Source organism: Cryptomeria japonica, chromosome 1 (genome assembly GCF_030272615.1).
Source record: "Cryptomeria japonica chromosome 1, Sugi_1.0, whole genome shotgun sequence".
NCBI classification, from domain to species: domain Eukaryota; kingdom Viridiplantae; phylum Streptophyta; class Pinopsida; order Cupressales; family Cupressaceae; genus Cryptomeria; species Cryptomeria japonica.
In genome coordinates, this window is record NC_081405.1 from 408,066,178 (window position 1) to 408,138,266 (window position 72,089).

The window sequence follows — 72,089 nt, forward strand, 5'->3', positions numbered from 1 at the left end:
ACTTGGGACAAAGATTCAGGATCAACTTCATAATTGGAGATTGTTGGAGGAAATGTTGCTAAAGTCTTAATTCATATACCTTGCATGAAGATAATGAGTCTCTTGAGTAAGTTCTTCTCTTGAGTAAGTTCTTTGTATCTTTCCCTAAGATAGTGAGTCTTATCTTGCAAGTTCCTTGTATCTTTCCTTGGGGTAATGCACCTCAACTTGCAAGTCCTTCTAAGAGTAGTGAGCCTAAAATAATTATTGTAATATTTTTCATATATTGTGAGCTAACTCCCACAGTGATTTTCTCTCCTTGGGTTTTCCACGTAAATCGAGTGTTTCTTGTGTATGGTGTTCATTGTTTTTATCTTTCATTGCAGAGTAAATAAGATTAAGCATAAGTTGTTGTTGATTTGAGGTATAAAGTTTAAGTGATTGATCAAGACTGATTGACCCCCACCCCAGTCTTGGGGTGTGTTTAATAGGGGTGGTCATTGTTATTGTTATCATTCACTCCATGGAGATTTCCAAGGAAACTGTAGACACCTAAAATTGTCCAGTCTAATTAAATAAATATCTTTATTTATTTAATTATTCTAAGCCAAATTCTTCTATTAATTAAATAAATCTTTATTTATTTAATTAATTCATTTATCCTCTTCTAGCCTTATTTCTCATTTCAATAAATACATTTATTTATTTAAATTATCCTTTTTCCTAAATTAAATAAATATCTTATTTATTTAATTGATCCCACTTCCTCTATTAATTAAATAAATCTTTATTTATTTAATTAATTCATTAGCCTTTTCTACCTATGACACATGTCATTCATCTCTTAATTCATACACTACCTACCCCTTTCATTATTTTATTATTTTCTTTACCTACCCTCTAATCATAGCCGACCTCTTTTACAACTCTCAATCTTATCCCTCCATTTATTATAGTGTCTTCTATATAAGAGGATACTTCCTTCATTATCAACCCTAATCAATCTATGCATCCTGACTAACTCATTATGCATTCAGCCTCCACTACACTTTCGAACTTGCATATGCAATCAAGCCTACTTGCAACCACATTTTCGTTCTTTGTTGAGCTCTTGTGCACATATAAAATCTGAGAGCAAATATATCAAGCAAGATCAATGGAGATAGGAAGAATGGAGATCCAAACCCTATTGGAAATGTGATGGTATAATCTTTGTGATTTCATTTGATTTGCATTGTCTTAGGTAATCTTCATATGTTATGGTGGATCTTTATTGTTGTTAGGTTAGGGTTTTGTGGTTGAATTCATTTAGTCTTTCAATATTGTTAATCCACTTTCACCATATACATTTTGGCACGCCCTGTGGGACATGGATTTTTGTTAGATCTATGTTTTTTGCAGATTTTTCTAACCCTATATTGCTGTTTTGTAAAACAATTTGGAGAATAACCTTGTGCAGCTAGGGTTTTGGACACAAAATCAAGATCTTGGAGAGATTTGATCATATCTCACAAATGGCTTGGAAATTTTGCACCAAATTTTTTTTCCAAGTTGAAGACAATATCAAGAGCTTGCAAAGAAAAATTTAGATCTATTGGAGCATATTTTAATTTTCTATGAATTTTTTATGAATTTCCATAAAAAATTAATTTTGAGAGTAATTGAGCAAATTTTTTGGATTTTCTTACATTTTTTGAAATCTCTCATAATTATACATAGGATCTATTCTTTGTGATTTTAATTTTGATGCAAAATATTTCCCTAAAAATTGGATCTTTAAAAATTAGGGTTTTTCCTTATTTTGATCAGATCTCACAAACGGCTTTGTATTTTGGCATCCAATTTTTTGTGCAAGTCAAGAAAAGTATCAGAAGGATTTAGTAAAAATTTCAGATTTTTTGGATCAAATTTTCATTTTATATGAATTTTTTATGAGTTTTCATAAAAAATTAATTTTGAGAGTAAATTAGCAAATTTTTCAGATTTTCTTACATTTTTGGAAATCTCTCAGAATTATACACAGGATCTATTCTTTGTGATTTTAAATTTGATGAAAACCATTCCTCAAAAATTGGTTCTTTGAAAATTAGGGTTTTGCATTATTTTACTCATATCTCACAAACTGCTTGGATTTGTTACAGAATTTTTTTTAGGCAGGTTTGGAAGGCCATTAGGACTCTCCAGTAAAAATTTCAGATTTTTTGGATCGATTTTGCATTTTATATGAATTTTTTATGATTTTCATAAAAAATTAATTTTTGGAGCAAATTAGCAATTTTTTTGGATTTTCTTATATTTATGGGAATCTCTTAAAATTTTACAGATGGTCTTTTTTTATGATGAATCAGATCTTTGAATTAGTCAACAAAATGCATTGTTGAAGGCCCCTATTTCACAAAGTCTTTTGGATCTAAAATTTACCTAACTTGTGTGCTTGCAGGAAAGGGTGATTATTTCAAACAATCCAAACTACTAATAGATCTTTGTTGTAGGACCTTGGCAATGGTTTTTTATCTTTCATTGTGTGTCTTGTTTTCATAGATTAGCAAACACTTCAATTGGTGCACTAAAATTGAACCATTGTCTTTTGTGTCTTGAGCAATAGGCTCTTTTTGTTTCATCTTTAGAGGGCTTGTCTCTCTATGTGGTCATTAGGACTACTAGTGAGGAGAGAACGACCCAAGTGGTAGCAAAAGAAAAGACATCTTCTTCCAAACCACTATAAATAACTGTATTCATGGTGAAAACTATGGATAACGTGTGTTGATTAGTTAATACCGACACTATGTCTCTCCATAAACCCGTTTGATCAAATTTATTTGATCATTTGTAGGGCGTAACCCCTACTGGCTAAGAGCCTTCTGTATTTACAGAGCTGAAAGTGTCGCATGTATGGCCACACGAGCGGATGCCCTTACTAGCACCTTTTTGTTTTAGAAGCCAAAATCCTTCTAGTTGTTAGGGCAGGAGGTCGGACCTTTGGTAGCGGCCCACACACATACGGTTCTTAGTAGAGATACAAAGTTCACCACGGGGAGTTTTCGTGGGGATTGATGCTTGGCTGCCCCGAGAAGTGAGTGCCGAGGGTGGAGCCAGTGGGGTCAAGCATCTAAGTATCCGCTCTAAATAGCGTAGCCTCGGGGGAAACTCCATGTGGGATCAACAACTATTGTCCTGGCCAACAATAAGAATTGTGCTTGACTTATTTTAAACAATCAAACATTCAAGACCAAACATTAAAACATTGTATCTTTTGTGTCTTCAAGTGTATGCAAAACAAATTTTACATCAAACAACACATTTTTCTTTGAGTCATTTTGAGTCTAAACACTTGCAAACATTGAGTCTTCATCAACATTGTGTCATCTTGTCATGGAAATACAGTCAAAATTTCAGATTGGGTCACAACAAAACAACTTCACAAATTGGAAAAAATTACAGTCCAACAAACAAGAGCAATCAGTTTCAGAATTATTGAGCTTCCTAAGCTATCTCTTTAGGTTTTCATCTAGCATTCAACCTGTCTTTGGGTCTCACAAATTCCATCATTGCTTTACATCTTGCATTACATTCACATTTGTCTAAACTTGAGTCAAAAGGTCACTTGCTTGTCCTCATCTTATTTTGTCAACACACTACATACAACATTTTGCTAAGTGGTCCCTCATCAAGGTCTATCACCTTTGGGTCTCGTTTGGTCTTACTTAGAGTCAAGGTCAACTTACCTCATCAAGAGAAACTATCATCTCTTTGGAAGCCACACCTACTCTACTACATACATACTTGGTCTTACACTTTGGACATTGCAAGTATACCTCAGATTCATTTACATTCCATCCAACTCTTGGTCTTCCATAGTCTTTCCATTTTCATCTAGTCTCACACATCTTGGTCAAGACCTAGTTCATGGTTGAAACTCATTCCCAAAAATCTAGGAGAGGAGCTAAAGAGGCTCAAGAGTCCACAAACATGAGTGCCTATGAGTATGACAATGATGTCTTTTTCAATTCTGATCATACTACATTACCTGACATGGATGCCTATAAAAACATTTCAAATGTTGAGAACATGGACACTACAAACAACAATGATACACACAATGACAATATGGACAACTTTTTCATACATTCAGCAGAAGTGGAAGACACCATTATGAATCCCCATTTCAATTGATTGGTTGAGGAAATAATGAGGAGAGATAGACAATACTTCTTACAAGTGATGGCACAAAGTGGAGCCAAGATACCTCATGATTTTGACATGTCTCAAATAATGGAAAATCGACCTTTGCAACAACCTCACCTCAACATGGATCAAAGGAGGCCTAATAGTAGAGGCAATAGAGGACCACATCTTGTGCCTGAATCACCATCATCTTTGTTTCAAAAACCAGAGGTCCCATACACACATGGTCAAGCATATCATACTCACCTTCGCAGACCATTATGGAAGTCTTATGCAGAAAAATATGCTCAATCACATACCAATGCTAAGGGTCAACCACCAAAGCAATTGGATATTCAAAGGCATACTCAAAATTTGGACACAAGGAAACCCCGTGTCAAATTTGGGGGCAACACACTAGAACAAACTCATGACATGCCTATAGAGTATGGTATACATGGACAAAGCAGATATTCCATTCCTCAACATGACTCTATACCAAGTGGTCCATATACGCAACACCACTATAGACCTCCTCCATATGAACATGTGTATGATCAATATCATCATATGCAACATGCTCCTCATCCACACAGTGGTTCAGGCATGGGGTATGGTCCAAGAAGTCGGTCTCCGCCGAAGAACAATTTGGAGCAACAAATCAGGGACTTACAAAAGAAAATGGAGGACATAAATACACCGAAGCCAACTTACACAATGAGAGACATATGTCCCTATCCATTTGACAAGAGCTTTCCAATGCCTCCTTTTCCTACACACTTTGTGACACCTAAGTTTGATAAGTATAGAGGAAAAGGAGATCCTAAGGCACATATAAGATAGTTTTTCACAGCTTGCATTGAGGTAGCAGCAGAAGAGACGTATTTGATGAGATTATTCCCACAAAGCTTAGGTGATCAAGCTATGGAATGGTTCTCCCAACTCCCACCTGGAATTAAGTCTTGGGTTGACTTAGCAGAGGCATTTATCCAACATTTCTCATACAACATAGAGACAGACATATCAGTCACTACTTTGTGCAACACCAAGCAAAAAGATGGAGAGTCTTTTTCATCATTTTTACAAAGATGGAGAAATCTAGCCAGCAGATGCTCTTATGAAATTCCACAAAAATAAATGGTAGAGATGTTCACCCAGAATGTTAACAAAGATATTGGCTATGATCTAAGGAAAGCTTGTTTGTCCACCTTCAAGGACGTCATTGAAAAAGGCTTAGCAACAGAGAAGGTCCTAATCAAGCAAGGAGTCATTAAGATATTCAAGGAAAACAAAGATGACTTTAAAGGAAAAGACAAGCCAAGATTTTGGAATAAAAACAAGAACACAATCAATGATGGTGTTGTTGATGCCAATATAGTGCGACCCAAAATCGTTTTTGGATCAAGCTCTACAAACAATCAAGTGAATACTCAAACAACTTCAAAGTCACGAAGGAAGTACACTCCATTGGGAGAACCACTTGAGTCAGTTTTCAAAAAGCTAGTGACAAACAAAGTAATCACTATTCCAGATTTTCCTCCATATGAACCAAAGGTCAAACCAAATTGGTGGAATGATGATGAATATTGTGAATTTCATAAGAGCAAGGGTCATAAGACAAGAAATTGCCATCGACTGAAGAACATTATACAAGATCTCATTGATAGAGGTGACATTGAGATTGAGGGACACTCATCCAATCAAGAACATGAGATGTTTAAGGAACCATTCCCAAAGCATGACAAGGGAAAAGCTAAAGCCATAGATGATCAAACCAACTATACCAAAGCATCCTATAACTATGATTCAACTATCAATCACATCTCGATGGACAATTATGTCTCTACCATTATCATCAAGGACAAAACACCTGAGAATTCTACCCAAAGACCCAAGATTGTCCTAAAAGGCGTTGGATCTTCTTCTGAACCTACCTCTGAATGTAATGTCACAACTTGTCGAGGTAAATTCACTTTGCAAGGTGCTCCAGCTAAAAACACTGCTTCCTCATCAACCAAGCCTGAGTACGATCTTGTAGAACAGTTAGGGAAGACACCTGCACTCATCTCCATCCTTGAGCTTTTACGCATATCTCCTGCACATAAAGCCATTCTTGACAAAATCTTGAGAGACACTCTTGTCCCTACTAATCTAAACATGGACCAGTTTCAAGCCATGGTGGGATACCTTTCCGTTCCACACTCCCTTACATTCACAGAAGTCGTGGACTCCTCCATATGTCAACCACATAATGCACCTTTACACATTGAAGCCTTTCTACACAAACATTGAATAAAATGAGTCCTGATAGATGGAGGAGCGGGTCTAAACATTTGTACATTGAGCACTATTAAAAAATTGGGATATTTTGATAAAGCTGTGAATGCTACAAACAAAATTACCATCAAAGCATATGATGATGAAGAGCATTCATCCAAAGGCACAGTCATTTTACCTCTCAGAGTTGGGCCAGTTACAAAGGATGTGGTTTGTCAAGTCCTTGATTTAGATCTCACATACAACATACTTTTGGGATGTCCATGGATTCATGAGATGAGCGCAGTACCATCAACATATCATCGATGCATCAAGTTTCCACACAATGGAGTTGAAGTGACCGTCAAAACGGATCCAAATCCATTCATATATTGCAACAATCTACGACCTCAATCAAAAATAACAATCCCAGTCAATCGAGAAGCTATTCCTTCATCAGCATATGTGGATCCAGAATCCTAGAAACCTTCTACATCAACGCAAGCAGAGCTCAAAGAAAAATTCGAGATTAAAGATCTGGGATGTGGTGGGTATATCTTTCATGTTGATCAACTCCTACTATCTCCTAAGACATTCAATCAACAGGAACAATCTATAAACAATTTGCAAGGAATTGGGTGTGAACCACCTAGTGTTGTGGCTACTAAGTCTGAATGCAAATCTCCTCTAGTGGTGCAAGCAGCTCTTGATATCAATAGTCCTAAGAGTGGTTCCAACAAAGAATCTATTGAGTGTATCACCAACCCTCTTGATAACTCACATAGCTTTACCATTTCATCCACTCGTTCCATTTCCACTTCTCTCCCAAACTTGGATCAACAAGAATTACAAAAGCCCTTACTAATTGGGGATCAAAAATCACGCTTTGAAAAGAAAAATCTAAAAGTCAATAATAAAGAAAAGTCCTTTAGTCCAAATCAAAATCAAAAGCTATTGGACTCTGCAAAAATCAAGGTCAAGGATAAAAATCCTATGAAGCAAAAAGAGCAAGAGTTGATCTCCCTTAATATCAAAATAATTGGGGGCAAAAGTTCTAAAATTTCAAGTCAAAAAGCATACTTGTTGATCCTAAGTCTCCATCATGCTATCCTACTTTCACTTCTTTTCGCAATCATAAGCCTTCATCACTCATCCACTTGTTTCACACATCCATTCCCTTCTGGTAATACATCATGGACCTTTAATGGAACTTCCTTGAAGGACTTGGTTATCAGGGATGCCCAAACTTCTTCAGGTGACACGCACACGGGCCTACGTAGTCCACACACTAGTAATTCTACCTCAGTTCCTTTATCAAGGAAGACAGACACTCAAGCTACACATCATTCAGTCAAGGAACAATGCAGCTACAATCATAAGGTCAAGCCTCGCACATTTGAGGTAGGTGACTTAGTTCTCAGAGAAAATCCTAAAAATCAACAAGATAGAGAGAAGAAAGGCAAGTTCGAACCAAACTGGCTTGGTCCTTACATCATCACTGCAGCATATGGATCCGGTGCATATCAGCTCTCAACCACAGAGGGTGAACCTTTGGAGGATCCTATCAACAACATGCACCTTCACAGGTTTTACACATAGCTCTTCAGAGTATCCTAATTTAAAAATACAAAAAAATTCAAAAAAATCAAAAATACAAAAAAAATCATAAACATAAAAAAATTGTTACTTGGTGAAAACCTGGCAAACAAACGCCTTGTGACACAAAAAAAATTAAAAAAGTAAATAGAGGAAACAAAAAAAAAAAATTCATCCAACGGTGAAAACCACTTCGATGGCGCCCTGGGCAAGTACCATGGTGAAAACTGGGTCACCAACGCCATGCATAGAGACATTGCTCCTCCCTCCTTCAGGATTCCATTTCATCCTTCACTTTGCACACACTCACAGCCTATTCATCCACAATAAATTTACCCATTCCCATCATGGCTTGTTATTGATCTACCCAAGATTGGTTAGCCATTCATAATAAACATTCTTTTTCACCCTTTTCCATCCATAATAAATCAACTCCTATCTATGGCTAAGGCAAATCCTACGTCTCGTAATGGGTGTGGAACTAAGAGCATCACACGTTCTGAGGAGTACAGTTTCTTCCACTTTTCTTCAGTTTATCCCTGCACAATCCGCAATAAAGCAACATTTGCATTGCCAATCCACAATAAACTTTCGTCTTCTCCGCAATAAAGTATCAGTTTCATGGCTTCAGTCAGTTTCAGATGAGACACACCAGCAACAATGGGCTTCAACAAATCAAATCTTTCAACAGACTCAGACGACTTTATGGTTCAGTGCTATCTATCTTTTTCTGAAAGTAAACATTGTAACCATAATCAAATATAGACTTATACAAGTGACAAGAGACACTAAAATTGAGGACTGCAGTGGATGTTGGTGTCGAGTCTTGGTTTTATTTTTGATTTTGTCTTTTGGTGACATGTCTTTTAGCTTTTCTGTGATGTCTTTGACTAGAGATTTTATCTCCAGGGTGTCTTTGACTAGAAAGGCGAGGATGGGGTATCATCACCTATTTTTCTTTGCTGTCTGTGGATTGTCTCTTAGTAATGTTATGACTTGTCCAAGGATATGAGGACACTGAGAGTCTAGTATGAACTAGGGCATTCCTTGTTTGCAACAATCTTATCTCCATGTAAACAGGTACAATGACTTTCTGGGTCGAACATATGCCTTGATTGTCATAACCTACTTGCCATAATAAAGCTCAATGATGATAACGCACAAGAAGCTCTTTCACTTTTATATCTTCTATCTTCCATTTCCCTTTCTTGATTGACCTCCATTGTCCTTCTTGAGCCCGTGTAGCCTTCTATCACATGACTGAGTATAATGACACACCAAAAAATATCTGCATTTTATGTAGTTTTGCACTTGCATTCCCACATATTAAGCATTTCATACATACATATAGATATCACAATTGCACCATATCCTGCACACAACACATGTTAGTACATTTTACATTCTCATCATGTAAATAATCATTTGCATTATCATATTCATTTTCATTTCATACATTCACATTTGCATTGGCATAACATATTACAAATATAAAAGAACAAAAAAAATATTGCATTTCATCATGTACATATTTGCATCCATATCATAACCATCACATAGAAACATACATCATGAAACATCTCATCACATAGGTACGCATGCATATAGTTGCCGCAAAGATGAATCATCTCATATATATAATCATAAGTGTCATGATACAATGATGTCAAAATACATATGGCTACAACCAACCCTTGTGTTGCCCTATTTGGACAGAGGAACCCACTGATCACTCCTACCAACACTACTGATAGTGCTAATCCTGTCCATGTCATGGTGTCCCAAGCCACGTGTCCAGCCCTCATCTCCAATCCCAGATCCTGGAACACTTGTCTCAGTGCATCTCTGTCTCCATCTCGATCATAGGGTATCAACTCCCCATCGATCGGTATCCTCAAAATCCTGTATACATCCTCCAAGGTGACTGTCATCTCACCCATCGAAAAATGAAAAGTACAAGTCTCTGAGTGCCATCTCTCAACAAGTGCAGTCAACAATCCCATGTTTTCCCGAAACTCAGGCACATACAAAATAAATCTCAAACCCATAACCTCAATCGCGGCTCTGTCCTCAAATATCAGCTCTGCTCACAAAATTTGAGTCGACGAGAATCTCTCCTGTGACTCCAACATAGGCATTCCCTGTTCATCACAAAATGTTGTTTTTTTATCTTAAGTACTTATGATACTCTATCCTAGTGACACTCAATGTTCATCACAAAGTGTTGCTTCTATCCTAGTGGCATTCCCTGTTCATCACAAAATGTTGTTTTTTATCCTGGTGACACTCACTATTCATCACAAAGTGTTGCTATCTATCCTAGTGACACTCACTGTTCATCACAAAGTACTACGCGTTTTAGCACTCCCTGTTCATCACAAAGTGTTGCTCCTATTAGTGCTCCCTGTTCATCACAAAGTACTATGTCTTGGTACTCCCTGTTCATCACAAAGTGCCTTGATCTATCCTGCCCTAGGGCCTCTGCTTGAGTGAATCCTCTTGAGTAGTTTCCTAATTGGCAACATATGTTCTATCACAAAATTGTCAATCCTAGCCCTATTTGCTATCCTAGTCTTCCCTGGAGGACCTGCTTGAATGTATCCTCTCAGCAGCTTATCCAATCGACAGCGTATGTTCATCACAGAATTGCCGATTTGACCTAGAAGACATAAATGTGCATTCATGACACAGACGTGCCTGGCACCAGCACAGACGTGCCTTAGCATTTTTTTACCCTTGTTTGACATATCTAAAATGCATTAAATGTGCTACCTAGCAGGCATTAATGACAACAATTAATGCGACAAAATACAAGGAGGTTTTGTGGTACTCACCGGCTCTCCTGCGTCGGCTGGCCTCTGAAATCGGCGAACGCGATCGAATCTGTGAACCAATGCCATCACTACTGACTGTTGCTGCTCTATTCTCGCTCTACACTCTGATCTCTTGGATGTGTGGATGACAATGAAGATGTGTTCCCTCGTGGTCTATCTTATAGACTACCCTAGCCCTTGTTTCCCGAGTCAGTCTTCATTATCCCGTCACTTTGTCACTCTATCCTATCCGGTCAGTCCGTTCTAGCCTTTTTTTCTTATCGAGAGATTGTCTGCGATCTTTCCAAACATTTTCATCCAACAACGCGACAAGCTGCATTGTCTCAAAGAGGGGCAAAATGTAGACACCTAAAATTGTCATGTCTAATTAAATAAATATCTTTATTTATTTAATTACTTTAGCCTAATTCTTCTATTAATTAAATAAAGCTTTATTTATTTAATTAATTAATTTATCCTCTTCTAGCCTTATTTCGTATTTAAATAAATACAGTTATTTATTTAAATTATCCTTTTCTTAAATTAAATAAATATTTTATTTATTTAATTGATCCCACTTCTTCTATTAATTAAATAAATCTTTATTTATTTAATTAATTCATTAACCTTTTCTACTTATGACACATGTCATTCATCTCTTAATTCCTACATTACCTACCCTCTCATTATTTTATTATTTCCTCTACCTACCCTTTAATCATAGCCGACCATTTATCTTTTACACCTCTCAATATTATCCCTCCATTTCATATAGTGTCTTCTATATAAGAGGATATTTCCTTCATTATCAACCCTAATCAATCTATGCATCCTAATCAATTGATTACACTCACTATGCATTCAACCCCGACTATGCTTTCGAACTTGCATATGCAATCAAGCCTACTTGCAACCACATTTCCATTCTTTGTTGAGCTCTTGTGCACATAAAATCTGAGAGCAAATATATCAAGCAAGATCAATGGAGATAGGAAGAATGGAGATCCAAACCCTATTGGACATGTGATGGTATAATCTTTGTGATTTCATTTGATTTGCATTGTCTTAGGTAATCTTCATATGTTATGGTGGATCTTTGTTGTTGTTAGGCTAGGGTTTTGTGGTTGAATTTCTTATAGCCTTTCAATATTGTTGTTATCCATTTTCACCATATACAAAAATGACTATGTTAATCAAAGTAGATATGGTCAGGTCTTATAACTAGGTTAAATGGGCATTCTTTCAAAAAATTCTTAGTGCCTTTGGGTTTGGATATGATTTATTAGTAGGGTAATGAGTTGTGTTACCTCTATTTTTCAGTAGTAATTAATGGTGAGCCCATTGCTTTGTTTGGTGCTTTGAGAGGCTTTGACAAGGCGATCCTATTTTACCTTATTTATTCATATTATTGGTTAAGGGTTTGGGTTGCGTTTTTTTTTTTCGCTTGGTTAATATTGATTTTTATTAGATTAAAAACAAAATACATCATTTACTTAAGTCCAAAAACTGATTTATTAATAACATAGAAATCCCCTGCTACATACAAACATACCAAAACAGACTGTCCCAGCCCCCGAAACCAGTATACAACGTATTCACAAACAAAAACTATCATGAACTAAACAAAGGGCCATATTCAGTTTACCACTGTGAGCACGTTGACTTTTTTGGAATCGTTCTGAACATCCTCCCGTGGACCCTCATTGTCATCTAGGTCATCATCATCCCCCCAGTAGGAAACTTATCCACAATGCGCGCTTTGGCTTACACTTCCTTGAACCCCTTGGTCATCATCGTTTCCTCTTCTATGAAGAGGTCAATCCATCATCCACAATCCTCGACCCGTAAGGACCCAACTTCTCAAGTTCTCTACTGACATCTCTTCTTTCCCAAGCCTCCAAGAATCCAGCAATCCCTCACAAGCCCACCTGCGTCGTCGCCCTATGAACTTCCTTGTTGCATGTAGTGCACTCCACAACAGATAAGGGCAAAGAGGTGGGTGAAATTTGCTCACATGGAGCTAAAATCCATTTGGGCATATGAATCCTTGTCAATCCCGCGACATAACCATGAAATTATCAAAGCCGCCTCTCCATTCCTCCCTCACACAACTCGACACCCATCCATTGGAGTTTCTCCTTCCTTGGTAATTGGGAAAACCAATCAGCAAAGAGTGAAGCAATATCAACATTCATCCGATATTTGTATTGGGCGCGTAAATATTCTTCACCCAATACCAACTTGATATAGCTTACGAATTCTACCTCTTCAAAACAAAAAATATTTGATAATCTCTTGTCCATGACTTGTCCCCAAAAATCCACCATCTCTCTTGATTCTTGGAGTGAGAAGTTGGGTTCCATTTGCAAGAGCACTAGATTATCTTCTTTGTTCTGCAGAAACAACTTGCATGTGTAGCCTTTCCTCACCCTAAGAACCATAACTCGACTTTTATCATCTAGCTTGTATAGCAAGCTAGAGAAGAAAACATCTCGGCTTCAAACCCAAAGATTCATTAATGAAATGAAACAATGCAAAGCTGGCAACATGTGTGGCAAGATATCTCGGCAATAAATTGCCGCATGGATGTGCAGAGCTTCAAGAAATTGCCGCCAACCTTGGCAAGCAACAAATCCTATCATCGCCAAATTGCACACCCATAACTTGCTTGGCTATGTCTTTGAAAAGGGTGAAATTTGGCCACCTTCACCGAAAGCCATCTGACAGGTTATTAATGGCAAAGTGTCCTTTCTAGTAAGGCTAGATCCATGATAACCAAGAAGCGCATTAAACTTAGCTTGATCTTTCAACTGAGTTGGTGACCATTTAGAGGAGGAATTCAAATCTAACTTCTTCTATTTGTAATTCAAAAGCTTCATTAGCATAATAGTTTGCTTCTTTGTTGCCATCTCGTAAAATACGTGAAATCTTGAAATTTTGGATGGAGGTTAGGAGGCCTCTAACCATTTGGATCTCTATATCTAGTTTCCAATTTTGTGTTTCCCCTTTGATAACAGTGTGGGTAATAATATGAGTCCCCTTCTAGGTGGAGTTTTGACGTTAATCCTTCTCTCCAGTTGAATCACCAATAGGACTTCTTGAAGTTCAGCTTCATTGTTAGTTCCCGAGTTTAAGCGTTGCATGCCTTTTGCAATAACTACCAAAAAAATCCTTTGCTACACAACCGACACTCGAGGGGCCTGGCTTGCCATGATCTGCCTCGTCAAAGTTCACTTTAGTTCATCCATGCAATTAGGATTAACCCCATTTGTTCCCATTAACGGGTTTGCATCTGATAAGCGATCATTGCATTTGAATTATGCTATCCCAATTATTATAGGGGTGTTTAAGAATGTTTATTGTGCTTGAGGTTGATCTTACTAGTTCAAAAATTGACCTCTCTATTTTGCTCCATAGTCTATTTACATTCTCTTCCTTTCCTTGAAAGAAACACCTATTCCATTCTTTCCATATTTTCCATAATAGAGCCAAAGAGGAAATGGACCAAATATGGGAATAGATAGATTTAACTTCTTTTTTACCCCAACTTTGGAACCATTCTTTAAGACCAACATTTACTGGCACATTCCACTCCAATTTCCCCATTAATTTTTCCTAGCATTCTTGGGTGATTGGACAATGAAGAAGAAGGTGATCAATTGTTTCTTCCTCCTCCCGACACATGGCACATATGAAAGGGCCAACAAACCCCAACTTCTGTAGGTGTTCGCTTGTTAGGATTCTTCCTCTTACAACTAACCATGTGAATGACTCTGCTTTTGGTAGGCATTTAGAGTTCCAACAAAGCTTGGTTGGCCAATTTTCCTCTATTAAGTCTATGTCCATATCCTATCTTGATTGAATAATTTCGACTCTTTGCATTGCTCCAAATCAATTTGTCTTCTGCATTGGTGAGCCTAATTGTCCTACAACTGAGTAGGTCTTTCAACTGAGTTTCCAAATTCATAGGTAGTCCAAGGTCCTTCAGGTCCCACCATGACCAGGATTCAACACCTTGTGATATGCTCCTTACTGCATAATCTTCCACCTTTCCTCAAATCTCCCGCCATGAATCATCTTCACCTAAATTAGGATAGCCATCCCAGGAATCAAACCAAAAATTTTCCTTCCTTCCATTTCCCACTTTCTAAGAGAGATGATCAACAATGACCTTTATGCAATCTAGAAGAAAATTCCAGATTGTCGAACCTTTACAAGAATTACGAATGGTTAGAAAAAAGGGCAGCCTTTATTTTTTCTGGCTTAATCTTTTGCATTAAACATTTGTTCTAGCTATCCATGATAATCTTCGAGAAATAGCCCATCTCATCCTCTTCATATTCTAAGAAAGCATGTCTTCCTCATTGAGTAAGCCAGAGAAGTAAGAGACCACCTCCCTATTGATGTCATCTCTCTCCGTTAGTATATGGCCCTAGTTATCCTCGATCTGGTTGATTCGATTTGAACACCTCCTCACTTTAACAGATCTATGAAAGAAGCTAGCATTGTGATCTCCTTCCTTTAGCCAACTTTCTCGTGATTTTTCTCTCCAGTAGGTTTCTTCTCTGGCCAAAATATCTGACAACCTTTGGTGTAGTGCCTTTTTCTTGAAGAAAATATGTACCTGACATACCTTTTTCCATCACTAATACATTGAGTCTTTCTAGCTTTATTTCAACCTTGCTCTTTTTAGCAAATATTTTTCTAAAATGAGTCATGTTCCATTCTTGTAATTTTTTCTTTATGAATTAAAGATTTTTACTATTAAAACTGCCTTTGTGACTCAAGGGTAAGATACTTCCTTCCACCAATTTGCCACTAAGGCATACAAAATTTCCTCTCTAAGCCACATTTTTTCAAACTTGAATGGGCACCTTAATGGGACTGTTTCATCTTGCAAGGTCAGAGAAATAGGAAAGTGGTCTGAGCCTACGAAAGGATGTATGACAGCGTCCCAACAAATCTGTGAATTACTCCAATTTTTAGACAACAGAAATTGGTCAAGCCTTTGAGAAATACAACTTAGACCCCTATGCCGATTTGATTTTTGAATTTAATATCCATAAGATTTTTATTTGAATTGAAATTTTCAAATGCCATCTGAAACCTATTAAAGCTTCCATCACCCCCATTTTTTCTAAAGGATTTCTAATGGCATTGAAATCACCACCAATGATAACAAGTTCATTATTTAAGGAACCAATGAAAGAAGAAATTTGAGAACATACCTCATCCTTCTCATTCTTCTTTGTCGGACCATAAACATTCAGAAGATAAAAGTCCTTTCTTTTTAACAGTGCGTAAACCTTAATTGCTAGCCAAAATTTGGATTTAACCGCCACATCTCCCTTAATTTGATGCAATTACCATAAAAAACCCAAGCCACCTGACGCACCTTTGGCCTCCACAAAAGCACCATCCCATCTCAGCCAAGATTTGGTAAAGCCTAAGATGTCACTACCTTTCAACTTTGTTTCTTGTAGCATTATGATTGTTGGTTTAGCCTGATCAACACCTCTTTTGATCAAGCGTCTCTTGTTAAGGGAATTGCAACCCCTAACATTATGGGATAGGAGCTTCATTGTGCTCTAGGAAGGGTAATGCCCTTCTTGGGTCATATCTTTTCTCTGACCTTTGGCGCTACCAGCCACAAGAAGTTCTCTATTAGATGTTTTCCACTCTTCTTCTTTTCACCATTAAGGGGCTTTATGGTCATGGATTCAAACTGTTCAAATGTCCTTTTCTTTACGATGTCTACTTCTTCCTCTTCATCAAAAAAATCTTCCTCTTCCTTCTCAAACTAGTAAGGACTGGCAAAACTGGGTCTTTTGGGAGATTTTCCTTCCAAAGAAGTCTAATAGTTTTCATCTCTGGGAGAGTCAATGTTCTCACCCCTAGCTGTTTAACCATCCCTATTCTCAGAATGATTATGATTCAAAGGAGAATGTCTATAATACACTAGCGGATTTTCCTCCCTATTCTTATTCTTTTTCCCAGTAGTGTCCTCCAAAGGATCACCTAGGGTGACTCCCATAATCGAGCTATCAATGATAAGGCCCATATTGTTTGTTCTTTCTAGATTGTTCAAATCCTTATTTGGAATGATATTTCTTCCTTGTTATCAAACACTAAACGTCGGGATCCCATCATTATCCCCACATATTTGAGTGGAACTTATAATATTAGCTTCTCCCTCCTTGCTTGGAACATGAGTTTCCCCTTGTGGTGGGGGAACCATTACTATTGTTGCCATGTTCTCTGCCCCCTTCTAACTATTAGGTATCGGGGTTGTCTCCTCTTAGGCATTTTGCACCTCCTCTTGGTCAGTGTTTGGAGACCCCTCGTTAGGAGATAAGTTGTCCTCTCCCACCTTTTTCTTACCCTTCCCATCCCTCAAGCATTCTGATGTTGTGTGCCCATTTTTCTTACATATCTTACAGGTCTCGATGTTCTCCTCCACCTCGATTTTTTGGACCCATATACCTTCATTCGTAATGATTTCCAACTCTTGTGATGGCTTCCACTACTTCATCCGACTTGATGTACCTACCCAGTCTGTTACCTATTTGCATAAGAATCTCTTCTTCCCAATACTCCCATGAAAGATTTTATAGACGAATCCAAATAGGGATCTCTTCTATTTTATCTCGAAGGGGGTCAAAGTTTGGCTCCTAGTTCCTTATATATGCTCCCCTTCCCCCCATCATGAAGGGCCCTCCATTCAAAATGTACCCCTTCTATTTCTCATCTCTACAGATGATAAGAAATAAGCCATTTGGGAGGGATTTGACTATACATACCAATCCCCATATATCTTCACACCATTTCTTGACCTTTGGTCGGGCCAGTTAGTCTCCCGCCCATTTGATGAATAAGCCTCTTTCTTTAAATGATTGCATTGCATTTTTCCACTCCTCATCTCTAATATGCAATGAGATTATTTTCCTAGTAACAATCTATACCTTTGGCATGGGAGATTTGACCCTCTTCGGCCTCCAATTTTTTTGAGCATTTCGTTGCTCATATGCTCCTCTCATTACAGTGCGAGTAGGGGGTCTCCATTTGTTTCCTTGCACTCGTCTATTACCAAAAAATTTCAGTTGCCACCACTTCTTCTCAATAAAACTTGAGTGAGGAGGTAAATCCTCCCAAACCCGCTGAGGTGGTCACCATGGCAGGGAGTGACTCTTGTGCAAACCTCTACCACACCCTTGAAAAATATGACCGTTGCAGTCTTTGGCTCTCCATCCTATCATAGTGAGGCCTGACCAAAATGTACTTAATTAGAAGTTAAACAAATATCTCAATTTGGGTTGTGTTTTAAAATTACATGTGAGATAAAGGTTGATTTTAGGGCAGAGTTGGGGTGATAGCCTCCCTTCTCATTCCCACTTACAATTTGTGGATGATACTGCTATTTTGAGAGTTGTAAGAATCAAATAAGTGACTAATATTAGGTGAGCTTTGGATATTTACCTCATAATTTTAAATCAATAGATCAATGATGGAAAGTATTCCATCTTTTTCTTCAATGCTCCCCTGCTTTTCCAAACTACGATAGCTCAAATTCTCAAATTTTAGATTGGTGCTCTTTCTTTTGTGTATTTGGGTATTCCTCTCTCTACTAGGCCCTTGCCTAGGATGACTTAGCAAAATGTTTCTTGGATAAGTTCCATGGGAAAGTAAATCATTAGACATTTAGGTTGCTTTCTTTTGATGAAAGAGTTTTTCTATTGAAATCTATGGTATAGGTTCTTCCCTTTTTATACATGGTCTGGAAGTTGCTCCGTTAAGTTTTATTAGGGAGTTAGACGCCCTCTCTTAGCAATTCTTATGGATTGGTTATCATCCTTAATGTGGAATTTGGTTAAGTGGGAGACTATTTATAGACTGAAATAGGATGGAGGCCTTGGGTTTCGACATGCTATCCTTACTGGACATGCCTTGGCAACCAAGCTTCATTGGTGATGGTGCACTAATCAGGATCAAGCTTGGGCCAAGATCCTTTCTTGGAAGTATTTGAGGGAAGTGGCAAGAGATGTGTGCCTAGTATCTACCTATTAGCAAAAGGGTCTATGATTTGGGACACTCTTAAAAGGGGGCTAATTTAATTAAGTGGGGTTTGTTTTGGATTTGTAACAAGGCTTCTAAGGCCCTCACTTCGTTTGACTCTTAGGATGGATTTCTCCTATCATGTTTATGTATACACATCTACAATCTCTTTGCAATAGCTTCCTACAGGTTGGTCGGGAGAAGGTTGAATATTTCAAAGTAGTTCAGAGGTTTGCAAGTGGAAGGACCCATATGAGTTGTTGTCAAGTGGCTCTTTGGATGATCATGAAAAGTTATCTCAGATTATAGCAAGAAGAGCTCGTAGTTCCATAAGGAGGAAATATATTTTGATTTGGAGTCCTAATCCTAGGGGGTTTATTCAGTGGATTTAAGTATCATGAATTGGATAGGCAAAAAATGGGAAGGATGAGATCCCTTGGTGGAAGAATGTGTGGAACAAGTTTTCTTGACCTAAATGCAACTTTTTCCCTTTGGCTTGCTACTTGTAATAAGTGCTTCACTTGGGAGAATATAAGGAAGCAAGGCTTTTAGGGGTCGTTTATTTGTGTCCTCGATGACAATGATGAGAAATGCTCTTCCCATTTGTATTTACTGTGCTCTTTCTCTAGATTCATTTGACATTTATGGTGGGGTGTTTGGAACCAAGCTCATGTTCATGCTTCTTAGCTTCTTGATTTTTGGAGGGGTTTGGGGAGGCCACTTGATAAGGCTTTCTTATTTTAGGTGGCTTGGGGTATTATTCCCTCACGAATCCTTTGGCAAATTTATCTTGAAAGGAACCACAAGATCTTTCATGATAGGAAGATGATGGTTCAATAAGTTTAATAGAGAATTGTTAGTATGATTCGAGAAACTATATAGGCTAAGTGTGAGATCGATGCCTCCTTGGAGCCTCAAGAGATGGAGGTGATGTAGGGGTTGGGTTTATTTGAAAATAGTTTGGGGTCTTCCTTGGTGAGGGGGAAGTGGTTACATAACAAGAAAATTCAGATAGCTAGTAGATGGGCTTTGCCTCCCACTGGAATTTTTAAGATTAATATAGACGAGTCCCCTAAAGGAAATCCTAGGCATTTAGGAGTTGGAGGTGTTGGAAGACATAGTTTTGGTACTACCCTCTTCTTCTTCTCCATCTATAGGGGTCATTAGATCAATAATCTCATGGAAGCTTTGGCTATTCTTATTGCCTTGGATGATACAAGGTTATGTGTGAGACAAGTTCTCAAATTATGGTCAATATGTTGAATAAGAAAAATCGTGATGATGTGAATTGGCAGTTGGCTTTGGTGGTTAGGTAGATTCTTCAGTTGAGTAGTTTTTTGGACTTTGATTCCTTTATCCATATCCAGAGGGAATGTAACAATGTTGTTGATTGTCTAGCCAAATAGGCCTTTGAGCATATGGGCATTCAAATAATGATGGATGTGAGCATCTTTGCTCGAAGTATTCCCATAGGCTAGAAAGATGTTTCTTGAAGATATGCATGGGTAACGTGGGATGCCTTTGGTTTTTTGGTTTTTGGGTCTATGTACTTTGTATTCGTTGCGCTGGCTATCCTTTTTAAACTCCTTGATGACTCGAGATTAATGCACTTTTCTAACGATAGTTTCCATTGATTAAATAAAATTTTACCCCTTATCAAAAAATATCAATAAAAATTCAATTCATATATAGTACATTACAATTATATATAATTAATTATTTATATTTATACATCTTTATTTTTTAATATTTTAATATCATAATTCAATAAATCTCTTGTATATTGTAATTCCAATTCTTACTAGCTTAATTATTTTGATTGATCCATTTATAAATAAATAAATAATGTCGAGAGAGATATCTTATCGAAGCATTATTTTTTAACCATTACCTTTTTAAAAATAACATAATTAAATTATAAAAAATAAACAACGTTATTTATATATTAATTAATATTAATTAAGCTAGATAATGCTAGGAAAAATATATATTTGAAAGATTAGGCCTTATTTGTGACTTTACCGACCATGCTATTGAACCCCTTTACTGGTCAAAATAAAGTTGGGTGATTCGAAAAATGTTAAGCGGTTAGCTAGTTCCTAGTGAATACGCACAGCGATTGGGAATGGAGGCTGGGGAAAGGCTTCACGGAAACATGAAGACAGGTATAAATTTTCTGGTCACAAAACCCTCAGCTGCTGTCCTATCTTTGGTGTTCCCCTTTGTACAAAATCTCCTCGACATCTACATCACATGCTAATCATCCACTTCTTTTGAAAATTGCGTTGTCTTGAAATATGGTCATTGGTATTTTTCATTTGCAATTCCTGTTTCGCAATTTCTTTTTTTTCTTGCAAGATGGCACGGTGCACAACTTATTATCATACTAGACGTAATCATGCAAATCAGTTAGATATTCTTTAATTTGCATCAACTTTTCCGATCCCTTTCAGTTATGCTTTTGGAAACAAATGCTAGTTAAATTTGCATCAACGTTTGGGATTGTTTTTGAAAGCTTAACTCATTAGCTTGCTTTTAAGGTTGGTCGCGTGCTTAGAAATGCAAAATATGCCAAATGCAGATCGCCACATGATGCTATACGTTAAAGGTTCTTTCTTTTGTCTGCAAGTTCCATTTGGTCTTTTCTGATGGGATTTCCCACGAGTATTCAGTTAAGTTGCCCGCTTGCCCTCCCTGGCGTTGGTCGTTATGTCATGGTACACATACACAAATAAGATACGCAAGGCCTTTTATGATGAGAATGCTCGCATAGTGCTTGATAATAATAGATGGCACTCCAATTGAGATACTATTATCTCTTCATTAAGGCACTCTCTGGAGGCCTGTTTTACATGGCAGTACTATATGAATTGCAAAATTACAGACAAATATATCACATTTTTAAAGAACTTTTGTTAACATTTGATAAAAAATTACTTTTACAAGCTTGATTTTTTTATAAAAGGGCGTGTTTTACTATCATTTTGTTTCCAATGAATCCATGTGTAGTAGTAAATATCTGCTATTATCTTGTGAAAAGTTCTTAAAGGAAGCTAGATCTCCAACTCTCCTTTAGTTAGATTATTAGTGTGATGAATTGATTTGGTTGCAAAGATAAATATGCCAAGAAAGTGTATACAGGTCCATACTGGAGAGATATATTAACTCTACAGGCAAAGAAACTGAACACTAACTTGCAAAGGTGTTATAGGACAACACGAGAAGAAATCCATGTACGTTATAAGAATAGAATTCAAATGATTTGGACGAAGTGGTGAGAGGCATATGGTGTATTTGTGTGCCTCTTAAACGTATCACATAGGGTAGGCCGATCCAATGATGCATTGCCTCCAATACAATAATAAAAGGTAACTTACGTGCTTGCCCATTAACACATGCAGGTCCATACAATAAACACAAAACCCATATAAGATAGACATAATCCAATGGTATACAATAATCATTGGCAACTTAAAAAGGGACTTGATAAGATGGGTTTGATACAGTTTGAAAGTTATGGCATTTAATCTATTGTGAGGTAGATGGTGCATGGTATGTATTGTTGCTCAAAATTTATCTTGCAATTTTAGAAAGCAAATTTTGATAACCAATCTCGGGAAAATTGGTCAGTTTAAAATCATGGTGTATTATGACTAAGCTGCAAGTAGTCTTGACCAATTAACATGAGTGGGACAATTCTTCTACTCTTTGGCTTTGCATAATAGGTCAAGGAGGGTGTTTCTGAGTAGGGCAAATAAAAACAAATTGGCCACACAGCCTAGTCAAATCCTATGCATAAGGACACTCCAAAAAAGTTGTCGCTAAATATCCCTAATGTCCAGCTCACTAGTCATTTAGATCATAGATTTTTAAACAAAAAATATTAACAGGTTATGATATAATTTAGATATAAAAGGAAATTCAAATCCCCAAATATAAACCTTTCATAGTTTCTTGCTTATTCTATAACTTTGAGTTTATGTAACATTGACTTTATTTAGACTAGTAGGAAATAATTTACGAGTACAAAGGATAGAGGATTTATTGTTTAAAAACTTGTTTAAATGACTAAGAAGACGAATGGTGTCTTGATCTATGGGAATCAGAGTCAAAAAGTAACGAGGAAACATGTATGTAATTTAGTCAAGAGCAGAGAATTAGAACTGCACATAAGATCCCATCAATCCAGAACACTCATCAACTTAATGTAACCAAACGTTCTTAGTAATCCAAAGCTGAACAATCCCACATGATATTTTTGGAAAGCTTGTAGACATTGAGTTTATGTAGACTAGTAGGAAATAATTTACTAGTACAATAAAATAGAGGATTTATTATTTAAAAACTTGTTTAATGTTTAAGAAGAGGATTGGTGTCTTGATCTATGGGAAACAGAGTCAAACTCTAAAGTAACGAGGAAACATATATGCAAATCATTAAGAGCTGAGAATTAGAACTGCACATAAGATCCCATCTATCCAGATGCAATTTCACTAAAATGCTATTAGAAAACTCATCAACTTAATGTAATCAAATGTTCTTAGTAATCCAAAGTTGAACGATCCCACATGATATTTATGGAAAGCTTGTACACATTGAGTTTATGTAGATCAGTAGGAAATAATTTACTAGTACAATGAAAAGAGGATTAATTATTTAAAACTTGTTTAAATGACTACGAAGAGGATTGGTGTCTTGATCTATGGGAAACGGAGTCAAACCCTAAAGTAACGAGGAAACATGTAGGTAAATCAGTTAAGAGGAGAGAATTAGAACTGCACATAAGACCCCATTATTCTAGATGGAATTTCACTAAAATACAATTAAAAAACCCATTAACTTCATGTAACCAAACGTTCTTAGTAATCCAAAGTTGAATGATCTCACATGCTATTTATGGAAAGCTTGTACCCTATTGCGATAGTAGATCAACCGAAAACATCCCACATGGTGTCTTGATCTATGGGAAACGGAGTCAAATCCTAAAGTAACGAGGAAACATGTATGTAAATCAGTTAAGAGCAGAGAATTAGAACTGCACATAAGATCCCATCAATCTAGATGGAATTTCACTAGTAAACTCATTAACTACATGTAACCAAACAATCTTAGTAATCCAAAGTTAACGATTCCACATGATATTTATGGAAAACTTGTACCCTATTGTGACAGTAGATTAACCAAAAACATCGATGAACTAGTAAACTTAGTTCAAGAGATTTATCAAGTCCTCTGAAATTACCAAATTCCTATGGAGACATGCAGATCATGGAAATTAATTTTACTTGCAAACTCCTCCTCTTGATTTACAAAAGAATGAACTACTTATTATTGAAATATTGAACTTCAAATTTGAAACCCTAGAACAAACTAAGACTAGAGGCCACTGTATGAATTCAGCCAACAAACCAATTTGTTTTCAAAAAGACCAAATTTTATTAAGAGAGCTTGCATTTACATTAGAATATTGTGCCCTAAATTGCTTATATAGCTGACACATGTTTACATGTGCACCGTTGCCTTATTTTCTAACAAGATTAGGGATCAAAATTGCCATTTCTGCTTCTCAGTTTGCTGAAACTGCATAAGAGAAGATATTTGATTGCCTTTGGGCTCCGAATATACCACATGTCCAGTGTTTTGCTTTGCTAGACTACTTTTAGCTTTCTTGCGTAATTTTTATTCTCCAACACAAAGCTTCAAAAGTGAATACATTCACTACAATGTTTCTGTAGAAATATTAGCTTGAAAACTAAAAATTCAACTTCTTGCACAAATCATTGGGTTCAAATGTTTACAAACACATTTATGGATGTCTATTATATATCTAAATCTCCATGCCAGATGAAACACTTATCGTTATTCCATCCTAAAGCTTGACACAACTCAACAATTTAGATGCAGACTCCAAGTAAATATATTGTCTTAGAACAATGGGCAATCTTCACAAAAGTTGTATAAGAGGAACCTTCTTGAGGCCACCAAAATTCAAACTTCTTGGATTGCTCGTACTATTTGGAGATATGTTGGAATTGAAAAAAGAGTAGAGATTGGCATTTGACCATCTCGGGTTCGTAGGAGCCTCTGAAAACATGCTTATGAGTCATGACTTTCCCATGGATATAAATTTTTTAATTAATTGTTTGATAAGTGACAAGGGTCCATTGAGTTTGTTGAGTTTGCTGGAAGGTTCACTTAACTGAGCACCAAAACTGAAAACACTAAAAACTCAGCCACACAAACACTTAAGGTCCATAAGATTTCAGGCTACTTGGACTTGAAAATAAAACAAATTTGTGACCTTAAGAAGTGGATGCCAGGCTCAATTATATTTATGATTGAAGTCAATTTAGATTTTCCAGGGCATGGTATCGTATATCTTGAGCTTCCTGGACTTCAAGGCCTACACCAAGGACAGAGTTGGATGTAAAGAAAAACAAGCTGAAGCCTTAACTCTCCTTTGGTCCACCATATTTTGGAGACATTTGACCTCTAGGATGTGACTCAAACCATTTTTGGAGTTGTGAATGTGAGATGGGAACAGGGATTTTGGGTTCAACGACTCTTCGTTCCCCTAGGCATTTTAGAAGCTTGAACTCAGAAAATAAAACTTTGTGGGAAAATATTTATAACTAGGCTGCCATGGACAAAGTAAAGAGGTTGACCTAGGCAAGAAATGTTTTAGATATCTTGAATCAGTTATCATCAAGAAAGGTAACAAGGGAAAACAAAAAGCCATAAAAGGTAATTTCTGATAGGGTGTCAACAGCATTTTTAATTTCATGGTTGTGTACATGAAGGTTTGTGAGGGGTGTGTATTAGGCAAGCCCACAAAGGAAACTTTTCCAAATGTTGAAGAGAGTGTAAATGAATTATAGATTTGATTTATCTAGATGTATGCCTTTAGGGTCCTTCAATAGATAGAAGGCCAATGTCTTTAGTGTCTTTTAGTTGGCAGCAATATTATCTTTGTTTTATTAGTGATTATAGTAGAAAATTTTGGATTTATTCTTAAAACAAAGTCATAGCTTTTAGTTTAAAGAGTTAATGCCTTTAGCTAAACCCATGTGAGAAGAAAATCAAAATATTCAATTTTGGCAACAAAGGTTTTAGAGCATAATGTTAGGGGATTACATTTAATGTTAATCTATTTGAATAAAATTTTTAATTTTCTAATTATAAGTTGTAGATCTTATAATATTAATATGCACATGGCATATTATAAAAGATTTTTAATTAATATAGAAATAATTATTTAATATTAACTAAATAATAAATGTTTTATGAAAAGGCATGATAACTTTGCCCTATATGATAGGGGATTCCTATTATGGGATATGTAGAGAGAGAATTTGATTGTGTGAATACTTTGATATTCACTATGACTGCACAAGAGAGGTTTTATGTGAGGCCATTGAAGGAGGAAGGGATTGTTGAAACTCCAGGTTATTATCAAAATCCTGAACAAACTGGCAATTTTTCTCAAATTATGCTTCATAGGCATTTTGTCAAACAGTTTGTATGCAACCTCTTCTGTTGAATGTTCTAACCATAATTGTTATTCAAATATTCTTAATGGTTTGGGAATGTACTTGCATTATAAAGTCATCTTAATCATTCGTAACATTTAATTCATAATCCCAAACAACGACCATTCAACATATACATATAACTGAAATAACAATGGCAAACTTCTTAATTTGCTGTTTGCAGTTACAGAGGTACAAATATTAGTTTCTGACCTTTTACAGAAAATTCATACATGTAGCAATTGTTTCCCGCAAGTCTCCATGGTCAAGGAATTTTGGAATATGTTATTCTGCCTGTAGGTCCCAAAAACGACTGCGCTGGAGCTCCAAACAGCAACTTTAACCCTCACGTCCCCTTCCAAATATGCAGCAACCCAAATGCCTAACACCGTGAGAGGCTAGCACCCAACTTGGAAGCTACTAAGTACCAATGCCAACGTCCTCATTGCCAAATACCACAATTTGCTGGTATGTAATTTGGTGACCAGAAAGGGAATGTTTCACACCAATCATGTGCAAATTAACTCCAGCGATGGGTAATACCCGGCAAGATATAATCTAAATGACCAACAATATGTTATAATATCTTCAATAAACCTTCCTGAGAATGGTGTCCCAAATTCTGCTCCTAATATTATCTTTCAATGGTGCTTGAAATTCAATTAATGCAATAAATCTTCATCCAAATTCAGTACAACAATAATTTCCATTTGCCTGCAAACCTCTTCAAATATTCAAACAACTCCACAAATTTCAAAACCTCCACAAAATTGAACAATGAAGTGTAATTGTGAATTTTGAAATGAATCCAACCCAAAGGTGAATTGGGTTTCATCCAATCCACTAAAACTGAAGGGTTTTCATCCTAGGGCGTGCTGAAATGAAAGCTAGAAGCTCTCCGAGCTCTACAAAAGACAATAATAAACCAAGCATAATGCAAATGAGCTCTCAAATCTCCTTATAAACCCCTTCTGGAGCTTTTTGGAGTATAAATTATAAAAATTACTTTTAAATATTAAACTTCTCATAAATAACTTTATAATATTTCTTTTATTCCATTTTCTCACTAGTAAAGTGACCCTCTTATAATTTTTTGTTGACATAAAATAAGTCACTTTATTAAACAACCATGGTTCAACACTTAATTAAATACGAATAATTTCAAAAAGCTTAGAACTATTCAATATTTGTTTATGTGTTGTTAGCCATTAGGATGCATGGTGATGAACAAGACTCAAATAAAGAGAACATTCTTTCTAATGAAGCCATATGATGAGAAGCTCTAAAATTATTCAGCGGGAGGACAACATTACAATAAGATAAGATAGGCAGCAAAGCCAACCTCTTCCACTTATTCACTGGGTCTTGTGATACAATTCAGAATAAGATAGCTGTTAGTACTACTAATAAGCTTTACATTACATAGCATGAAATTCAGATTAGAGAATATCACTGTCCATCTCTGCAAATGATGTGTTATGCACTCCCAAAGCTACAAAGACTAATTACTCTCAAAACACACTACACACTTCAATTTTCAGAGTCTGATATGCAAGAACAAGACGCTGGAAAACGTAGACCAGCAACACTAAACCACATTAAAATGCTCACAACTCAATCAATACTCCACGGAATGACTCAAAATTGATTGCAAATGAATGCTAGGAGGTAGGCGATCATGCTAAGACCCACAAAATGCAACATACTCACCCAAACATATTTTGCACACATTCCAAGACAACTCCAGCATGGTATGGCTAGGGCAGAAAGTGCGACTTGCAATATGAAAATCAAGACTTCAAATTAAGTTTTGGAAACCGACATGAAGAATTTGCCTAGGCTTAGGGAGAGGATGAGCAAATACCCAGAACCAACAGGGATCCACACAGAGATTTATGAGTTAAACACACCTACAGCCACACTGAAAACCAGCAACTTGCAACTCACACACTTCAGAATAAAAATTAGAAAACATCAAACATAAACTCCTCAATGAACTCCATCTATTCTCCTGAGTGAAGAATAGTCTCACAGTCTCAACCAGTTGCTATCTTTCAAGCAAGAAGCTAAGCATTCAACTAGGAGGTATGATGAAAGAATAAGTATCTGGGTAAATCAATAAATAGAAAAACTGATACAAACTTTCCCAATCTCAATCTCAATCACACAAAGTAAACTTATCAATAAAATACCACTGTCAAGATGAAAACTCATAAGAAAACCGGTTGACTGTTACAACAACTTAACAGTAAACATCATTAAACTTGTAAACATCCAAATGCTTTATCATATGTCAACATACTTCATTTCTCAATGCTTCCGGTTATCATGCCTTATCAGAAATAGTTAAGTAGTTAATCAAATCAACCATAAGATCATAACCACAAAAATATTAACCACAGGACACAAGTATTTTTGACGTGGAAACCCAAATAGGTAAAAACCACGGTGAGATGAGACTCACAAGATAATATCTGAATTCTTTTGAAGTTCGCCCTGTTAGGAGCCAAGTCTGTTAAAGCTTTACAAAAGTCCTGTTAAGAACTGATCCTGTTAGGAATCACCCGGTTAAGGGATTGACTACAAATGCCTTGTTAGAAGCAATACCCTGTAAGGAGTAACCTCAGTAGAGGATTTGAAAATCCAAGCTAATGGACTACCTTGTTAGAGGATTTAATAAGTAACCAAGCTTGTTAGAGCTTACCCGGTCAGGGGATTTCAATTCTGCTGTAATTGTTAGAAAACAACAGGAGTTTGCTGATCTGTTAAAGCTTTACAAAAGTCCTGTTAAGAACTGATCCTGTTAGGAATCACCCGGTTAAGGGATTGACTAAAAATGCCTTGTTAGAAGCAATACCCTGTAAGGAGTAACCTCAGTAGAGGATTTGAAAATCCAAGCTAATGGACTACCTTGTTAGAGGATTTAATAAGCAACCAAGCTTGTTAGAGCTTACCCGGTCAGGGGATTTCAATTCTGCTGTAATTGTTAGAAAACAACAGGAGTTTTGCTGATCTGTTTGAATAACACTACATTTGCTTGATCAAATCCTTTTATGCTCAAATCTGCCTTTACTCAAACTGCAGAGTCATCATCCGGTTCGGCAACCACACACTCAACTGATCTTTGCCAACACCTTCAACTTGACAACTTCATCGACTTTATAAACAAATCAATCAGGTCGGTAACACAATAAAAACCCAATTCTCTCATAGAGATTACAAACAAGTCGGTTCAAGTATGACCGTTGGATTACATAGCAATCTCTACACATCAATCAAGAAAACCTCAACCGCTCCTTGATTACTGCTTCATCGAGTTAGTAACTCATCACACGCTTTGCATTAGATGCAATACATTTGCTGATTCCCTAGACAAACAACGCGCCAAAACATTTGAACTTGTCTTCATACAATGACCAGATGTGTCAGCATCATTACCGCTCAACATCAGATCATAAACCAACATAACCAATTCAACAACCTTAATCAGTTAGGGTTTAACAAAAACAATTGGTAGGGTTTACCGGTTACAACAATAGATAAGGTTTACACCATTACACCGGTTACCGGTTCTCCTCACAAATTCTTCCTACCGGTTACAGTAACAATATTACAACAATATCAACAATATCATTACCAGTTCAATTGACATCAATGACAACATAACATATCATTAATGCAATCTTCATGCAAATGCCAACAAGGTAAGCATTCCTCGAAGCATTCATTCGAAATTCCGGCAGCACTTCGTTGCAATATTCATGGATACCCAAACTGAGAGTCCAAGGCCTTTATTTATAATCTTTTCCCCAAATTAGACTTCCTTTCCCTCCAATATAGGATTAATGTAATGCCCCCTTCTCAATGATGAGAAGTTCAGTTGGCCATTAGCCTATCCCGGAGACCCATAGGTTAATTAGAAGCAAAAATTAGGGTTTCCAATTTTTGTGGAGGTTTGCAGGAGTTTTTTGATGATTGACGAGTTGGAATTCTACAATTTAGATTGTGGATTCTTTCTGGGTTTTCCGAGAGCTTCGTAGGGTGTGACATGCATCTAGTTTAGAGAAGTTTTCCGAACTTACTATTTTTAGTAAGTTGGAGGCAGCTGTCAAGATTTCAGGGTTTTTCAGGGTTTTCTGAGTTCACTCACAGGGTTCGAAGAGCAATCTTTTGGTGATGGTTTTAGGACTTACTATTTTTAGTAAGTACTATATTTGGCAATACCATTTTTAGTAGTTCAGTTTTGGTGATTTCCAGCACTTTAGTCTTCGACTCAATTTGGCGTTAATCAGTATTTGAGGAGAAGGTATTTTTAATATATTAATAGTTTAATACCTTAGGCACAAGTTTTTAATATTTGATTATTTTTGACGACTTAGGAAAGGAGGAAATAATAATTTTATCCTAAGTGTACTTGGCTAATTATTTCACCCTCTTGTGGGACGCCAAAGTACAAATGCATTATTTTTATACACCTTAAGCTATCTCAAAAAGTTCGACTTAAGGAGGGGGTCATGTTTGGACGCCATATGCTAAGGGAAAAATATGAAAAATGCAACACCAAGTCTAGAAGGTGTCATGAAATGAAATGAAAGTGAAATGAGGGGAATTTGGGCGCCATTTCAATTTGAATTTGAGTCTCATAATCTATAAATATGATCGCTGGCCTCTTATTTGGGATCTTTGAGCAAATATAATAATAAAGTGTTGTCAAAATGCAGAGTGAAGCTTCGGGGAATGCTTACCTCCTAGTCATTGCTTAATTTCTTGCTTGCAATATAGCAACTAGTCAAGCCATAGCCTGCTCTTCATCTTAGAAGAGTGGATTGAATACAATGTCACAGATTTCTGTTTTGTTTTCTGATTTTTGGAAGTGTTTTGGAGTGTCCAGGTTGTTGTTCATGTGGTGTGCTGAAGAAGGTATTTGTTCGTGAGTCTCAATGTGTTATTCTTCTCCTTCTGGGTATTTCCTCTCTCTCTCTGTCTTTTTTAGGCGATTCATTTTGGGAGTTTATAGAGCTTAAATTGGTTTCTTGGATTCTATTTTAGCAAATCGCCCCCTTAGCTGGCCGTACCATGTGGCTGAGTGCTTTGGGATGTGTGCATAATGTATTTGGGGCAGTTTATTGTAGTTTGTTGTTCTAGGTTTGATTGCCTACCTCCTAGGAGTCATATGCTTTCAGTTTCATGTCATTCGGTTAAGATTTGAGGGAGTTGTGAGTGTTTTAGTGGGATTTGGTGTTGCTGGTTTGTGTGTTTTCAGTGTGCTGGGAGTTTATCAGATTTTGAGATTTCTGAGTTTGGAGTGTTTTTCTTGTGTGGAGAGTCCCTTGTACCTGTGGAGAAGATTGAGCAATATGTGCAACTGTGTTCAGTGATTCACCTTTGTTGCAGACATGATGATTATTGTAATGCTGAATAGTAGTACTATCAGCAAGTAATATTTGGAAATTACTCTTCATTTCCCACTGAACAAGTGGATGAGGCTGGCTTGCCGCCTATATATTATTTTGTATTACTGTCCTCCCGTTGCATAAGCGGTAGAGTTGACTGTTAATTTCAGTCCTAGTCCTCCTGCTGGATAAGCAGTTGAGTGATTGTTATTTTAGTTTCTTGGCTTGTCCTTGGCTGGTTTACTGCTAGGTGATTTCTTTAGTTTTCTGTCACCTGCTGTATAAGCCGGATGTATAAGCAGAAGGGGCTGGCTTGCCGGCCAAGCATTGTAATATTTCCAGTTATTTGAAGCTAATTATCCCCTCAACACCGTATGCTCTCACCTTCCCTTATTGGGCACTTGGTGATCAAAAAGTGGAAGGGTTACAATTTCAGCATTATTGTATCTTGATTTCCTAACCTTAACAGATTCTTGTTGTGATTGTAACTGGAAAAAAATTGAAAAAAAATTGCGGGGACACTACAGTGGTATCAGAGGGTTTTCCTGCGAGCCTGTGAGTTAGTTGATCAGAGTTCTTCATGAGTGACAGAGAGATCCGTTACTACAACAGAGGGAAAAGAAGGCAGCAGTATCAGATTCCGTCTGTCCCAGTTGAAGAGATCTTTTCAGAGGTTTTGAGAAACAGAGAGAAAGCAGTTGATTCAACAGATACTATGGTAGAGAGGACAACAGATTAGAATGAGGCTCCTGATGTCAGAGCAGAAAGACAATTTAATGCTATGATGGATATGTTGTCACAATTATTGGCTAAGCTTAATCATAATGTTGTGGGAACTTCTAATCAGCCCACTAATGGACATGATGCCAACACCTCTAATAACCCTGGGGGAAATGGAAATGGAAGCAACTGGGGGAGTAACATTGGAGGTACACTTGTTGGGTCTTGTTGACGTGGCTAAGATTGTATTGCTACAACTCTATCCAGTCAACGCATAATAGAATGTTTTGCTGAGTATTCTATCCTCTCTTGAAATAAGGGATCCCTAATGTTGTTTTTAATTGATCAATGGGGACGACCTCAAGGTTCCAATTGTCAGTTCTTGACTGCAGGATAACTCAGTTGTTTGATGTGTTTTGCTGGAAATACAAAGGGCACTTACGTGATTAGATAAAATGTAATGTCCCCTTCTCCTTAGCACGTGGACATTCATGAGGTTGGCCTATAATTTGACCCTCGTAGGCCAAGGATTTGATTAGGGGGTCGACTTGGCAGAAATTAGTGGCTTCACATTCTATTTCTACTTAGTTTTATGGTGAAATAAGGAGATAACACGTATCATGAGACGTGTGCACTTTAATTATAATATTTTAAAAGTGCAATTAAAATAACATGTGTAATAAATAATAATAAAGTGTACCTACCCGATAAGGAAGGAATCTTCTAGAAGGAATCTTGTGATGGGATATGAAAAGAATAAATAGAGGAGGGTAATTCATGGTTGGGCATCAGTTATTTGTTATCTTCTCTTGTATTGTGGTTGTGGAGCCAAGTGTTGTTTCTCAGATTTGGTCTTAGGGAAGGACACCTCCTTTCGATCTGCATAACCGAGGGGGTGAGAGATCCTCTAAAGGGTTGCCTTGAGAGTGAGGAACATTCAGTTCTTCATATTGAGCTAATTGGAGTTTTTATATCAGTTTCATGGTGTACGATTTTGTTGAAGACTTCAGCCATTGGGTGAATGACTAGTGATAGCCGTGTCTATACATTTGGAGAGGCTAGGCGAATCTTCTTGATGCACTTTGGAGGAGTTTTTGTGTTGTTGCAGGTGATATATCAGATCTGAAGACACATTGCATCAGACCTTCCTCCACCACGATTTTGCTTACATGTCATTGTGAATGCATCAATTCAAGGGATTGTGGACAGCGATATTGTTTGTAGAGTAAGACGATTCCTTTGAAGACAATTTATGGTTGATTTCGTGGAGTAATCAATACTATTCAGTTTGAATCAGAAATCGTGGCAGACAGCTCCTAACCCACGATTTTACTCATAAGTCAGCTATCTAGCACTGAATCTCAGTTCTAAAGACAACACTCCACTTGTCTAGGAAGGGCCGTCACTGCATCAACCATGCATCAGACTTCAGTGCAGCAGCAGGGGCGATTGGTATAGAGGGTTGAAAATGGCACATTAAAGGCTCCCTCACTCATAATATTGCTTGCATCTTCATTCTCCAACCTAGGCGATCTCCTCCAGGTTCCATTTTGCTTTGTCTTCAATGATTTTTGATGATTGAATATGTATGTAGTCATGGCTGCTCATGTACTCTGCAAATACTGAAACTATTCAAGAGTCTAGCCATTGTGTAGACATTTTGAAATCATACTATTGTCTATTGTTAAGGAGGAACAAGGTTGCTTTCAGTCTTATATGTGTCATCATGGATTGCATGCCATATGTTTGATAAAATGTCTATTGAGCTGTAGGAGTTCATTACATCTTATGTGTATGTGTTAGAAAAGTCAGATTGTTATTAGACAATATGCTGATAATTTAGACAATTATGAGATCATTTGCATTCATCTTTGATGCTGCTAACGACATTAAATCAGACTGAGAACTAAGACCAGCAAACGGAGACCTTGTTAGCCAATTGTTTGACGATATTCCTTGTGTACCATTTCTATATCTTACAAGCAAGGGATATTACAGTGGTATCAGAGCTTTCATCCCGCCATCCTGTGAGCAGATTTTGTTGATTGAGTGCAAGAGAGGTCAAGTACTATAACAGGGAACATCAGAGATAGCAGTACCAAAATCCACAAGTGCCTGAAGTGGATACATTGTCAGTAGCATTGAGGGAAAGAGACGCTGGGAAAACAATTTAGAACATGGCAGAAGAAGATAAAGATGCACGAATTGAGAGGAAATTTGACACCATTTTAGACATGATGTCTCGATTGTTGGGGAAAATAGAACAGTAGTACAACAACAATAACTTCCATCAATGACATGAAGCTGAACGTAGCGGAAACAATGAAAATATCAGGAATACTGAAGGAGACAGCTCTGTCCACATAACTACCACTAGAGGATCAACCTCTAGACCACTTTTTCCTACTTTCACACCAAGGGAAGAACAGCCTCCAGTTGTTACCGCTACTACTTTTGGAGATGAAGCAAGGCAAACTTACTAGGAGTACAATGCCTTACCTGCTGATTTGAAGGATCAATGGACCTTTGATCAATTCATGAATCAAAGGAATAGGAGAGGAGGAAGAAATGATCATTACATCCCGCCAAGAAATGATTATCAGCAGACACTTGGTAAGATCACTATGTCTTATTTTGATGGAAGCAACAAATGTACAGCTAGGTCATGGGTACAAAAACTTGACAATTATCTATCATTAAGACCTATGCCCGAAGAGCATGCAATAAGATTTGCCACCTTACCTTTGGAAGGTGCTGCTCATGAGTGGTGGTACCACGGGTTGATCACTCTTGGTCACAACCTAATTACCACTTATGATGAGTTCACTGAGAAGCTGATTGAATGATTTGATGTTTAAAGATCCGGAGGTAAGCTTTCGGGAGCTAGCACAACTTAAACAACATGGTTCCCTTGAAGCATATGTTGCTGATTTCCAACAATTATCAATCATGGTTCCTAATATTAGTGAAAGGAGGTTGGTAGTCTTATTTATTGAAGGGCTAATGGAACCACTAAAGGGCTGGTTGAAAGCCTTTGACCCTCCCTTCTTACAAGAAGCTATGAAGAAGGTAGGTGGGATGGAATTTGCAACACCCACCAGCAAGTTTACATCAAAAGGGTCATCTTCCTACCGCGATAACAAGAAATTTCCAAAGAAGGATGAGAAGGCAAAGGGTAAGTCCACTTTCCCACATGATCCTGAGACACTCAATGACTTAAGAAAGAAGAAATTGTGTTTCTATTGCAAGGGGCCTTATGATGCTAATCATGAGTGTCCTTTAAGGCCTAAAGGGAAAGCAAACATGGCTATGTGGGCTCTCTATGAAGGATCAGATTCTGACCAGCAATCAAATTATGAAGATTCAGAATCAGCAAGGTCAGAACAAGAAGGGGAAGTTGAGTCTGAAGTGAAGCTTAAAGAGGCTCGCCTCACTAGCATTCAGCGTGAGGGGTTCTTTCAGGATGAGAGGAGTACTTGTTGGACAAAACATCATCACTCTACTTGACATAGGTGCAACACACAATTTGATTGATGTAAGGCTTGTTGAAAGACGTGGCATACGCACCGAGTATTTTGAGGGAATACGAGTGAAGGTTGTTGATGGTTACACTCTCAAGTGTGACAAGATGATTCCCAACCTTCTTATGCGCTTGAATAATTTTGAATTCAAGGCAGATTTTTATGTGGTAAACATGGGAGACACCAATATGGTTTTGGGAATGACATGGCTGCATGACATAGGAATATTCACCCTCAACCTCCGTGAGATGGAAATGAGGTTTGAAAGGGATGGAAAGACACATGTGTTGAAGGCACTCAGGGACACTAGCTGCAAGACTATCTCATTCAAGAGGATGGAGTGTCTCTTGCGTCATGACATAGTTGAGTGGGCAGCAGGATGTGTTTTGAAGCCAGCACAAGAGGAGCAACAAAACCTATCTATCCACCTGGCATCCAGGAGTTGAGGATCAATCATGATAAGGTCTTCAACGAGTTTCCACCTGGTAGACCTCCAGATAGGGGGATAGAACACATTATTGAATTGGAAGAGGGTGCTAAGCCCACGATAGTCACTCCCTATAAGCATCCTAAGCGGCTCAAGGATGAGATAGAAAAAACCATTAAGGAGCTGCTAGCTCTGGGACATATCCGACCTAGTAAGTCACCCTTCGCTTCATCCGTAGTTTTGGTCAAGAAGAAGGATGGTACGTTGCGGATGTGCATTGACTACAGGTTGTTGAACAAAAAGAGTATTAAGAACAGGTATCCCATCCCTCGAATTGATGAGTTGATTGATGAGCTACATGGTGCACAATATTTTTCTAAAATTGACTTAAGGTCGGGATATCACCAGATTCGAGTTAGGGAGCAAGCCATTGAGAAGACAACATTTCGTTGTCATTGTGGACATTTTGAGTTTGTGGTTATGCCATTTGGGCTAACCAATGCACCTGCTACTTTCCAGTCCACGATGAACAGGGTGTTTCATTCTCAATTACGGAAATTTGTGCTAGTCTTCTTTGATGACATTTTGGTGTACAGCAGGACATGGGAGGAACACATTGCACATCTTGATACAGTTTTGGCTATTCTTGGCAAGGAGTCTTTGTAAGCCAAGGAATCCAAGTGTGACTTGGGTATGACAGAGTTACTTTATTTAGGTCACATCATCAGTGCTAAAGGAGTGCGTATGGATCCCGACAAGGTCAAGGCAATTGTAGAATGGCCTACACTTGTGAATCTTACACAACTTAGAGGGTTTTTGGGCTTATGTGGTTTCTATCGCAGGTTTGTTAATGGATATTCACGACATGCATCTCCACTCACCGACTTGACTAAGAAGGGAGCTTTTGTTTGGACTCCTGAAGCGCAGGAATGCTTTGAGATGTTCAATCGAATTATGACCACCTGCCCAGTACGTGCTTTGCCAAATTTTAGCAAACCCTTTGAGTTGTAGTGTGATGCTTCAAGTGAAGGGATTGGGGCTATCCTTATGCAGGACAAACATCCGATTGCATTTGAGAGGACTTGAGAGGAGCTACAACATATATGATAAGGAAATGTTGGCCATCATGCACGCTTTGGCCAAATTCAGACAGTATTTGGTAGGCAGCAAATTCATTGTAAAAACAGACCATAACAGCTTGAGACATTTCCTTGGGTAGCGAGATCTTAATGATAGGCAGCAAAAATGGGTAAGCAAGCTACAATCATATGACTTTGACATTTCCTTTGTCAAAGGTGCGCAGAATGTAGTTGTTGATGCACTATCTCGCCGTCCACATTTGAGCTCCATGGCAGAGGTTTCAGAGGATTGGAGGCATCTGATTGTGGCAGAATATGCTAAGGACTCTTGGGCTTTAGGTTTAATTGATGGGTCGATTCATGATGATAGGTACTCCATTGTGAATGATCTAATCATTTACAAGGGGAGGATATTTTTAACCTCAGGATCAGATGTGAAGAACATGGTGATGAGAACCTTTCATGATACACCTATGGCAGGTCATCCTGGCTACTTCAAGACATACAAACAAATACGAGAGAGATTCACTTGGAAGGGTTTGAAATCAGATGTTCTTCGATATGTCAGAGAGTGTCTTGTTTGCCAGCAGAATAAACAGGACCACACAAACCCTGCAGGCTTGCTTCAGCCACTTTTGATTCCTGATAGGAAGTGGGAGTGCATTTGTAATATTCCGCTTAATTTTTTTTTTTTGATTTTAGCAATAAGAATTACAACCAAACACCATAACCCGTTAAGGTTAGAGAAATAATCCAAACTACTGAAAGGGAACCCTTCCACCTTTTCTTCACCGAGAGCCCAATCTGGGAGGGTGAGAGCATACGGTGTTCCGGGGATCGTTAGCACCATAAACCAAACTGAAATTACAATGCACGAGCGGCAAGCCAGCCCCTTCTGCTTATCCAGTAGGATAGAAACTGAACTCTTGGCGGTAAACCAGCCAAGGGAAATAACAAGAAACTAAAACTCAATCACTCTATCGCGTATTTCAGCGAGAGGACATTACATTAAGCTATCACTCTACTACATATTTCAGCGGGAGGACATTACATTAAGCTATCACTCTACCGCATATTTCAGCGGGAGGACAATTGCATAAAACTTATCACTCGACCACTTATTCAGTGGGAGGATTGAGTACATAAACTAAATTACAAAGCAAGAAGACGGCTAAGCCAACCTCTTCCACTTATGTAGTGGACAAGCAACACATCAAAAATGGTTAGTAGTACTACTACTTAACCTTACAATATAGGAATTAGAGAGATTGAATAGAGAAGTATTGCTGTCCAAGTTGATAAATATTCCCAAGCAAGTGCTCACTCCCCAAAAGCCCGTCAACATGAAATTATGAAATTCTAGGAGCAATGACACGCAAACCAGCAACTTCAAGAAGCTATGACACACTCATATCTCTCTCCAAACTCACCCAATCACTCCCAAATCAACTAATCTACTCACACTCCTAAATGCACACCCAAACACTAACTTCTAGAAATCTGTAATTTTTGACAAGCAGCTGGAAACGCATAACCAGCAACACCAAGACACTAAAATGCATAAAACACTCTCACAAGTCTCCCAAATCACTCCAAACCAAACCCAAACTGCTAATATATCAATACTAACCAAGAACAACCAACAAACTGACCACCAAACATCCCACTTAACTCAACTTTCTTCCAAATGCCCACACAGAGAAAAACACCATAGCTGGAAATTTCGATTTGCAATGTTAAAATGAATACTTAGAGATTAGTGCTGGAAACTTACAAATACTTCGCCTGGGACATAGAAAATCAAAGAGCCAATACCCAGAAGTAGCAGACAATCACACAGAGACTTATGGATGAAAGTATGCTTCAACCATGACTTTCCTAGCAGCCTGGAAACACACTGAAATTCGAACCACAGCAAATCCAACAATCCCACACCTCAACTAACTCACCAATAACACCGAGAGAACATGGAAAATGGCTAGGTACCGTCTTGCAAGTACGAAACTGCACTTAGCTAGGAAGGCTCACTTCGAAGATCAGATTTCTATTGCCAAACCGATAGCATAACGATGCAATTTTCAAGATACCCAAAATGAGAGCCCAAGGCTCTTATTTATAACTTCATGCTCCACCAAATTCAAATGCAAATGGCACCCAAACTCAATTCAAACTCATTTCATTTCATTTCATGTCCTCACCTAGACATGGAGCCCACTTTCCCCTCTTCCTAGGCAAAGTTCGAACTTTACCTTAGGTGACAATTTGCAACATAAAAATAATCTAACATGAGATGTTTTATCATCCCCAACGCGTAACGCCACTGACTCAGGAAAATAACACTATTGATATTAGATAAATATTTTTCCTTAAGTCGCCCACAATACACTTAATCAGAAAATACAAATAATTAAATATTAAACCTTAGGATAAGGAAATAATATTTAATTAAATCACTTATGACTCCAATACTGATTATCAACAAAACCAGGATGAAGCTGAGCAATGAAGACCACTGAACTGTTGCAGGATCAGGACCCTGTCCAAATTGCCAAAAATAGAAATGCTCCATATTGCCATTTACTAAAAATAGTAAGTCATGAAATACTCCTCTGAAAAGCATGATCTTCGCACCCAGAGAAAGAGCTTGGAAATCTCAGTAAGACAGCATCATCCAAACAACCAAACCCTAACTTACTAAAAATAGTAAGTTCTCACTTTACCAAAGAATCAAATGCATGTTATGCCACCCTGGAGTTCATAAAAAACCCAGAAGGAAACCATAGATAGAATTGAAGAATTCCCTCCTGATAAACCATAAAAAGCTCGTGCAGAACTCCACCAAAGTTGGAAACCCTAATTCGCTTTTCCACATAGCCTACGGGTCTCCAGAATAGGCCAATGGACCACTGAAAGCACATCATTGAGAAGGGGACATTACAACATTTCCATGGACTTCATCACAGGTATACCTAAGGTGCAGGGTAAGGACTATATTTATGTGGTGGTTGACTGTTTGACTAAGTATGCTCATTTCTTTCCGATCACCACTACATATTTAGCTACATAGGTAGCAGAGCTCTTCTTTTGGGAGATATTCATATTGCATGGTTTACCTCAGAGTATAGTGAGTGATAGAGATAGCAGGTTTATGAGCCATTTTTGGCAGGAGCTCTTCAAACTTTGTGGGACCGAGCTCACTCCGAGCACCAGCTACCACCCGCAGACGGATGGACAGACAAAAATAGTGAATAAATGGGTGGAGGGATATCTAAGAAATTACATTGCAGAGCAGCAGAAGGGTTGGGTCAAATGGACCTATCTTTGTGAGTATTTCTATAAAACCACTTACCACCTTTCTATTCAGATGACACCATTCATGGCATTGTATGGGTATGAGGCGCCTAGCTTTCTTGATCTGTTGTTGAGTGATGGTAGAGTGCCTAGTGTTGGAGACATGCTGCAGAAGAATCAGGATATTATGAGGGCTCTTCAAGAGAATTTACAAAAGGCACAAAATCAGCAGAAGCAGTACGCAGATCAGAAGAGAGTAGAGCGGTCATTTGAGGTAGGTGTTGGTGTTGGAAATAAGCCACACCCTGACCGACGATGGACTGGTCCAAGAGGGGCCAGTAGCTCAGTGGTAGAGCACTCCAACAACGTTATGGAAGGTCCTAGGTTCGAGTCCTAGCTGGTCCATGTCTGAACATGGTATCAGAGCAAGGTCCAGGCTAGGAGCCCCAAGCACATGAGAGGTGTGGCTTAAGGGGGGGTGTTGGTGTTGGAAATAAGCCACACCCGGACCGACGATGGACTGGTCCAAGAGGGGCCAGTAGCTCAATGGTAGAGCACTCCAACAACATTATGGAAGGTCCTAGGTTCGAGTCCTAGCTGGTCCATGTCTCAACAGTAGGTGACATGGTGTATTTGATGTTGCAGCCATATAGATAGTCCACTCTGAAGAAGAGTGGTGCCGAGAAGCTTAAGCCACTGTATTATTGTAATGTCCCCACTTCCTGAGTGATCTACCAGGATGGAGATTCGCCTGCCATTCATTTCCACAGGCGAATTTAGTGGTTGGAGATGAGTTGCTTACCAAAGGAAGTTCTATACTTAGTCATTTTTATGACTTTGGTAAGTTAATAAAATAACTTTATAATTTAAAGTTATGAAAGTTAACTTTTTCTAAAAATATAAAAGTAAATAAGTTATAAGAGGCTATTAAACAACTTTATGTTTTCACCATGGCACCTTTTTCTAAGTTGTTTTTTATTTAATCAAAAGGTGGCCCCACTTTAATGATGAGCTTACCCATACTTGGGTGTACCTTTTTGGAGGTTTTAAATTCCATGGGAATCTTTCTAAGATGCCATGAGAAGTTCGAATTAGGGTTGGAGAGGTAAAAAGAAGGTTTGGGGTAATTGGAGAGCATTCTGAATTAAATTTTTACATCTTATTTTGAAGGTTCAGGTCTGCAATATGGCAGAGAACAGCAAATTGGAGACGGTACCCTCTTATTTGTAGTGGAAGGATGGAAACCCTTTCATTGCGACACCACATGGGAGCTATATAAGCTTGCATATGACCAATAGAGGGTCAAATCAGCAGGCATTTGTCAGTTACAACAGTATAGGAGGCAACCGATCAGATCTGGGCAAGGTTCCATCAGCAAATAACAGATTTAATATTGTTTTATGCAGGCCGTACCTTTCCCAAAAGGGCTGTACCACTTACTTTGCCTGGGGAAGCCAAATAAATAAATTAAGGGTTAATTAGTTGGTTTGAGTGCTCATATTTTATTGCTATCAGCAAATAAGAATTAATCCAATAGCTTCTATGGTGGAAGGACGTCAATTCTGATCTACAACAGCAAAACAGTGAGAAAATTGGCTAATTTTGGAGATCTTGCCTAGCAAGATTTCAGGATTCATACCAGACTTGGGGTTTCTTTATCAAAAGGTTTTAGATAATTATCCTAGAGTGAAATAAAGTCATTTGCAGCCATTAATAGCAATTGGAGGCGCTTGGTTCAGTCATTCCTCATTCCAGGCTTATATTCCACCTTCAAACCCTAGCGCTAGACTTCGGGTAGGCCTTAATTGGCTTAGTTTGCTAAGAATAGACATTTGAAATTTATATGTACTTGCTGCAATTAAAAATCAGAAGTTTGAATTTCATTTCCAACTCAATATTTATTGTATTGCATTTATTATATTTTCATGCATCGTCAAGACTCCAAAAAATAACAAAAAATCGAAAAACCACAAACTTCCAAAAAAACACTTTTCGCTGGTCAAAGAATTTGAATTTGAAAACAATCAGCAGTTTGGATAAGATTTCTAGTCAGGGATCTTTCAATTATGGACCCTACAGGGTTATCAGGTGTGTGGGAGAGGTGGCTTATGAGCTTGAGTTACCGGCAGACAGTATAGTGCATAATGTATTTCATGTTTCATGCCTCAAGAAGGCGCTAGGACATCATATGATTCCTTCCACAACTTTACCACCCTTGGATGATGAGGGTAAGTTGATTTTAGTACCTGAAGCTATCTTGGATGTCAGGGAGAAGCAGTAGAGGAGGAGAGTCATCAGGGAATATTTGATCAAATGGAAGGATTTGCCGATTGAGGATGCTACTTGGGAGAGCGAGGAGATTCTGCAGCATCCAGCATTGAGATTGCTTGAGGACAAGCAATTTCAGGGAGGGCGGACTGTAATGTCCCATTCTCCTTAGCATGTGGACATTCACGAGGTTTGCCTATAATTTGACCGTCGTAGGCCAAGGATTTGATTAGGGGGTCGACTTGCTGGAAATTAGTGGCTTCACATTCTATTTTTACTTGGTTTTATGGCGAAATAAGGAGATAACACGTATCGTGAGACGTGTGCACTTTAATTATAATGAAATAATATTTTAAAAGTGGAATTAAAAAAACATATGTAATAAATAATAATAAAGTGTACCTACCCGATAAGGAAGGAATCTTCTAGAAGGAATCTTATGATGGGATATGGAAAGAATAAATAGAGGAGGGTAATTCATGGTTGGGCATCAGTTATTTGTTATCTTCTCTTGTATTGTGGTTGTGGAGCCAAGTGTTGTTTCTCAGATTTGGTCTTAGGGAACGACACCTCCTTTCGATCTGCATAACCGAGGGGGTGAGAGATCCTCTGAAGGGTTGCCTTGAGAGTGAGGATCATTCAGTTCTTCATATTGAGCTAATTGGAGTTTTTATATCAGTTTCATGGTGTACGATTTTGTTGAAGACTTCAGCCATTGGGTGAATGACTAGTGATAGCCGTGTCTATACATTTGGAGAGGCTAGGCGAATCTTCTTGATGCACTTTGGAGGAGTTTTTGTGTTGTTGCAGGTGATATATCAGATCTGAAGACACATTGCATCAGACCTTCCTCCACCACGATTTTGCTCATAGGTCATTGTGAATGCATCAATTCAAGGGATTGTGGACAGCGATATTGTTTGTAGAGTAAGACGATTCCTTTGAAGACAATTTATGGTTGATTTTGTGGAGTAATCAATACTATTCAGTTTGAATCAGAAATTGTGGCAGACAGCTCCTAACCCACGATTTTACTCATAAGTCAGCTATGTAGCACCGAATCTCAGTTCTAAAGACAACACTCCACTTGTCTAGGAAGGGCGATTAATTTTGAAGGAGAAATAAGGACTTGCAGTCACCACATCAACCATGCATCAGACTTCAGTGCAGTAGCAGGGGTGATTGGTATAAAGGGTTGAAAATGGCACATTAAAGGCTTCCTCACTCATAATATTGCTTGCATCTTCATTCTCCAACCTAGGCGATCTCCTCCAGGTTCCTTTTTGCTTTGTCTTCAATGATTTTTGATAATTTAATATGTATGTAGTCATGGCTTCTCATGTACCCAGAAAATACTGAAACTATTCAAGAGTCTTGCCATTGTGTAGACATTTTGAAATCATACTATTGTATATTGTTAAGGAGGAATAAGATTGCTTTCAGTCTTATATGTTTCATCATGGATTGTATGCCATATGTTTGATAAAATGCCTATTGAGCTATAGGAGTTCATTACATCTTATGTGTATGTGTTAGAAAAGTCAGATTGTTATTAGACAATATGCTGATAATTTAGACAATTATGAGATCATTTGCATTCATCTTTGATGCTGCTAACGACATTAAATCAGACTGAGAACTAAGACCAGCAAACGAAGACCTTGTTAGCCAATTGTTTGACGATATTCCTTGTGTTGATAATACACCATTTCTATATCTTACAAGCAAGGGATACTACATAAAATCGGTTTCGGTTGTACAGGTTCCCTAAGACTACAGTCTTGACTTCATCGAATTTCTCTGTAACATGATGCTGTTTTAGACTTCAACTTTTAGAAAAAAACAAGGAGAAAGGGGAGAAAGAGAGAGATAGAAGCTAATTAATCTATCTAAAATAGCATATTCAGGAAAATAGATTGAAACCTTTTAAAACCAGATTCAACTTTACGAGCAAATAAATCACAATTATGTAAAACCTGATGCAACCTTGAAGGGAAACTAGATTTTCAAGCTATTAAACGTGAATACAGAGCTTTTACATCCATTCACTCAACATTTAATAACTGAACTAAGCATATATATGAGTTTGGACTAACCATGTAGGGGGAATGGTAATCAGCTAGTTCTTAATGGTATGAACTCCAAGGTTTCTATCAAATACTAACCTGAAAATACTATCTGAAAACAAAAAACATAATAGAAAATTAAATGGTGAAGAGGAGACCATGCACTTACATTAAATTAAGACAACTTTAGCTTCCATTAATTCTGTATAAAATTCGCTAGAGTTTTAGCAACAATCTTAGAACTTCTTACATAAAGAGGGAAAAACAGTCCGTTATATAGATTTCCAAAATTGGATGAATGGCCCAGATTTAATCTTACAAGTGGCCCAAATTCATCCTCCAAGGAATGGCTACCCATACCTATTAATAAGGATCAAATATCTCCCTACCATCTACCAACTAACTAATAACTTGCCAACGTAAAGTTGCCCCCCAAAAAGTGCACCTACACAGAGCTCAAAATCTGCAATGAACTTGGGTCTTTGGAAAGAAATAACTAACTCTAGAAAAGTACTTTTTCTTTCACCAAGGTAGATTCTTTTTCCAAAAAGTCAATTTCCCCTTTCAAATAATCCTTCCATATGTCTCGGTTTGCTGCACGCTCTGCCTGAACATATTCTTGGAACCTTATGCATATAGGAAACAAATCCTTACTAGGAGGAATGGGAGGATTATGCATTCTGAAATGGATTCCCTCGCGATGGCTATCTACAACTCGGAGCTGCTCGCACCATTCTAGTCGATGAGCCTCAAAATGCAGTATATCTGCTTGCAGCCTGCTGGCGAATTCTATGTCCTCTGTGGAGCATGCGGTCTTATCAGTCCTTAACTTGTCACTCTACGTGATATTACATCGTCACCCTCAATGCCATATTTCCAGTCGGTGAGTAATGCCTTGAGGATATTTTCACGAATATTCTCGACACCAGATAAGGCTTTCTTGCATTCCTCTTGTACTTTGCTGATGTTGCTCGCCATGTCATTTTTCATGCTAACAATCTAGTACCTCTCTTTAAAAGTGTTGATATTATGGGGATCAAGGATTGTCTGCAGTGCGAGAATCTGAGCGTGAGTCTAGAATAGAGCCTTCATGATGGGTAGAGCAATACCAATTGTCTCCTGGAATTGGAAGTACTCTTTCTTGATCTCTATCATCTTTACGCGGTTTGACTCTATATTGATTGCCATGTCGAGTACATTCTTGATTATTTTCTCCCCTTTAGCCTTAATGTCCTGGATCCATTTTCTAACTGCCTTGGCGGTGTCGTGCACTTCTTCAAACTCAGCTGTAGTTTTTTGCATCAATGCCAATGGAGGAATGTGGGATTCAATAGTATGTTGCAACGACCTTAGCAAGTGATCTATGTATCCCTTGGCCTACTCAGCACGAGCTCGATACATATCTCGTTCAGTGGTTATCTCATCCAACTGCCTAAGTATATTCATTACAGAGTCCTTGAACTATTCTCTCTCCTGTTCCTTGGTTGCCTTCCCTAATGGGATAGATGTGATGCTATAATCAGCCAATGCGACTTGTTCCGCTGGTTTTTCTTTAGTCGGAGTAGCAATATGAATCGTCCGATTCCTCTGTTCGTCCTTGGTGATCCTGGAATAGGTTCTTGGCTTCTTTCCTTTGGCCTGAGACTCCCGCATCCGAGAAAATATGTCCTCCAGGTTGATGGGCGGCTTGACAGTTGCTTTCCGTTGGGCCCGGCTATTAACCATTTGTGAGGGATGGCCTGTTTTGATGTGACTACCAAGTCCTCACCTTGTCCTCTGGATGTCTCAGCGGACTCGCTGCCTATTCGTGGCTGGTCAGACATAGAAGGTGGATTGGGTGCTGTATCTGGTCCTTTACTCACAGTTGAGTTTTCTCCCACCTCACTAAGCAACTATTGCGTAGCTTCTAATAGCGGTTGCTCCTCAGTTCTATTGGGTTCTTCGGTTCCATCTTCCTCCTTTTCTCCCTCAACTGTGGTGTTATCTTTGGTATCATCTTCTTCTTGCTGCGCCTCATGTTTGCTCCCTTGCATGGGCACTTGTCTGACAATCCTCTCATCTGGCACAATTTCCCATCTTCGACCTAATTTTCAGGCCTCTCCAAACTAATGATCAGCGTTTCTGTTTCTTGCTCACTAGGCTGTTGTGGATCATCCGTCCTTTGTGGCTCATTTGTCTCTGCGGCAACTGGATCATTCTGTGGAGGTGGGGTAGGTAGATGATCAAGCTCAACTACCTCATCATCCGAGTTTGGGTCCTTAGATGAAGTGGCGACCTCTGGCCTTCTTATTGGGATCTTTTTCTGCACATGGGTCTTGGGCGATTGACTAGGGTTCCTCTTTGTTCTCTTTGATGTTCAGGTTCCCTTGTTACTTTCTTTCTTTTCTTTTCAGGCTTTTCAACCTCTTCTTCCCTTGGCACGCTTGACGCTTCTTCGTCCTCTGAAGAGTGGGAATCAAGACTACCCATCATATTATATGTGAATTGGGTCCCCTCATGGGTTAGCTTCTCTATCTGTTGGCATAGCCAGTTATTTGTATATATTCTACGACCTTCCATTATGGCTTCCAAGTCTGTGATCGGGTCTTGGGCCCAGTTAATGGATGGTGGGAGGTCTTTGACTACCTCATAATCCTGGGTCTGCAAGCAATCTCCATAATCAACTACCTGATCCGGGACCCGGCTATACTTGAAAATTATCATTTGTTGAATACTCAACCTTGAGTATTCTCGCCGACGGACCTCAAAGTCATCTAGGCAATTGGTCCAATAGTCTTTTATGGATGCCTTACCCCTGTAATGTCTGCCATAAGCCTTCTTTCCTAATCCAGCAGGGTCAAAGTACTTCCCGGGGAGGTGTTCTTGCAAACAATATGATGCTAACTCATCGAAGGATTTCTTCCTCGGCCTGCACAGAGCTTTTGAAGTACACATCATTCTTCCCTATGACCATTGGGAATGTGAACCCTGACTGCTTCTTCTCTCTGAGTATGTGTCCTGCTAGGTGCGCCTGTCTTGCAACTTCTAAAGGACCATTTTGTCTGATGGATAACAGGGAAGTCGGAATGGTGCTCTCTCGAAGCTTGAAATTCTGATGTAGGAAAAGCGAGGGAACTGAATGAACCATGCTCCATATTTCCATATTAGTGTGGTAGCTTGCTTTGACAACCTTATGTGTAATCCTCCCTACATCATCCAAGCATCATTCACGCACTCATACTGGCCGATTGCATAAGCAATGTTGTTTTTCTCCCTTTGAGCTATGTTAGAATAATGCAGTTGGGGGTACTAGTCGTATACCTTCACCTAGTTTGGTCCATACCCAATTTCACCTTTTTGGATCAACCTTGGCAGTTGCTGATGTCTAGCAAACATGTAGACCAAGTAGGAGGTCATGGTGAAGTATTTCTTCTCCTTGAGCTCAATTTCACCTTTTTGGATCAACCCTGGCAGTTGCTGATGTCTAGCAAACATGTAGACCAAGTAGGAGGTCATGGTGAAGTATTTCTTCTCCTCGAGCTCAACTAGATGCATATGAACGTTGTCACCAATGATTTGAGCCTAGTCAAACTTATCCTTCCCATTGAAGACCTGCTCAGTGAAATAAAACATCCACTCCTCATATAGGTTAGAGTGGGGGAGTCCCATGACTCGGCTAAGCAGTGTGACCATGTCCCCGTATTCGTCATTGAACTCGCTTCTATAGGTCTTTTTGACGATCCTAGTGCTCGGGGCTCTTCTTACTTTAAACCATTCTTCGTTTACTAGTATCTTGCACTTACTGGGATTTGTATCAAAAGCGAGCTGAGCCTCATCTATGGTCACTACGATGGTGCCTTCAGGAAGCGGGATGTAAATGCTTCTCCGATAGCCTCAGGAGTGAAATCAGCCATTACCATTCCCTTTACTACCATCATTGTAATATCCCCACAAATTTTCCCAATTTTTTTCCACAATTACATTCAACACAACACTTGTTATGGTTAGGAAATCAAGATACAATAATGCTGAAATTGTAACCCTTCCACTTTCTAATCACCAAGTGCCCAATATGGGAAGGTGAGAGCATATGGTGTTGAGGGGATCGTTAGCTTCAAATAACTAGAAATAATACAATGCTTGGGCAGCAAGCTAGCCCCTTCCACTTTTCAGCAGGATATGGAGAATATTAAATATAACTTGGCGGTAAACCAACCAAGGATGATGCAAGAAACTGAAAAACAATCACTCTATCGCTTATGCAGCAGGAGGACTAGAAATGAAATAGCAATCAACTCCACCGCTTATTCAACGGGAGGACTAAAAATGAGATTACAATCAACTCAACCGCTTATTCAGCGGGAGGACAGAGTTACAATAGATAAGAAGGCAGCAAGCCAGCCTCTTCCACTTATGCAGTGGGCCAAAGAACAACAATCCAAGTGTATAGCTGTGAGTACTACTAATCAGCTTTACAATGCAAACATGGATTACAAAATTACTGGAATCACTGTCCAAACTAGGCGGGAAGGCCAGCCACTTCCACTTATGCAGTGGGACTAGGAGAGATCAAAGAAATTGTTGTTACTACTACTACTAGCATTACAATATGAATCAAAGAAGATAAGAATGAAGAACCAACAACTGCAAACAATTACCACAATCACTTTCTCTCCTCACAAAAGAACCCACACACCCAATAACAAACTCCACACAAGAAGACACTCCAAAACGGAAAATCTCTAAATCTGCTATACTCCCAACACGCTGATAACACAGAGACCAGCAAGCTAAGAACTCACTAATTTACTCATAACTCTTTCCACACTCGTCAGAATCACCTCCAAATAGATGCAAATGAGAGATGCAATGATGGCGATAAGGATGGAAATGAAAGACATCAACTAACAATGCCCAGATCCATGGCACGCAACCCAAAGCACTCCCAGCATAAAGCGTTTACAACAGAAAACTTCGACTTGCATAATAAAATTCAATACTCCAAGAAAACCAACAAAAACTTACAAGATGAATTGCTCACTACATAGGAAATTAATGAGGAAATACCCAGAACAAACAGACACTTGAGCAGGAAGATATGACTGAAAATCACCTACAGCCACTCCAAAAACCAGCAAACTGGAAACACACCCAACACACCAAAAATTGAAAATCTCCCAATCACTTCGATCAGCACAATCTCTCTATCTGGATGAAAGATAGTCACAAATAATCAGTTAGGCACTGTCTTTCAAGTACAAAACTGATGGTTGCTAGGAAGCTCTCAACTTCGAAGCTCAACTCTGGCACCAATTCGGCAACGATTCGTTACAAATATTCATGGATACCAAAAAGAGAGCCCAAGGCCCTTATTTATAGCTTTCGCCGGGTGAAATTCAAATTCAAATGCTCTCCAAATGCACCCAAACCAAATGCCATTACATTTCACCTTCATTAGGCGTTGCATTTCATTTTATTTAATTTCACTTAGCATAATACGCCCCTCATATTCACCCTTTATTGCCACTTTTTGATAAATATAATGCTTATAAAATATTATTCATGAAATTGCACTTTGGCGTCCAAAAAGAAGGTGAAATAATTCGCTCAAATAGACTTAGGATAAAATTAATACTTTCTCCCTTCCTAAGTTGTCCATCCATAAAATAATCAAATATTAATACCTCATGCGTAAGGTATTAATACATTAAAAATACCTTCTCAAATACTGATTATTGCCAAATTGAGCCGGAGACTGAAGTGCTGGAAATCATCAAAACTAAATTGAGTTGGAGCTTTGAGCTGAACTGCTAAAAATAGTCATCTGAGTGAATACAGGATCTTGCCAAAATAATACTGCCAGAAATAGCCACTAAGCTGAGCTGCAGAATCCTTGCCAAAAATAGCACTGCCAAAAATAGTACTTACTATAAATAGCATACTGTTAAAAATAGTAAGTGTTTCCAAAGTGATTTTTACCACATTCTGAGCAGCTACCAAACTTACTAAATATAGTAAGTCCCGAAAAGGTCTTCAAATTGGTTTGCATGTTATACCATCGCAGAGCTCTCAGAAAACCTAGAAAAACCTAGAGAACTCAACTGCTTCTACCTCCACTTACTAAAAATAGTAAGTCAGTCAAACTCCATAACTTGCTATACATGTACCCTCACTACGAAGCTTTTTGAAAACCCAGAAGGAATCCAAAATCCAAACTGACAAATTCCAACATGCAAGCCTTCGAAATTGCAGAAACATCCTCCCAGAGGTAGTAAACCCTAATTTTTGCTTTTGACTAGCCTATGGGTCTCCAGAATAGGCTAACGGTCCCCAAATCAAACTAGAGCGGAAAAGAGGACATTACAACCATTTTGGTTTCTGGTTGATAGTGTTTTGTGGCCGCGACCACAAGTTCATAATTCTGTATTGTCGGTGGGAAACTAGCAGCCTGGGCAATGCTGCTTTCTACCATCCGCTTGGGCTTTCCGTATGCATTTGGAGCATACACCCTCTCTCTGAAGTTTTGAATGTCAACATGCCCGAGGTCTGTATCTCCAATATTATCCCAATCGCTCTGGACCTTTGACTCTTTGATGACCCCCTGATACTGATATTTCATTTTTTCAAGCTTGCGGGGAATGTCGGCTCTGGAGGTCTGTGATGTTCCTGGTGCGTCAGGTGCCTTAGAAGATCCTGCCACCTGATTATGCATTTATCCTACACACCCGGACATGAATTATGAGACAAGATTTTAGATAAAAAATGCGGGTTAGCAGGTTCAGAAGATGGCGTTAGCGCAAAAATTGTTAAACAACAAGATAGTTTAAAACTTGAAAGCACGTTTAAAACATGCTATTTAAATAATTCAAATTCTGCGTTTTAAATGCAATCTGGACATTGAAGATCAGTTGGTTTTGGTTAGTTATTGGTTTGAGCAAATTTTCAAAATGCTGCTCCCTATGTTGCTGATGATTGAAAAGTTGCAAATGTTTCGGTATGTTTTAGCGTTTCAAGTTTCTTTGTCCTGATCGTTTTCTGAATGCGCGTTATTGAGAATATGAGCTTATGTTTCGCAATTTGACTGTCATCCTTAAATTTGCCTAAGCTTACATTTTCGGTTGGAGGGCCGATTTTGACAGTTGGATGTTGTTGTATGTTGTGTTGATGTTTTCTTAAGTTATAACCTTCAATTTTTTTTCGCTTTTACATTTACATTCCACCCTTAGGTTAATTATCATGACCATTTTGCAACATTTTAACCACTTGGAGGGTAGAATTTGCAACATACCTGGCAACGTGCTGAAGGGATTTGCTGATTGCAATTGCTGATGAAAGCCCCGCGTTTTGGAAAGGTCTGCAATTTTGGCCAAATAGAGCAAAACAGAAGAAAATCTCTTCCTTGCAAACTATAAATTTCTTCTTCTCCTGCGCGATTTTCTTTGCTCAAACCCTAGACGTCTCTCCTTAGCAAAGAAACTCGAGTGATTTAGTGTGCTGTTTGGGCGGTTTTCTTTTCTCGATGCTAAACTTCTTCGAAGGCCTCTTATCAGATGAAATTCAGGCCTTGGAGGGTGATTGCGCGATTTGACTCCCTTTCACGTCCTCCACTTAAGTTAAAGCGCCTTGCGTTTGATGAACTTCGGGCGCTCATACTTATTTGCGCGATTCTGGCTTTGTATTCAAACGCTTTATGTTTGATGAACTTCGGGGGCTCATACTTATCTGCGCGATTTTGGCTTTGTATTCAAACACCTTGTGTTTGATGAACTTTGGGCGCTCATACTTATCTACGTGATTTGACTCCCTTTCAACCTTCTTTTGTCTCTTTAAAAAAAAAAAAAAAAAAACGCGACTTAAATTTTTCGGCCGATTAGACCCCTTTTGTGCGAACTCTGCTATGTTTACTTTTTCGGCTAATGAGGCCTTTTTGTGCGATTTTGAACTTGACTTGAGTTTCGGCCTTTTGGGCCTTCTTGTCTTCAAAATTCGGCCAATTGAGCCGAAAAGTGCGAATTTTGTTTTGAATATTAAAGTGCCTTTGACAAAATTCGGGATTCTAAGTCTTTTTGCGTGATTTAGACATTTTGTGCCTTTTCGGTGAATTTCGGCCTATTGCGCGGTTTTGGATTCTTTATGTTGACACGCCTTTTTATGAATGTCGGGCCTTTGAGGTGAAATGTGTCACTTTCAGTTTCGGCTTTTTGGGCCTTTTGGTGCGATTTTTACTTTCTTTACTTTTCGACCTTTTAGGCCGATTTGTGCAATTTCGAGCTTGACTTGAGTTTTCTTTTTGAAAAAAAAACTTTGGCCAATTTGATCAATATGCGCGATTTTAACTTAAAGTCAAAATGCTTTGTTTTAATATTTCAGACCAAATGGCCAAAACGCGCGACTTGTCTTATGTTTGGCCGCCCCACTTTGGAATAAGAAAATCGGGTCATTTGATTAAACTATGAGGTTTAAACGATTCGCTCTCCTTTCATTGACAAACTTCGGCTAAAATTGGTCTTTTGTGAGATTTTGGCCTTCAAGTGCCTAAGTTTGAAATTTCACCAAAAGGTGCGATATTACTTCTCCATCTTGATGTGTCTTCTCTTTAGCTTCAAAATTCGGCACTTTTGCTTGATTCGTGAGGAGTTCGTTTCTTAGACTTCGGTCTTTGGAATTTCGGGCGAATTGGTCATTTGGAGAGATGTAGCTTTTAAGCTCTATTCCTCCACTTTAACTTATTTTGGGCGAAATGAGTTAGATGGAAGATTTTAACCTTATGAATTTCTCCTACACTTTGACGACTTTGGGCATTCTAGGCATTTTGCAAGACTTTTTCCATATATGTTGTAGACTTAAAACTTAGGCCGATCTAGACAAAATGTGAGATCCTTGATATGACTTAGGCATCCTGGCTTCAGGTTTCAAAGTTGCTGAAGAGCAATTTTGATGTGACAACATTTTGTGACCTTGCCTCAGGTGCTTTCTTACTCAGATAGCCAATTTTCTTGTCAGCTCAAAACTACTGTCAGCTTGGTAGTCTGACTTAGCAGCAAAACTTTGCTTCTCATTTTCAAGGTGCAAACCCTCTAGAATCCAGGACTCAGGCTAGCTCAACTTCAAGTCGGGTCACCTTCCCAATGCTCAAAATCCTCACTGTTTGCGACTTCTCTCTGTGAACTCACAAAACTTCTACTCAGGGCCTCGACGAGGCGAAATGACAAAACAAGAAAGTGGGGACCCTGTCGACCATGGGGAGTGTGTGCAAGGCACAACAGGTCTGTTACCAGACCCTTGCAACCCGTCTTCCTTCCAAGAGAAGCACCGCCAACTGTAGTGGAGGTCCCAATGGCCGATGAGATACGAGCTAGTTACATGGAGTATGCTTCTCTTCAAGCGGAGATCTAGAGCATTCTCACCCTAGACCAGTTCATGAACCAAAAACAGAAGAAAGGTGGGAAATATAACAACCGTTCTTCCGTTCTGAGACACTATCAACAAGCTCTCGGGAAGGTAACTCTAGCTCATTTTGATGGGAGTGATAAGTGTTCAACTAGAGCATGGGTTCAGAAGTTGGACAATTATTTCTCCTTGAGACCAATGTCGAAAGAAGATGCAATCATATTTGCCACCTTGAACTTGGACAGGGCTGCTCATGATTGGTGGTATCATGGCTTGGTTACACTCGGCCATAGCCTTATTGTGACTTACAATGAGTTACCAATAAGCTCATTGAGAGGTTCGACACAAAAGATCTAGAGGTGAAGTTCTGTGAGCTTGCTCAACTAAAACAACAAGGTTCACTTGATGTGTTCATTGATGATTTGAAAAACTCCCAGTGATGGTGCCCAACATCACCGAGAAGAGGCTTGTAGTCCTTTTCACTGAAGGACTGGAGGAACCATTGAAGGGTTGGGTGCATTTGATCCATCAACTCTTGCTGAAGTAGTCAAGAAGGCTAGAAGTATGGAGTTGGCTGCATTGAGGCCTAAGTTTCAGCCCAAGCCCTTCTCTTAGAGGAGAGATAAGAAAAGATTTTCAAATTCAGCTAAGAAATTCCCTCCTAGGATGGACAGTGACCTTCGAGAGGAGCTTAGAAGAAGGAATTTGTGCTACACTTGTAAAGAGCCATGGGCCCCGGGTCATAGATGTTATGGCAAGGGTAAGGCACATCACATGGAGGCCTATTTTGCTGATGGTTCAGAATCTGGATTTTCAGAACATTAGATTGAGTTGGAAGAAAGTGAGTATGAAGATGTCTTGGAAGAGGCTAATGAAGACAAAGGGGAAGGCAAGGTAGTGGCATAACTTTCAAGCTTCCACAAGAACGAGTAATTCAGAGTTCGAGGAACATTGGGAGAGCATCAACTCATTGCTCTAATTGATACCGGAGCAACTCACAACTTCATTGATGCTAGAATAGTTGCAAAAAGAGGCTTGGTCACGGATGAAGTTGAAGACTTCAAAGTCATGGTGGCTGATGGGTCAACCATTTGTTGCAAACTGATGGTTTCCAATATGTCTATGAAGTTGGGTAACTACGAAGTCAAGGATGACTTCTATGTTGTTAACATTGGAGGAACAGATGACGTGGTCCTTGGCATACATTGGTTGAGATCTTTTGGAGAGATCAATCTTAACTTGCAAACCATGGAGTTAAAGTTCATGTTTGAAGGGAAGAAGGTACTGTTGAGAGGGATGTCAAATGGAGACCCTCGTATTGTGTCGTTAAAAAGGATGGAAAGTCTGATTCAGCATGGATAAGTTGAGTGGGCAGCGGATTGTATGATTATGCCATCCGATCTTGTTGAAGTGAAGAGACAATATCCTTCAGATATTTAGGAGCTAATCACAAAAAGAAGCAAAGTCTTTGAGGACTTACCACCTGGGATACCTTCAGATAGAGGTTCAAAACACATCATTGAGTTAGAAGGAGCAAAACCGGTCATGACCACTCCATACTGGTGTCCTAAGAAGCAGAAGGATGAGATAGAGAAGGCCATCAAGGAACTCTTGGACATGGGCTTCATCCATCCGAGCAAGAGCCCCTTTGCTTCAATGGTGCTTCTAGTTAAAAAGAAAGATGGAACCATGCGTATGTGTGTAGACGACCGAGCACTAAATTAGAAGACTATCAAGAATCGATATCCCATTCCTAGGATTGATGAGCTCATTGATGAGCTACATGGGGTTGTCTTCTTTTCAAAAATTGATCTTCGATTAGGGTACCATCAAATTCGCATGAGGGAGTTAGATATTGAAAAGACTGCATTCAAGTGCCACTTTGAGCATTTTGAGTTTCTAGTCATGCCCTTTGGTTTGACTGATGCTCCTGCGACATTCTAGTCATGTATGAACAAGATCTTCCAGAAGTGTTGAGGAAGTTCGTACTTATCTTTTTTGATGATATTCTCATCTTCAGCAAGTCATGGGAAGAGCACTTGCAACACTTGGATGAAATGCTCAGTATATTGGAGTGAGAATCTTTGTTTGCTAAGGAGTCCAAATGTGAATTTGGAATGAGAGAGCTGCTTTATCTTGGTCACATCATCAGTGCAAAGGTGTTTAAGGTGGATCCTGAGAAAATCAAGGCAATTGTCGATTGGCGTCCGCGTGAGAACTTGATACATTTGAAGGGGTTCTTGGGCCTATGCGGTTCTACAGGAGATTTGTGAAGGGATACTCATAGCTTGCTGCCCCCCTTACTGATCTCACTAAGAAGGGAGCTTTTAGCTGGTTAGAAAAGGCACAAGGAGTGTTTGATAAGTTTAAGGAGATTATGAGCTCATGCCCTGTGTTGGCTATACTTTACTTTTCCAAGCCCTTTGAGCTACATTGTGATGCATCAAGAGAAGGTGTTGGTGCTGTCTTGATGCAAGAAAAACATCCTATAGTGTTTGAGAGAAGGAAGTTGCGTGGAGCTGAGAAGACTTATTCTATTTATGACAAGGAAATGTTTGCAATCATGCATGCATTAGCCAAGTTTAGACAATACTTGGTGGGGAGCAAATTTGTTGTTAAAATTGACCATAATAGTCTCAAGCACTTCATGCATCAAAAGGATTTGAATGAGAGACAACAGTAGTGGGTGAATAAGCTACAGTCTTATGACTTTGACATTGAGTATGTCAAAGGCAAAAATAACATTGTGGCTGATGCTCTATGCAGAAGACCTCATTTGAGCTCTTTGTGTGAGTTTACTATTGATTGGAGGAACTTGTTGCTTTCTGATTATGCTAAAAAATTAGTTTGCAACCAACATCATTGAAGGTACTTTTCATGATGAAAAGTACAAATTGGTGGATGGGCTGATTTTGTACAAGGGAAGGATCTCTCTAGTGCCTGAATCCAAGCTGAAGGAGAACATTTTACAGATTTTTCATGACATTCCCCTTGTTGATCACTAAGGCTATTTCAAGACATACAGGCAGATCCGAAAAAGATTTTCTTGGAAGGGGTTGAAGAATGATGTCTTGAGTTATATCAGGAGTGTCATACCTGCGAGATGAACAAGGATGAGCATACTGCACCAGCTGGTTTGTAGCAACCTTTGCCAATTCCTAGCCAAAAATGGGAAAGTATATCAATGGATTTCATCATGGGGTTGCAACGAGCTCAGGGCAAAGATTGCATACATGTTGTGGTGGATAGATTAACTAAGTTTGCTCACTTCTTTGCCATCACTAGCTCATTTGTAGCAGCTCAAGTTGCTGGGGTGTTCTTTCGAGAAGTGTTCAGATTGCATGGGGTGCCTAAAAACATTGTAAGTGATAGGGATAGCAAGTTCTTGAGCACTTTTTGGCAGGAAGTTTTTAGACTGTGTGGTACTGTGCTCACTCCACGCACCAGTTATCACCCGCAGACAGATGGACAAACGAAGATTGTTAACAAGTGGTTGGAAGGTTATCTCCGTAATTATGTTTCTAAGCAGCAGAAGGTGTGGGTGAGATGGCTCCATTTAGGAGACTACTGCTACAACTCGTCCTACCACATGTCTATCAGAATGTCTCCTTTCATGGCACTGTATGGTTACGAGCCTCCAAACTTTGCTAATTTGGTGTTTGGGAATAACAGAGCCCCTCAAGCACAAGATATAGTGCGGCAGTGTCAGAATCAACAAAAGTTGTACGCTGATTAGCAGCATGTTGAGGGTACTTTTGAGGTTGGGGACATGGTCTACCTCAAACTCCAACCCTTCAGACAGTCTTCTCTTAAGAAGACAAGTGCAAAATAACTTAAGCCACGTTTCTATGGACCATTCAAGGTCATCAGGAGAGTTGGAGCAGTGGCTTATGAGTTGGAGCTACCGACAAGTACCAAGGTGCACAATGTATTCCACTTGTCTCGCCCCAAGAAGGCCCTTGGGCATTGTGATGTGATCTCTTCCGTTTTGCTTTCATTAGATGAGGAAGGGTAGTTGGTATTGATTCCGGAGGAGATTATTGATTCCAGAGAATGTTCCTTGAGGAAGAGGACAATCAAGGAATATTTAGTAAAGTGGAAGAACCTGCCTTTGGAGGATGCGACTTGGGAGAATGAGGAGATTCTGTAGCATCTAGGCTTGCGATTGCTTGTGGGCAAGCAATTTTGGTGAGGGCAGACTGTAATGTCCCCTTCTCAATGATGAGAAATTCAGTTGGCCATTAGCCTATCCCAGAGACCTGCAGACAAACTGGAAGCAGAAATTAGGGTTTCCAACTTTTGTGGAGGTTTGTAGGAGTTGTTTGATGATTGACGAGTTGGAATTCTACAATTTAGATTGTGGATTCTTTCTGGGTTTTCTGAGAGCTTCGTAGGGTGTGACATGCATCCAGTTCAACGAAGTTTTCTGAACTTACTATTTTTAGTAAGTTGGAGGCTGCTGTCAAGATTTCAGGGTTTTTCTGGGTTTTCTGAGTTCACTCACAGGGTTCAAAGAGCAATCTTTAGGTGATGTTTTCAGGACTTACTATTTTTAGTAAGTACTATATTTGGCAGTACCATTTTTAGCAGTTTAGTTTTGGTGATTTCTAGCACTTCGGTCTCTGACTCAATTTGGCGATAATCAGTATTTGAGGAGAAGGTATTTTTAATATATTTATACATCAGGCATAAGGTTTTAATATTTGATTACTTTTGACGACTTAGGAAAGGAGGAAATAATAATTTTATCCTAAGTCTACTTGGCGAAATATTTCACCCTCTTGTGGGATGCCAAAGTACAAATGCATTATTTTTATACACCTTAAGTTATCTCCAAAAGTTCGACTTAAGGAGGGGGTCATGTTTGGATGCCATATGCTAAGGGAAAAAATATGAAAAATGCAACGCCAAGTCTAGAAGGTGTCATGAAATGAAATGGAAGTGAAATGAGGGGAATTTGGATGCCATTTAGATTTGAATTTGAGCCCTCAAAATCTATAAATATGAGTGCTGGCCTCTTATTTAGAATCTTTGAGCAAATATTTTAACAAAGTGCTATTAAATGCAGAGTGAAGCTTCGGGGAATGCTTACCTCCTAGCCATTGCTTGATTTCTTGCTTGCAATATAGCAACTAGTCTAGTTAGAGCCTACTATTCATCTCAGAGGAGTGGATTGAAAATAATGTCGCAGATTTCTTTTTTGTTTTCTGATTTTTGGAAGTGTTTTGGAGTGTCCAGGTTTCTGTTCGTGTGGTGTGTTGAAGAAGGTATGTGTTCGTAAGTCTTAGTGTGTTATTCTTCTCGTTCTAGGTATTTCCTTTATCTCTCTGTCTGGTTTAGGCGATTCATTTTGTGAGTTTATAGAGATTAAATTGGTGTCTTGGATTTTATTTTAGTAAATCGCTCTCTTAGTTGGCCGTACCATGTGGTTGAGTGCTTTGGGATGCGTGCGCAATGTATTTTTTTGTAGTTTGCTGTAGTTTGTTATTCTAGGCTTGATCGCCTACCTCCTAGGAGTCATATGCTTTCAGTTTTAGGTCATTCGGTTAAGATTTGAGGGAGTTGTGAGTGTTTTAGTGGGATTTGGTGTTGCTGGTTTGTGTGTTTTCAGCATGCTGGAAGTTTATCAGATTTTTAGATTTTTGAGTTTGGAGTGTTTTTCTTGTGTGGAGAGTCCCTTCTACTTTGTGGAGCAAATAGAGCAATATGTGCAGCTGTGTTCAGTGATTCACCTTTGTTGTAGACATGATGATTATTGTAATGCTGAATAGTAGTACTATCAGCAAGTAATATTTGGAAATTGCTGTTCATTTCCAACTGAACAAGTGGATGAGGCTAGCTTGCCGCCTATATGTTATTTTGTATTATTGTCCTCCCGCTGCATAAGCAACAGAGTTGATTGTTAATTTCATTTCTAGTCCTCTCGCTGGATAAGCGGTTGAGTGATTGTTATTTCAGTTTCTTGGCTTGTCCTTGTCTTGTTTACCGCCAGGTGATTTCTTTAGTTTTCTTTCACCCGCTGTATAAGCGGAAGGGGTTGGCTTGCCGCCCAAGCATTGTAATATTTCCAGTTATTTGAAGCTAACGATCCCCTCAACACCGTATGCTCTCACCTTCCCATATTGAGCACTTGGTGATCAGAAAGTGGAAGGGTTACAATTTCAACATTATTGTATCTTATTTAGGATAAAATTATTATTCCTCCTCTCCAAGTCGTCCAAGTCTAAATAAAATAATTAGAAACCTTAACCATTAAAATATACCTTCTGCAATTATTGACAACTGTCCATGTTGAGCTGAGGCCAAAGTATTGAATTGCATTGATAAAAATAACCATCTGAGGTGGAACACAGGAACCTGCCAAAAATAATACTACAAAAAATAATACTTACTATAAATAGCATATTGCTAAAAATAGTAAGTGTTCTCAAAGTGATTTTAACCACATTTTGAGCAGTTGTCGCAACTTACTAAAAATAGTAAGTTCGGAAAAAGCCTTCAGATTGATTTGCATGTTATACCATCACGAAGCTCTCAGAAAACCGAGAAAAACCCAGATAAATAAGCCGATTTCGCCTCCACTTACTAAAAATAGTAAGTTTGCCAGATTTCGCTACTTGCTATGCATGTACCATCATTGCGAAGCTTTCCGAAAACCCAAAAGGAATCCAGAACCAAAACTATCAAACTCCAACATGCAAGCCATAAAAAATGCTCAAACATCCTCCCAGAGTTAGGAAACCCTAATTTCTGCTTCCGACTAGCCTATGGGTCTCCGGGATAGGCTAAGTCAACTACGTTGATTACTATTGAGAAGGGGACATTACAACTGATCAAATCATGCTTAGGAATTCCTCTGAGCACCTTCAAACATGGAATTGTCTTTTCCTGGATAGTTTGAAAATCCTCCCAAAACTCAGCTATGCACTGGATTCTATATATGAAGGAAGAGACCCGACCATAGATCTGTGTCAATTCTTACATGAACTTGGTGGCCTTATTTGCAACTTTTGCAATCCATTCCTTGGCCTCTTGGGCTGCCATCTTCATTCCTTGAAAATTTTCAACTAACTCTTGTGGAAGAATCAAAGGTGGAGTGACTGCTGCGTCCTCTCTGTTGATAGGATTAACCAAGTGCTAGATATAGCCCTTCAGTTGTTCATTCTCTTCCTTGAGTTTTTCTTTTCTTTTGTACTTCTCTCCTTAGCCTTTCTTTGATGGCATTGATTGAATCATCTAGCTCCTAAAGTTCTTGTTCCTTTGTGGTAGGACCTATATCCACAATCATTAGTTCATATTCTTCAGGAGCAATGTCTTCTTTGGATTTGTCAAAATTTGGAACAGCCACCTCCACTGAATAGTATCCTATGCCATCCTGATGGATTAAGGAATATTTCTTTGCCTTCTTTTCCACATGCTGGTTTAGTCTGCCTAAGAACTATGTTGAATCGTCCACTGTTTGGACTTCTACAATAGCTTTTTTTTTCATTCTTTGCAATAACCAAATTGGTACCGTTGGCTGTTTAATGCCATTATCTTCTTGATTTTCTTCATTTCCTTTACCTTCTTCAATTCTCTGAGTGCAGAAATCATTCCTTCTTGAAAATCTCCTTCCAAAATATCCATTCCAATATTTTACAACTCCACATCCATTGTTGTTACTGGATTTTTAGGGTCATCAAGAACTATTTGTTGCTAAGCTGGTTTCTCATTTGGTTCCTCACAAACTGGAGGAGGAACTTCCATCTCAACCTGTTGATTATTTGCAACTGGAGCTTTGCCCTTGCTTGTGGATGAGCCAACTTCTTCAACCAAAGAAGTGTTGATTGAGGAAGAGTAATGTCCCCTTCTCAGTTCTAGACTGATGGATGGAGTCTTAGCCTATTTTGGAAACCTGTAAGCTAACCAAAAACTAAATTAGGGTTTTTGTCTTCAGGAAGGTTTTCGGAGAGGTGTTTGCAAGAGTTCTACAGTTTGCTTTCTAGATTCTTTCTGGGTTTTTCGTGATCTTTAGGATGGGATAACATGCATTCCAATCTAAGAAGATTTCTGAATTTACTATTTTTAGTAAATTGCATCAAACTGACGACTGTTTGCTTTATAGGGTTTTTTCTGGTTTTTGTGAGAGGTCCAGCATGGTTTGACATGCAAATTCTTCGGAGATGATTTCCAGACACTACTTTTTCTAGTAAGTCATGACTACTGCTCAGAATGTGATGAAAATGACTTTTGACACTTACTTTTTTTAGCAGCATGCTATTTATAGTAAGTACTATTTTTAGCAGTGCTATTTTTGGCAGGGAATCTATAGCTCATCTCGATCCTGTGTTCGAACTCAGATGACTATTTTCTGCAATGCAGTTCGGTACCTTGGCCTCAGCTCATTTTGGCAGCATTCAGTTGTTGGAAGCAAAAGTATTTTTTAATACTTTATTATCCCCCATGGCCTAGGCGTAATTTGTGTTGTGACTTCAAGGGGTCGCAATGGTGTTTTTAATTAAATTATAACTTAAAGGCAAGTTGGATGATTTTCTAAGTAAGATTGCCTAAGTTATATTATTATTTATAAGTCATTGTTGAGCGCTCACTTTACACATTATTGACAATTTTAATAAGGTGACTTTGCAATGATCTTGGACAACTTAGAGAAGGAAATATTATTCTTATCCTAAGTCTATTTGGTGAAATATTCCACCTTCATATTGAGACGCCTAAGTGCATTTTTATCAATATTATTTTATAAGGATTATATTTATCAAAGTGGCAATTAAGGGTGGATGTGACTTGGGCGATTTGGTGAGGTATTGAAATGAAGTGAAATGAAATGCAAGTAAAAAAAAGGTGAATTTGGGCGCCATGTGAATTTGAATTTGAGCCTCCAAAATCTATAAATAAGAGTGTTGAGCTCTCATTTGGGGTATGCTTGATGAATGATAATGTTATGTTGCCGGAATGGTGCTAGAATTGAGCTTTAAGTTGAGAGCTTCCTAGCAACCATCAGTTTCGTGCTTGAAAGACAGTACCTAGCTGATTATTTGTGACTATCTTTAATCCAAAGAGATAGATTGTGTTGATTGAAGAGATTGAGAGATTTTCAGTTTTGGTGTGTTGGGTGTGCTCTCAATTTGCTGGTTTTTGGAGTGGCTGTAGGTGATTTTCAGTCATATCTTCTTACTCGAGTGTCTATTTGTTCTGGGTAACAACTTGTTTGATGCCTCTTTTCAGTGGTGATTTGATGGGGTTGTTGAGCTGGGGGTCTGATCGCCTATCCTCTAGCATTTATTTGCCGCCGGTTTGAAGCTGTTTGGTGGAGTTTTGAGTGAGTTGTGTGCATTTCATTGTTGTTAGTTCGTTTTCGGTGTTGCTATTAGTTTCTTTCTAGTTTTGTTTGTGTATTTGGGTTGCAATTTCAATGGTATCCATTGTAATCTCCAGTAGAACTTTCCTTCTATTAGAGTTGATAACTCTCTTGTTCTGACAGTAGTTGCAGATTTCATTATTGTAGGATTGTTTCAGTAGCATTGATGAATCCCTTTGCTGCAATTTACTTGTATTTCCCACTGCATAAGTGCAAGAGGCTGGCCATGCTGCTTATCTCTGTTTGTAATGTTGTCCTCCCACTGCATAAGCAGTTGAGATGATTGTAATGTTGTCCTCCTGCTGTGTAATGTCCCCTTTTTATACTTGCAATAATTTAGTCCTGAGACATCAATTTCAAATTAAAATGAGAATGGTAATATATTAATAAACATAACTTTATTAAAACTGAACACATTTCATTAAAATATTGAATTTAAAAAGAGTAGAACTTATTTTGGCACTCTCTCTGATTTACCCAAACAAAATTCTTCAGCATGTTGTTGACTCCTCTTAAAAATTTATTAACCCTTTGGTAATATTGATTGCTCAAATCACAAACAAAGATTCCCAAATTCCTTGTAAAAGCTTAAGTGGTGTTGAAATTAAAAAAAACACAATCAATATCTCCAAATATTAAAAGTGGGCCCCATTCTCCATAGTGGAGCTGCTTGATATATTAAAAGTGGGCCCCATTCCCCATAGTGGAGCTGCTGCTAAAAACACAAAAAAGTTGTGAAATCTTCCACCTTTTCTACAAATACTATTGGAAGATTCTTTTATTATAATATTCTGAATAATTATTGGGTGGGCCCACAAAGCACTTTGCCAAGCTCCTCCTAATATTAATTAACTTAAATTTCTGTTGAAGTCTTTTTCCTTAAATTCTGATTTCTCTGTCAGATCCAAGACACCCCACGTGGAATTCCTTCCTTTATAATTTGCTTCCACATCACAAGATAATTATAAATGATGTTGAATTAATATATGCTTTCTAAGTGCATCTGATTATGTATTTGACATATATATATATATCTGCTGTCTTTGAATAACTTTTCAATGAATATGAGATTGGAATATTTTATCTACTAGTCTGCAGAACTAATTGAACTCTCTGTTCCTTTTTCCCACGCGTTATGCCTTAAATACCATCGGGGGGGGGGGGGGGGGTTGGGGCGGACCCAGCCATGGGTCGTGACTGTTGAGGGAGGAGTGAACGGGGGTGACTGTTGGAGTCACCGCACCCTGGCCCACCTGACTCTCCTTCCGGTGCCTTTCAAGTTATACGCACCGCATCACATACAATGTGATTGCTGGGTGCAACATATTCCGTAGAGTTTAGTGCTTACCTAAAAAGGGTATCGATGCATTATAAATATTTTATTTATGTATATTGATATGGGGTTTATTTTAATGTTATCGTATAGTGATGAGATCTCATTACTTTAATAATAATGTTTTATAATGCATTAAGTTTTTTTTATATTGTATATTTATATTGGTTTCTTGATATCAAGCTTGTTTTCTTATTAATTAGTTTAAATCTTTAATTTAAACTTATGTAATTGTTTATTGATTTTAATTGTCTCCATGTTTGGCTAATGTAGAAACAATTCTGAAATGGCCAACCCATCAATAGTGTAAAACGGCTATCTTAATTTATTTTATTATTATTATTTATTTATATTACTTATATTATTATAATTTGATAAATATGAATTTAATATTAAGCAATATAAATTATAAAAAATCTTATTTGTTATTAGTAAATAATGATCATATATAACATAAATAATAATCATAACAAATAATAATAAACATTAATAATTATATATTAGAGGAAAATTGTGAAGTCTCATAAATGAGACGATTTTCCAATATTATTAAATGTTAATTAATAAATGTTTTAATTATCGTATTTATTTAATCACAATAATCCAATGTCCAAAGAGGGGTTATGACACGCTGAATAAGCGATGGAGTTGATAGTAATTTTTGTTAAGGATATAGCTTCATTCGGATTGAAGCAATTTGTATATATGTACATATATATATATATACATATTTATTACTTTATATAATAATCGATATGGTTCAGAATAATCTCGATAACTATCGGGGTCGAATTAGTTAGTGAGCTCGAGCACCATCATTGTTAATTAATGAACATCAGCGGTGAACAAGGGATGGAGGGTCATGTCCCCGTAGGGTCATGCCTCTACGTGACATAAGCCACGTAGAAGTCATGCCCCTACGTGGACATGACTCTCCATCCTTAAATATGCAAAGGCGTCGACAACTTGCTGGTAATTGAAATCAATAACTGTGGCAATCTCATGACCCAGCAAGCTGTCGACATTATCGTAGAAGATTAATATAACAAAGTTATATAGATATGCAGTGGAGGAAAACATAATCATTGCAGTGATCTCATTAAAGTCCATCCTTCCTAAATATTATCAGACTGTTATCTTCTCTATCTCTGGTCCAAATTCCTTAACATGGTATTAGAGCCAAGTTGGTAGAGAGATAATAAAAATAGAAACACCTCTTTTCTAAAAAAAAATAAAATTCAAAACAATTATGGTGAACAGTGTTAGAGTGGAGGATAGACTTGAAGGTGCATCCAACTTTGTCTAATGGAGAATTCGAATAACAACAATTCTTCAAGAACTTGAACTAGATGCATACATAGAAGAAGACACTAAGATGCCCAAAGATGAGCCAGAGAAAACAACCTGGAAAAGACACAATAACAAGGCTAAGAAAATCATAATTGATGCTGTTAAAGATCACATTCTCCCAACCATCTCAAAACTAACTACAGCTTATGATATGTTCAAGACCATTCAAAACTCATATGAAATAAATAATGCAAGCAGATTGCTCACTTTAAAGCAGCAATTAATGCATATCTACATAAACAAAGGAGAAACAATTACATCCTATTTCATGAGGATTTCAGAGTTGAAAGACCAATTATCAACTATTGGAAATAATGTAGATGATATGGAGCTATCTCTAATAGCACTTAAGGGATTACCATCCAGTTGGGAATCCTTTATTCAAGGCATTAGTGCTCATCCGACACTACCAAAATTCGATCAACTGAAGAATGATTGCACTCAAGAAGAATCTCGACTAATCACAAGAGGATTGGGTCCAAACGAAGAGGGAGAAATTCAAGCACTACATGCTAACACAAGCAACACAGGGAAGAAAAGGAAGTTCAAACAGAAGAGAGGAAATAACCACAAAAGCAGAGACTTCTCCAAGATCCAATGCTACAAGTGTGATAAATTTGGACACACTCACAGATTCTGTCCAGAAAGAAAGAAAGCTCAAGTTACCATAGCTGAAGTCAAGGAAGTAGAGAATCCTCTATTTTTCTTAGCCTTATCAAGTGAACTAAACTCAAACAAACATATGTGGATAATCGACAGTGGAGCATCACGACACATAACTGTATTTAGAGATCAATTCGAAACCTTTGAAGGCTACTCAACTGAAGAAGTTACAATAGGAGACAATTCTACCTATCCAGTGAAAGGAATTGGGACCTGCTCAATTCAATTAAGAACAAGAGTTACATTACAATTGAAAAATGTTCTTTTTGTACCAGGTATCAAAAGGAATTTGGTCTCTATTTCAGGACTAGCTGATCAGAGATATCGTGTCACCTTCCATGAAGATAAAGTTCTACTCTGGCCTAAAAATTCTAACATAAAGAATGCTATTTCTATAGGATCTAGAGATGGTAGTTTATACAAATTATGTAATATTAAAAAACAAGCACTAAATCATGAAGTATCAAACTCTAATGAAATTTGGCATAGAAGATTAGGACATCTTCGATTTAGTGCCCTACCTTCTATAGGAAAGATTACCACAGGATTACCCAATCTAAAATCTGATCATGTTGGAACTTGTAAAGGATGTGCTCTAGGGAAAAACTCAAAAGGGTCCTTTCCCTCAAGTGAACACAAATCAAAAGTTGTACTAGAACTTGTCCACACTGATTTGTGTGGTCCAATGTCATTACCATCACTAGGGGGATTCTTGTATTACGTGATATTTGTTGATGACTACTCTAGGAAAACATGGATCTATTTCATAAAACTCAAGGAATCAAATGAAGTGTTATTAAAATTCAAAGAATTTAAAGCCTTAGTGGAAAATCAAACTGGGAAGAAAATAAAGACTCTAAGATCAGATAATGGGGGTGAATACATCTCTAAAATTTTTAAAGAATTCTGCATTTCTGTTGGGATTAAGAGGGAGTGTATTGTACCTTATAATCCTCAACAAAATGGAGTCGCAGAAAGAAAAAATAGAACCATCATCGAAGCTGCCAAAGCCATGATGCATGATCAAAATCTACATATCTCATTTTGGGCTGAAGCCTCAAATACAGCTGTGTATATTTAAAACAGATGCCCTCATTCAATCCTAGAGTATATAACACCTGAAGAAGCCTTGTACAGGAAATAAACCAGATTTAAGCCATCTAAGAATCTTTGGTTGCCACGTGTATATTCACGTTCCTAAAGAAAAGAGAACCAAATTAGAATCCTCCGGGAAGAAAGGCATATTTGTTGGCTACAGTGAAACCACTAAAGGATACAAAGTCTATATTCCAAGACGAAGATCTATTGAAATCAGTAGAGATGTCAAATTTGAAGATGATGCTGCTTATAAACTCTCTCTAAGTGCAGAAGATGATCTAACCACAAAATCAGATGAAAATCTTACAATTGAGAATAAGAGGGAGAATAGCATAGAAAGTCATGAACTTCAATCACCTAATTTCGTGAATGCTGAAAATCCTAACAACAAGAAGATATCACTATGGGCAAGAAAGATGATTGAAGAAAATAATGTGGAACCTAATGAAATCTTCAAAGAGAATAAGAAAACAAGAAGTCAATCATGCTATGTTGCACTCATGACCGAACTTACAAAATCTGAACCATCAAATGTTGAAGAAGCCTTAACATGTCAAGCTTGGAAAGATGCAATGATTGAGGAATACCAATCTATCTTAAAGAATGATGTCTGGGACATTGTACCTAGACCAAAAGACAAATCAGTTGTCTCATCAAAGTGGTTATTCAAAATCAAATATGCACTAGATGGTAGTATTGAAAAACACAAAGCCAAATTCGTTGCCAAGGGGTTCTCTTAAAAGGCTGACATTGATTACGAAGAGACATTTGCTCCAGTTGCCCGATATACTTCTGTGAGAACCATCATGCCATTGCAACTTCCAAAGGGTGGAAGATACACCAAATGGACATAAAGACTGCATTTTTGAATGGTATTATAGAAACACATGATAGAAACCTCTATGTCTGTAGACTAAAAAAAGCTCTATGGCCTTAAGCAAGCTCCCAGGGCATGGTACAGAAGGATAGATAGCTATCTCTCCAAACTAGGATATTCCAAAAATGAAGCAAATTCTAACATATACTTCAAAATATCGGATGGTGACATGCTAATACTTGTTCTCTATGTTGACGACTTGTTGATAACAAGAGAAGATCTCCTCATTGCAAAATGCAAACAAGATCTTGTGGCTGAATTCGATATGAAAGATCTAGGTCTACTGCACTATTTTCTGGGCCTAGAAGTATGGCAAAAGAGAATTATATTTTCCTAAATCAAGGAAAATACACCATTGATATCCTGACTAGATTTTGTATGATGGATTGTAAACCTCTCTCCATTCCAATGGAAACAAATCTTCATAAGCTCAAAAGTGAAACAGTAGATTCGTAACCTACAGAGCCTGCATACTATAGACAAATTATTGGATCTCTCATGTACCTGGTAAACACTCGCCCTGATATTTGTTACGCCACCAATGTGTTAATTCACTTCATGTGTGAACCTAAGAAGATTCACCTAATGGTGGCTAAGCATATTCTGAGATACTTGTGTGGCACTATTGGACTTGGCCTGAAATATAAAAATGTTGAGATACAACTCCAAGGGTATTTTGATTCCGACTGGGCAGACAATTCCATTGATCGTAAAAGTACAACGGGGTGTTGTTTTAGTCTTGGATCAGCTATGATATCCTGGTTTAGCAGAAAACAGTCAGCAGTTGCTCAAAGTTCCATTGAGGCCGAATATATGGCTGCCTCCATGGGAACACGTGAGGCAGTATGGTAAAGGAAATTGCTAGTTGGACTATTTGGGAAACCCCTAGACCCCACTGTGATTCATTGTGATAATCAAAGCTGCATCAAACTTTTTATAAATCCAGTCTTTCATAATTGATCCAAGCATATAGAAATTCCATACCATCACATAAGAGATATGGTAGACAAAGATGTTATCAAATTGACCTACATCAGCACTGAAGAGCAAAGTGCCGACATATTCACCAAACCTCTTGCAAAATTGAAAGTGGAATACTTTAGAGGTAAACTTGGTATGACTAAATTATAATGGAAATTTCTGATATTAATATGATTCATATGTAATTTGATATATTCATGAATATCTTGGATGCAATTTTGCATGTATGTGCTATGTCATGAAAGGTGACGATCTTTCATGTGATGTAAGTGTAAGATCGCTATTGTAAGGTGACGACTTTCACAATAGCGTGATTTGTTGTCAAGATTGACTACATTAAGTTGCTGTCCCGGAATGTGCTGGAAATCTTGATACTAAATTTTTCTATGATGAGTTATTGAATTGTTATCATTAAATGGTTTTTCCGAAATATGTCGGAAATTATGATAACAATCATATCATGATTGACTACATTAATTTGCTGTCCCGGAATGTGCTGGATATCATGATACTAAAATTATTTCACCTATGATAATGACAATGTTACAATTGTCACTAGAATCAAGGTTGTAATCTGATAAGACTTCAAGTAGTTGTTGTCCCAGAGTGCTGGATATCAGATAATCCATATCTCCCCGAGATATGAAGTATTTCATTAGTAAGTGTTACTGAGTGAATGGTCATGTCAAATGAATATGTATATCTAGAAGGTTGTTCCTTAAAACTCAATTTTGAAATTCAATCCTCTTTTGCTAAGAGGAAGTGTTAAGGATATAGCTTCATTCGGATTGAAGCAATCTGTATATATGTACATATATACATAATAATCGATATGGTTCAGAATAATCTCGATAACTATCGGGGTCGAATTAGTTAGTGAGCCCGAGCACCATCATTGTTAACTAATGAACATCAGCGGTGAACAAGGGACGGAGGGTCATGACTCTACGTGACATAAGCCACGTAGAAGTCATGCCCCTACGTGGACATGACTCTCCATCCTTATATATGCAAAGGTGTTGACAACTTGCTGGTAATTGAAATCAATAACTGTGGCAATCTCATGACCCAACAAGCTGTCGACATTATCGTAGAAGATTAATATAACAGAGTTATATAGATACGTAGTGGAGGAAAACATATTCATTGCAGTGATCTCATTAAAGTCCATCCTTCCTAAATATTATCTTTTTTTTATCTTCTCTATCACTGGTCCAAATTCCTTAACAATTTTCATTTCTAGTCCTCTCGCTGCATGAGCGGTAGAGTGATTGTTGTTTCAGTTGTTTGGTTTACCACCAAGAAGTTTCAGAATTTCTATCGCCCGCTGTATAAGCGGAAGAAGCTGGCTTGCTGCCCAAGTTTGTAATAATATTCAGTATTTGCAACTAGCGATCCCCTCAACACTATATGCTCTCACCTTCCCAGATTGGGCACTTGGTGATCAGAAAGTGGAAGTGTTGCAGTTCTCAAAATTATTTTATTTTCATTGCTAACCCTAATGGGTCCTTGTTGTGTTGTAAACTGCTAAATTTCAAAAAAATATTGTGGGGATATTACAGTGGTATTAGAGCTGGTTGGCCTGCTAGCCTGTGTAGTCAGAGATTCCCATGAGTGACAGAGACATCAAATAGAACAAGAAAGAGCATAAAAGACAACAATATCAAATCCCGTCTGTTCCAGTAGAAGAGACATTTTCAGAGGTTCTGAGAAACAAAGAGATAGCAGTTGATTCAGCTGATTCAGTTGATACCATGGCAGAAAGAACGTCCGATTCTAATGGGGCCGCAAAGAGAGCTGAAAAGAAGTTTGATACCATGTTGGACATGATGTCCCAGTTGTTGGCAAAACTAAATCAGAATGTTGGTGGAATTACTAATCAGCCCACTAATGGACCTGAAGCTAG